Source organism: Erithacus rubecula (genome assembly GCF_903797595.1).
Source record: "Erithacus rubecula genome assembly, chromosome: 1".
Lineage (NCBI taxonomy): Eukaryota > Metazoa > Chordata > Aves > Passeriformes > Muscicapidae > Erithacus > Erithacus rubecula.
Window position 1 is genome coordinate 91,857,108 of NC_136658.1, and position 72,089 is coordinate 91,929,196.

Below are 72,089 nucleotides of genomic sequence, written 5' to 3' on the forward strand. Positions count from 1 at the left end.
ATTACATGCCTTTTAAAGGGCATGTAGTGATAGGAAAAGGGATGACAGTTCTAAACTGAAAGAGGTAAGGCTTAGCCTGTTTACTGAAAACAGTTATTTTACTATGATGGTGGTGGAGCACTGGGGCAGGTTGTCCAGAGAAGCTGTGGCTGCCCCATCCCTAGAAGCATTCAAGGCAGATTGGATGGGGCTTTGAGCAACCTGATGTAGTGAAAGGTGTCCCTGCCCATGGCAGGAGGTTGGAACTAGATGAATTTTAAGGTCCCTTCCAACCTAAAACATTCCAAGATACTGTAAAATAACAAAAAATCTAAAAAGAATGACTATATAAAAACAGGAGTAACCAGATATTTTAAAAAGCTTATTATTTTGTTCTTATTTATTTAAACCAAGTTTTATCTACTGTTAGCAATGATTTTCCAATTTCTTATAGTCTATATAAAATGCATATGCAACCCTTAACAGACAAATCTGTTTCATTTGAAAGTAATTTTACCAATGCAAGGACATTTACAATGGAAACGTGGATTTGTGGCTTCTTGTAAGGCTGTAGCAGAAGAGTTGTTTGCTCCACTGGCGTGCACCTTTCACTGCAGATGCCTGTACTGTGGCTCTCTAGAAATCCACACATTGGCTCAGCTGGCCAAGACCACCCTTCTGATGAGAGATTGCTCTGTGTTTACTCACACCCCACAGCCAGCAGCAAGCCACAGCTTTCAGTCCTGCAGTACCCCCCAGATGCCAGCGTGCTGCTCAACTCCACGGTGTGGATGCTGTGCGTGTTTGAGTACCCCAGCCAGGAGCACGAGGAGCCCGTCGTGTACTGGAGGAGAGGCCCTGAGTGCCACAACCAGCCCAGCCTCCAGATGAGCCCCAGCACGGGCAGGGCACAGGTGCAGATCACAAAAAACATCCTCAGGGGATTCTCCATCTTACAACTGAGCAACGTTGACCAGAGCGCCACAAACTCCTATTTCTGTGATGTGATGCTAACAGAGAAAATACAGGGCAAATGTGGGAATGGCACCAAACTGACTGTGCATGGTAAGGAGTGTTGGGAGTGATGAAAAAGGGATTGATGCAAAACAGACTTGATGTCTGCAAGGTGAAACAAATTTTCCTTCAGCCTTATTGCCTTCTCTCCTACTGCTTGTGTCTGCCAAAGGAGCAGTGTACAGTCATATGAGTAGGGGAGGGTGGGCACAACTTTTGTTTGGTGCTAACTATTTGTACAGCTGGACAGACTTCTCAGTGACAGTGAGTTTCTGCGGATCTAAACCAGTTCAGTTCATTGAACTGCAGAACATTCACTATATACTTTATGAAATTCTGAATATTTTTATATCAAAATATATCTGGCATCTGTATTTCTGTATTTATTTTAATTTTTTTTTCTTAATCTCCTCCACAAATATTTGCTGAATCTTTATGAAAAAACTTAAAAACACCTGAGCCCCTGATAACCATTTTTTAATTTTCTTCAGTCTTTATAAACAAATGATCTCTTGAAAAATGCAATTTGGGCTTTCTCTTCCAGTTTGTCAAAAGATGTATAGTAAATTCACACAAGAGTGTGAGTGTTTTTAGGGAGTGTAGAGTGCAGAAGTGGAGATATATAGAAGCAGAGTTTTCTTTCCATTTGATGGTAAAATGTTTTCCAATAATTTATAACTTTTCCCAGTTTTCTAATTATGAATTGAATTTCCATAATTCTGCTGATCATATGGCCTCAGGGACTGATATACACTATTTCACATGAGCCAAATGACTCTTTATGAACTTTCCAGAAAAATCAGGTTAGCAAGTGCTAAAATGCCACAAAGCAGTTTGCACATTCCAGATTTCATTTTTATTTAACAATTGTCCAATAATTCTTCAGAGTTCCTAAAAAACAGCAATCAAGGAAATTCTATCACCAATTATGCATATGTTAGTTTTAGCCTGAAGAAAAAAAAAGGAAGAAAAAGTTGCCTGAAACTTGGTAAGATAACTGTCATTTACATTGCCTTTTCTACGTAACAGATGTTTTTGGATATCCCACTTCTATTAAACAGAGAATCTTATTTACTTTCCATTGCATAAGTAATTTCCAATAGGTTCAAAAATCTCATGTCTGGAGTAAAAAGAGAGAAGCTTTGATCCTGAAAAAACAATAAAAGAAAATGCAATGAAGACAAAGACAATTATTCTTTCTGGTCAATTCTCACTAATTATACAAATTAAATCTTATCAGAAAAACAATTTTTTTTTTCTCTCTATTTGAAAGACCTAATTTTCATTCTCTTTGTTCCAGATTTGAAATGCAGAGACTGTACAACATCAGATAAGATCTGGTGGGGCTGGCTCCTTCTTCTTGGATATACCATTTTTGTCACCATAGTTATCATAGCTTTTGGTGTAAGTAATAACTTCAAAAACAAATAATACAAACCTAAAGATGGATAAAGTCTGATGGAAAGAAACAATAAGCAAATTAGCCTCAATATTCACCTGTGATAAAGTAAGAAGTCCCTCTATTTTCTGTTAAGTAAAGAGTCAAGAGGTATAGCCCCCATCCTGTTTTGAGGACATAGCCATTAAAAAAAAAATGGAAACTGTGACATACAAACAAATTACAAGGGGTTTTCTCTGAGCTTGCTGAAAACAGGAAAGCTATTTTCTACATTGCTGGGTGATCTTGTTACTTTAACCTGGACACAAAAGAGAAAACAAATACCTAAAGTGGTAGCTTGAAACACATCCTGCTTATTTCATGCTTCTGAACACCAGCTCCTAATTTTATGAATTCCTCTGGACACACATCACTGTCTGCTCATCTTTTGTCTTACTCATGTTCTGTCCAGCCAACCACTCATGCCAGGGCTTTTTGCCCAACCTCACCCACTAGCTGGTTTGGGCCATTTCTGCACATTTACCTGGCCAGCAGTGCAGCACCCTGACAGCTGGAATACTTGGAAAGACTTTAGCAAGAGAACAAAAAAGCATTTGTTTGTATGTACAACAACGTCTAAACCTAGGGTGAGTTTGTATGCTTCCCATTGTATTCTAAAACTCCTTTACTTTTTTAAAGTTGTGATTTTGTTCCCCACTTCGGGAAAAATACATAGTCATTTTAATTGAGTACTTTTTATGGAATCAAATCTTAAAATGATAGTTAATGAATAGCTCTACTTCGATCCTAATTGGTAATAATCTTCATGTAAATGAAAACATTTGGAAACAAACAAACCTGTGTGGAAGCCAGCTGAGCTACACCATAACATGAGGCCAATGAGCACCACAAGTCCTTGAAAGTATGGATGACACTATAGTCCTGCCTACCCTCAACAGTACAACATGCTCTACTTATCTTGACAAGGTCTGTACTTGGAAGTGTAATTCCAAATTATACTTTATATGAGACCTCAAAAACTCCTTCCACTTCAACAATATCTCTCCTCAAAGTTGCTGTGGTAGAATCCCTTAAAAGTTAAAAAACACATGCTAGATTGGAGCAAGAGGGAAAACTTACATGGGCTTAGGGGAACAAAACTCAGCTCTGGATGAATCAACATGATTTAAACTAATCTCTCTAACTCTAGAGAGATGCATTGTTCAGAGAGCTGAATCCTGACTTAAAGGCAGGATTTCCTTCACTGTGCTGTCTTTCTCTGCTTGTGCTGCTTAAAGGAACTGCTACTTAAGTACTACTGAATCTGGAATTAGGGCAACCATTCTCTCTGCTGATATTGTCAGACAGCTAAAATTTGCAGTTTCAGACTCAGCACCAGTGTCAAAAGTTACAAGAGTTACAAAGATATTTATGGTATCTGATTGCCCTTCTAGGTCAAGGTTTAGGTTTTGTTTTCTTTCTTAATAACTGGTTGTTAGGTACTGTTACCTCAAAGTCACAACAAAACAAGAAATATTCACAGAACTCGGGCAGTAGGAGACAAGATATGAGTATTGAGTGGTGCAGTGAACTCATACCAGAGAGGTGTGGTAAAGAGTCAAACCTTGCTAAAATACAGCAGCTGCAGCACAAGCCTGACAAAGGATGTATTGCATCTGAATATACAAGGTGAGCCAACCAAGTCTCCTAAAATTAATCACTGTTAGCACAACTAGCAAGCAGCAGTAAACTGGGATGGAGTTTGCTTTCTTCATAGTAGTCCAAACAATGCTGTTTTGGATTTGTAACCACAAAACAGTGTTGATACCACAGCAGTGATTTGGCTGAGCAGTGCTTGAATAGCATCAAGGCTTTCTCTGCTTCTCACTCTGCTGTTCCAAAGCTGGGAGTGGGCAAGAGATGCTCAGCAATAAAAGCTGGGGTAGGAGAGTTGCTTTTGAGCTGCAGACATTGCCTGGACATTGTTTTGCTGGATGGAGGTGGTGACTGATTTCCCCTGTATTACTTGGTGGGTTTTTTTAGTTACTTTGTTTGTTAGGTTTTTTCTTTCTTTCTTTTTCTCTCTCCTTCACTTGTTAGATTGTTTTTATATTGATACATGAGTTTTTTTTGGTTTTGTTCTTCATATTCTCTCCCACCACTCCCATTCCCTCTTTTTTTTCAAAAATAACAGTACACAAAAATCTTGAAGAGTAATATTGGAAATTGGAGAAGCATTACATGAAACCACTGGTACACACTTTCAGCTCAATTCTCGTATACAATATGAATCGCCCTTATTTTGGTACTTGTAAAGGCCTAGAATTCATAATCTATTATGCTAATTAACTGAAATTAATTAATCTAACACTGTAAGATATTAATTCTAAACTTTAAACCAAAATCTACCATAATTATTCTGCTCTATCATAATAATCTGGCCATATTCTAAGTATTTCTTAAGTTGAACCAAATAAACTATAAAACAATAACTACACAAGTATTCATGACTTAGCTATTATTTTTAGTAGTAAAAATTTTAGTAATATGTAAGCCATTAATAGTCTATGAAAATTCATGAAGGTGTAGTTAAATTTCAGTCTCGCATTTCATTTCAACTGCAATATGTACAATAACTTCAAAACCAATTCAGAATAAACACAAGACTGATATCCCACTGAAGCTAGCCATTGCTTCTCTGAACAAATTAGGTATCTGATGGAAACATTTTTACTGCCTAACAATATATATTATTGTGTCTATTGCAACAGATTCACCACTGCCATACAAAGTGCAAGAATAAGCTGAGAAATACAGATAGCAGTGCTACCATGCAAAGTGAATGGATTTATGACCAGCCATCAAGAACAGTTAATAATGGGTTCGGTCAAGAATATGAAGATATGTCAGTAATAAGAACTCTATGTGACACTGGAAGGGAGATGATATGAAGAAGCAAGTGCATGCAGTTGTAACCAAGATATGAGCACATGTGATGCTACTTCTATCAAGGTAGAAAAGAAACATACATAAAAATCTCTCCATTAACCTGGAATGCTTTTTGTTCATGTAGTTATTTCAAGTTAAAGAACGTTATAGTCCACACAGCTACAAATTAAATGAGCATTAATGTATGTAGCTATTATCAAAATACTGTGAAAGCTAAAGGTATTCAAACCTCTTTTCAATGCCAACATCTCTGACCACGTATATTGGGTTTTTTCTACTTCAAATAAAAGCACACAGTTACAATTTTGTTTTTACCCAGGTTAAGGCAGCTTCTTTGGTTTTAAAAATTCAATTCTGTAAAACAGTATCTGCCCACTGTCAGGACACATTGTCAGAGAGGAATTCCTCACACACTCCCAGGGCACTGTCTGACATTATTTCTAACTCCTTTCATATTCCCCACATTTACAAGTCCCTGCAATTCTTTCCCCTCTTAGCTATTTAGCCAGCTATGCCATCTTATAATGCACATTTTCATTCCAATATAAAATCCCTAATGTCCTTTTAAATGTCATAGCTTATATGTTTTTAAAGAAATATTAATAACCAAAATAATCTTGGCAGGTAGATAGGCTAAATGGTTTACTGCTGTAGGGCTCATGTGTCATATCTGGGACTGTAACAGAAATTATTTGGATTAAAAATGCATATTTTAAACTTGTCTTAAAGTGCTTGGAATGCTTGTGTAACCTAAGGAAATAACAATACCACTAAGATGCATAAAAAGAGATTATCATAATGTCCACAGTACTTGAAGAAATGCAGCCTTGACACAGTTAAATATGTGTGACTTGAAGGAAATGAACCTTTTTCACAGTCCAATAATGCAAGCTGAACACTATGTTTCAAAGTTGCTTACAACTGTAGATATGTGAAACAGTTTATAGAATAAAATGAGAGGTTACAGCCTTATACTTTAATTCTGCTGTAAGAATAGATATATGCTGCTCACTGGATTCAGCATCAACTTCATCACTAGTCTTTTTTTTTCCTGAAATTATTGCTTTCTGTGACAGTAAAGATGTCAAATCATTTAAAGAAATTTATCTGAGCACTTGTTTCCTTTTGCTGAAAGTGCTGGCTACCACACTTGGACAAAGTGAGATGTGACTTTCATAGGGAAATATTGACTGGAAGCATTCAGATAGGGAAGAACAGTCGTGATCTTTTGAAAATTATTATTGTTATTATTTGAACATTGGGAAGCAAATAGTGGTTTTCCCTCCCGCTCTCTCTAAACTGGGAACTGACTCAATTTGCAGTCATACATATTCAGGTTTCCAGAGTCAGTAAATCTAATTTCAATTGTGGATGTATATGTGTAATTTGTTTATTTTCCAGCAAAACTGACCTCTTCAGAAGAACTTCAGATTTCCTGTTTTGAAACTCTTAAAAAAATTAAGTCTTTATTGCATACAATACCTAACTTTCAATTTTAAAGGTAAAATTATAAATTGAGTTAAATATTAAGGGGTTAAATGCACTGAATGTTTATATATTTAGCATAGAGCTTTAAGGACAGATATAGCCATTCCATCATTTCAGAAGTGAGGTGTGAAGTCCATCTGAGCCACAGATGCAGTTCTTTGAAGAAAAGAACTGAAGGCAGCAGTCACTGAACCAAAGCCACCTCCAAGTACAATAAGCACAAAAGGTCAATGCCTCCAGCAAAGCCTTTCAGCTATGACATTTTGTCAAAAACCATCAGGAGTCATAGTTAATCCAGAGCACAACCAGAGGTGCATTTAAAAATCATCTAATTCAGATAACTCATACATCTAAATTGGGCTCTTTTCTTTCCACTTGGTAACACTGCCTCCACTTCTGAACAAATGAAGGCCCTTCAAATGAAGGTCAGTGTGATTTCTGCAGTTTTTCACATGCTTCTCAGAAACAGCTGAAAGTTGCTTTGAAAGAAGTTGGACATAAACTTCCACTCTGAAAGGTTAAAAATTCACTAAGCTCTGGGGAACTGAAAAAACATAAAACATAATATGTTCTATCATCTAATACAAACAGTAAAGACATTACTTATGTTCCAATCAGTAACTTGTTATGTTTCATGGATTTTTATTGGAAGCCTACCACAGAATGAAACATCAGGACCAAATTCAGAATGAGTTTAATATTAGATGTATGAAAAATTATCTTTTTTGAACTTATGCTTTTTAAAAATTGCATATTGTACTGTAAAGAACATTAATATTTATATAAAATAAAAATGGACTGCAGTAAGTCAAAGAATTACAGAACCACTGGTTAGAGGGGACCTCTCAAGATCATATATTCCAACATCCCTTTTCAAGATAGAAAAGGTAGGCCAGATGTCTTTTGAGTATCTCCAAGGAAGGAGACCTTCCCGATACTCTGATGGACCCTCTTGTGTTTCATGCTGTGTCTCTTGCCTCTGATCCTGTCCCTGGGCACCACTGAACAGAGTCTGGCTCTTTTGTCCACAGCTGTTTATACAAACTGCTAAGATTCCCCTGATCCTTCTCTTCTCCAGGGTACCCTACCACAGCCCTCCCAGGCTCTCTAGTCCTTAATCATTCTTCATGGGCTTGCAGATGACTCACTCCAGAAAGTCCCTAATATTCATACCCTGGGGAACCCAGAACTGAGAATGCATTCCAGATCTGGCCCAGCATCTTCAGAGGACAGAGGAAGGACCCTCATCCTGGAACTGCTGGCAGTGCTCTGCCAATGCCAGGCAGGAGGCTGCTGGGTGCCTTTGCCATGAAAGCATATTGCTGGCTCATGGCCTGTTTGCTGTTCCTCAGTACCCCTTAGGGGTACATCTGGACAAAGCAGATGCAGGAACTTGCCAATTTCTTTGATGAACCTGAGAGACTCTTCAGTCCAATTCTGCAGCCTGTCCAGATCCCTCTGGACCATGAGTATATCTTCAGTTAAAAACGACTACAGAATCTCAAGTCCATGATCCAGTATCAGAACAATGGAGTCTCAGCCCTCCAGGGACTGGAGAGAGAATTCCTGATAATTTTAGTAGGACTCAAGTTTACCTTCAAATCATTTAAATATATTCTCTGATAGGAAACATGCAGACAAGCTAAAAGAAAACAGTAACTGAAACAGTAACATCCAATTACTTCATCTGGTATTAAGGATTATTTAACACACCCTCAACTAGACTTAAACAGTAATTATGGATTTCAAGATGTATTCTGAAAAACTGGACAGAAAACACTTCACTGGACCCCAGGAAAAATATATATAATAATAGTACACATGCCATTTAGTTTCCCTAGAGTAAGGAAAGAAAATAGAAAAAAGGATCAAAATTGATGTTTGTAAGAGGAGTGAGGGAGAAGAGTGAGATAGGAGAAATGACAGGTGTGATATGAAAAACTTCTCTTGAATAAATAAAACACCTGTCCAGTCATCAGATATCCATGGATGCACCTACATCTGGATGATGAGAATTACTGCTTAGCCTAGTACATCCAGCCAATTACAATTTTTTTTAAACAGTAAATATATTCATAGTGATCTTCATTTCAAATCTCTACACATCAACAAGGTGACCAAAGTTTTCAAGGTCAGAGCAGAGTTCAGAATCCAGTCTTTTAAGAGAGCACAGGTCTTAGAAAATATAGAATAATTGCATTTCTGAAATATGGAAAATTATGAAAGAATAAAATAGCAGCTTATGAGTTGTATGTCCTATGTGTTTAAACACCCTTCAGAATATATAAACACAAAAAAGTACCTTAGCTTATCCTTAGCATAATCTGAAGAAATATCAGTACAGATATGAACATCTGCTTTGTAATAAAAAGTATTTTCATTCTCATGAGAAAAATATTACTTTAGCCTGTCTCATCTTCTAGATTTGACTGTGCTTGTACTGATTTTCAAGAGAATTCATGAAATCTGAATCAAAAAACCAAACAAACCAAAACAATAGTTTCCCAGACAACAAAGCCAGCAGAACTACTGTTTCAGCAAAAACAGAATCTTCTATTTGAAGTATTGTTTGCAATCATCTTCACTGCAACACTTACCAACATCATGGTACAAACCAGGTATGAATTTTTACAAGTTTCATCTCCTTCAGCTTTTTAAGGTATTAGTAACATTGTTAAATAGTTATGCAGCCTGTTTGTGTAGTAAATCCATCAGAAGACAAAATTTTGTTGAGTGTAGGTTTTGCCTCCAGCCACATAAGGACTATACCTAAAACACATCTAAAAGAAGAGAAGCAACAGAATATATCTAGGAAGTATTCCTGAAATTAAAAATCCACTTATTTCATTGGGGTTGACTTTGACAAAGAGATCACAATCTGATTTTCAACTCCACTTATTTAGGACCTGGTAAAGAGGATTCTCTAATATCTTAGGTTTTTGTGAGAAAAATAAGGTGCCAAGGATCCTTTTTCAGCACATCTGATTTATGATATTCCAACAGAACATTCCAGCTATTACTTAGGCAACCTAGCTAGGAAAGATCCATATAAACTGAAGGTCTTGTGAAGTGGTAAAACAAATCCCTGAACTTCCTCCATTCAAAAAGCATCATATTCAATCCATGAAGAATACAACTATTGTAAATAGAAAATAAAATCTAAGAGGCTCTGATCTTGTTAGATTTCTCAGTTTCTCTGAGTGAAAAAGAGCTATTTCAAGATTTCACCAGAATTCCAGGACAGTTATTACCATTGGATCAGAGACTTTGACCACAGATCACAAAGATCTGAGAATGCAAGAAGAGAATTTCTTCAATAGCATTATTACTACTGAAAATCATGCTGGAAGCTATCCTCTGTACAAACAAGGATGCAAATGGGTAACACTTGATACAAAGGTAACTTCTTTCAGTTTTATATGTAAAAATGCTATCCTAAATCTGGAAATCATGCAAGCTATCTTGGATATCACTATCATTTTACACAGAACCCCACATATTTAGAAACAAATGCTGTTCTAAAATTAATTTAAGGCACTTCATGTCAGTCTTTTTTTTTTTTTTTTCATTATCAAAAACAATAAATAAATCCTTGTTCATGATTCCTCATGTAATCAATCTACACATTAATATAAACCTGGTGGTTACCTGCTGAGGTTTTCAAACAGCTATAAAAGATTTTTTCAGTTGTTTTTAGGAATTCTAAAGTTTCATGCACGCTTGATTCAACCTCAAATTTCTACAATTTTAACTATTTTTTTAACTTATTAATAAATCAACTTAAGCCCCACACTTTTAAACCAAACAATCTTTGTTTTTATATAAACACTTGAAGATTTTAGCATTTGGGCATTGAGTCTGTAAATCTTGAACTTAAGGTAGTTCAATACAACATGAATATTAGAATAACAAGAAATGTGAATCTGAGTTAATTACTCACTGACAGTCATCAAATACTCTCCAGCAGACTGATAGTAGATAATCAGATCATTACAGCATTCCAAGACACTTATAAATAAACTATTTATAAAAGTTTCAAGAAAATATATTTATTCAGTTTTGGCAGAGGAAGCAAACATAATATAACAGTTTTTACACCCTTCTTTACAAGTTATTTTTATATCACATTTCTGCTAAAAATTTCAGGTAGTACTTAAAATTTTAAAACATTCACTGAAAAAAGAACTTTTAATGTGGAAAAAATACATAATAGTGCAAATGTTTTATTTTTTTGTGGCTAGTACTATTTTTAAGTCCTTTAGAACAGTGCAAGCTGTATTTTAGTTCAGTAACACTGCGAGCATCCAATTAATATGCAGAATTCTGTTAAATGAATAATACAGATTGTAATTTTTCATGATACAACATCAACTCTCCTCTCAAATAACACTGGAAAAGACTCCCAAACCTCTGTAATTATGACAACACTTTTTACAAATCTCACACTCAAGTCCCCAGCTGTAGCAAAATGAATTGAAGTGGAACCTCCTCAAAACAAGACATCCACAGCAGGCACATCCAGCTCCTGTTCTGACATATTTACACAGTTCTGTGGAGTGCAACTGATACTTCCTCAGCAGCAGCAGATGCAAGTCCATTGGGATGTTTATTTTCATGAACAGGAACTGGGGCAGCAATCCCTGAGATTCTCTAGGATGCCTGTAGCTGTGTTTTGACAGCTATCATGTTTTGCAAATTTTCTATGAGCCATCTACTCAAACCAGTTTTCTTTCAGTAAAAAGCGTACAGCATCATCAAAGCCATTTTGGTACAACAATTCCATTTTCTCCTTGTCTGGTGGGAACAAAGCTTGATTAAGTCTTACCAGGTTGGCCAGAGACAGCTGCAACAAAGTAAGAAGCTGCAAATTAGTTTATTAATGCAACTTATCTAGACATGACTGTTCTGTCATCTGCTTCACGGATCAAATGTAAAATGAAAAGACTGGCATGGCTGTGTCTACATCAGGAATTAACTACATCCAGGGCCACTGCTGAGTGCCAGGACAAACTGGCACAAACAGTGCACACACACAGAGTAAAATTCATAGACAGACTGCCTGCTTGTAAAACTGTCCAGAGCTTCTGAAACACTTTAGCTTGGAAACACTCCCAACACTGTCTCGCAGACTGGTAGATGGCACATGTTAAACTTGTGCAAAGAAATATTTTGACAACTTACTAGTGCAAACAACCACATTTCTGGAAACATTCCCAGGCAATGTTTAACATGAGTATAAACGTAGGTTGTACTACCAACAAAGTGAAAACTATTCAGCATCTTAAGTGGTCACTCTGATCATGTAAAAAGATTATGGAGCTTTATTCTTGAATATAGATTTTATAAAATTGTTTACAACAGACTAAAAATATAATGTTCTGAATAATTTCTTTATATAATTAGTACTTAGCCATCATCATAAATAATTTGCAAAACAACATCAAAAACATCTTCATTATTTGAAGCAAGCAATTATTCAAATTCTGACACTAGGAAATATAGAGAAAGAAAACTACTACATTCCAATATAGGTAAATAAGATGTACCACACTTCAATTTATGCAATTACAATATTGCTGAAATGAAATTATTCTTAGTAATCATTTTTACAATGCTAAAAGCAGAGGTGTTTCAATTTGAATAGTTTAAAATGTCACTTGGGATTCTGCACAATTCTGCACATGACACCAGAAGCAATGTAACTGTGCAATTAATTTTTTATCACTGCACTAATAACCATCTCATTTTTCATTCTCTAGATACAAAACACAACCAAGAAATACACAATTGCATATCAAGATACATGAAAATCAATAATTTCACACTTTATTATCTTTACCAAGAACTACCATGCTTAATATCGCTCTGTGAAACAAAGATTCAAAAACTGATCCAACTGAGAAAGGCATTACGTAACATTAATTTCTGTAAAATTAAGAAAACATTAAGAACTGGGTAGAAAGGAAGTCTTAAACTAATTACTAATTATTGTTAATCTTTCTTTCTAATGGAATATTTTTGACCACTAGGTCACTATCACTATTCAATATTTTCTTTCAGCATGTTGAAAAAGCAAAACTGTGGTTAAAGTTTGTGAGACAAAGACTGCAAAGACAGAAATGGCAATAATAAAAAGGAAGCAATAAAAATCAGTCTCATGTTTCAATATACAGAAACGTTTCTGCTACTTCTCACAAAACTTCTGGAAATGCATTTTAATCACAAATGTTCACAAGTTCTCTTATGCAATGCAGTAACAAGTCACTATATATACCATTTTAAATGTCCTACTTAAACTTTTATTTTAAATTCATTTAGAGCAATTGGTTTAAGTAAGTATGAAGAAATGTTCTGCAGATCTCCTCTCCTCAGGTATTCCACTTATTTTTTTTTTCTATGATTATCTTGGATAGTCAAATACACCTGATGTGTAAAGCAAACCTAGTATTATTTACACTGAACAGCCTGTTATAATTTGCTCAATTTTGTACTAGATCAATGCTTTTCAAACTTTCTTCTTTCTTCTACATTCACCTTTCCTTGTGTTTAAGAAAAGGCTTAACCTCTGTTTACAAAACGGAAAAATGCCAAAACTTTACATAAGAGGACATATAAGTACAAAATAGACTCTTAAATATGAGCATAACTGCAGAAGTACTTTCCAGTGTTTTTAAGTTAATAAACAAGCAACTTACCATCATATCTTGTTTTGCTAATTTAATATACAGGTCCACACGCCCTTTATCTTCTGGACAAATATCTAATCGACCACTGAAAGGGGAAATTGTCACAGTTCTTCCAACAGGCAGGATAGGAAGGCCATTGGTAAGGCCACCATCAACCCATTTCTATGGGAAAACAAAAATATTCTCAAAGTAACACCAGTACAGTACATACTTTACCCTTGCTGACCCTGCCTCCTCCACTCTCAAGAAAACTTACAAGTTTCCCTCTAAGAATACAATGCATAAGCTTCAGTAGGTGTCAAATATCAAGGAACTGAAAACACAGATTTGAATCAATGAGCATTTGATATAACATGCAAATTTCCATCTAAGGTATTTATCAAGCTACTCATAAGACTTTTTAGTTAATTAAAAAATAAAGTGCCCCATATGGAATTTCTCTCAACACATACATGGAAAGACAAGAGTGTTAATATTACACATAAACCATATCAGATAACCTATACTCCTCTAGAATATTATTCTGATTGACAACAGGAGCTGTACAATCTGTATGTGCAGGTACTCTGACTGCAGAAGCTAAACCACAAATGACTCCTCTCCTCTTCTGTGATTTTTCCTCCAGAGCCTCATTTCTTCTTGCATACACTACACAACATAGCAGTAGCTGGAAGGATAAAGATGGGACGGAGCTGAACAACTATGCCATAAGAGGGAGCAGACCTAAGTCTGCTGCAGAAGTTGAGTACAGTGAAGAATGAGATTTAGGAGGCAAATTCCATCCCAATATAAACAGGACAGCTGTGACATCCCTTGTTGATGCATTTATACCTTCTTATTTCTTTCTGAGCTTACAGGCATAGCCCAAAATTCAACATTGGTCTACTGGCTAGATGGATTCACTGACATCATACAGGAGATCTGTTGACCAGATGCATCTCACTGAACTTTATATATCTAAAGTCAATTAGTAATTCTACACTTCCTTTATCATCAAGAGAGAGTAAACACTTCTGACACATGATTCACCTTATCTTAAAGTAGGTGTTTATATCTCATTTTAATTGTGCTAAAAAAGTGGGTTTTTTCTTTATTAATTACAAAGGAAACAACCATTAACTATGTAAGTCGTAGAGTACTGCAGACACATAAAGCCAGACAAGCTGAAATACTGTAAGGAATAATAAGATTCACAAGATTAAGTGCCTCTTAAGAGTTTCACCTCCAGGATATCATCCTCAAGTTACATTAACACACCACTAAAAAGAAATAACAAATTGTACTTCAGCACCAATCAAGCAAAAGACTGTTTTCCTGATGTAAGTGATGCTCTGACCACCATAAATGGCAAAATAATGTCAGTTTTACATCACAATTCCTGAAAACACCACAAGAACTTAGTTACAAAAATTTGAAAAACAAACAACAACAATGAAACCAAAAAGCCCAAACCAACAAAACCCTCTCACAAAAAGTAAATTACTGGCTGTTGGCAAGACACTAGCTCTCAGTGTAGGTAGTGCTATACAGGAAGCATTGACTCCAGTTACAGTATTTGTTCTTCAGAAGCCCCTGAAATTTTCATCACTATATATATATATATATATATATATATATATATATATAATGAAAACCAAACCGGACAACGACATTAAGGCTTGACCTTACACCAGCTGATGGTTTTTACAAAGCTATTCCACGAGAACTACAGTCACACCAACTAGAGACTCATCAGCAAACACAGCCAACTCCATCTTATGCAGATCTTTATCTGTCTTGAAAATTAACCTTGTCAGAGACTCAAAGGATACCAAACTAAGTCAGAGAAAGATATAATTCCACATGGAACAAAGTTTGCACTAATGTTACTGGAAGCTTAGTTCCAGGATATCTGAAATCCCTAATACTGACAATAAACTAGTCCAATCATGTCAAGGCCATTAACAGACAATAAATTCCCATATGCCATCTTAGAGTTCCTCTTTAGTCAGATTATTTTTCAAATTGTTAATCAGAAAACATACTATGAGCAGACTAATGTTCTGTCCATATTAACATGAAATTTAGCTTACTCATCCCAAGAGTCTAGCCTGCAGGCATGCATATTTACAGGTAAACTAGCTAATGCCCCGTGAAGCCAAATGCTTCCCGAAAAATACTCTTCCTAAAAATAAAACTGAAGTGCAATGTATTGAGGGTTTAGTCTCTGTAGGTATATGGGCAGGGCAGCAACATGTTTGATTAATTCAGCAAAGTGCACCGTACTCTCACTTCCTTACCAATGTGCACAGTGGTAGCTGGTAACATAGCACAAGTGACACAGTGAAATACATTTTAGAAACAGTCCTCCATGAGCTGGTGATGTGTGTGCAGGTGACACATGCAGCCCAGAGAAAACCCAGATCAACTGCTCTAAAGTACTGATAAGGCCAGTAGACTCAAGCAGCCTGCAGGAAGTCATCTTGATTCCATGCTGCCATGGACTCACAGCCTAAGGAATTTACCTCCTGAAACTAGGGTAAATGCAGACAGACAGAACCTGGTCTGTCAGATGAAACTTCCAGGAAACTTGGAATGTGATGCTATATAATAAGTGACTTTGCAGAGCCAAATCCATATCCAATCCAGCTTCTGGGTTGGTGCTTACATGTCTGAGGCATGACAGTACATGCCATGTGTCCAGCATGTACATGTATACAGTGTGTGCTTTGGGGCTCCTGCTACACACCCACACATCTTCATTACTCACTATTCCAAACCACAGAAATGCTACTGCAAGTGACAGCTCTCACCCAGATCTCAACATCTGGACTAGAGAATGCAGCACCCTCTAAAAAACTCCCCAATCCACAAATGCACTGTTTTGTAGAGTTTGAAAAAGGTCAGACATGCAGAACTAATTATTCCAACAAGTAACAATAAGTGAAAGCAACCTCATCCCAGAAACTGCCTTTTCTGAATCTCACTAAAGGAGAGCAGCAAGAAGCTTTGGAATGATGAAGCTTTCAAGTAACAGAAGAACCTATTTCCATGAAGCTGTCATTGATTTAACTTTTGAATGCAAAAAATACTCGGGAATGAGAACTGTCCCCTAGAAAAAAGTACAATACTGCAGTACAATACTACAAGACTAAAAAAATGTCTAAAAAGGCTTCATTAAATATTACAATACCCATACAAATCATAATAGAACTGTTCATCCAGTAAAATGGGTTTTAAGTAACTTTTGGACAAACCTCTGAGCCAACTTTTCAATTTCTTAATTGAAAGAATACTACAAGAAATTTAATAATGACATTTTCTTCCCCTTTAACTAATGGCAGAAAGAACCTAAAATACTCATATATTCCCTTTGAAATTGCACAAGCGACATATAGACTCAATCAACAAAATTCCAGACCCTGGGAAGCTGCAAGCAGTCTCCATTTAACTCAAGCAGTCCAACAATACTGATTTAAACCCTTCCAATATTTCAGCTGATATATACTGCTATATCTATAATTCTAAAGCTGACAAGCTTTCTGACATAATGATTACCTAGTTAGCAGCAAATACATAAGGTTTTGTGGGGTTTTTTGGCAGAGGAAGCTGTGAGGGTCATAAAAGTTTTAGAGACATCATTTGTATGAACAGGGATGTGAAGTATCAATGTATTTCTCATAGGAAGAAATAGCCATTTTCATGCTTTTGAAATTATTCTTGAAGTGTCAATATATTTATGTATGAAAGACTAAAAAGTTGTCGGAGCTAGATTGAGTAAAGACAACTGTAAAAAGGTTTTCTTATAAGAAATACTAAATATAGTATTGAAGTTATTTTCCCTTAAGATTAAATAGTTACACCATAAATGAAGAACATATAAAAATAAAGTTAATAGCTAATGAAAAATTACCTGTCCTTTAAATTCCACTGGCTTAATTCCTGCATACACTGGGATAAAACTACTTGCTAGCAGAACCTAGAGAGAAGAAAACAGAAAGAAAAGAGGAAAAAAAATTTAAAATGGCAACAAAGTAATTTAGAACCAATACATATTTTATACATATTTACCAGTCATTATAGTTTTACATAAATACATTGTCATCTCAAAATGTCTTATTATTGTGGTATGTCAAAATGTGATCAAAATTATTCTATAGGGTTTGGTTTTTTTATGACTTGACAGTGACAATTCTCAAAACAAAATTGACTCAATTATTAATGTGATTCAAGAGTATGAACTGAGTTCTGCACAATGTGAAATAAATCCATGGTTTTCAAGAAATTAAATATACATATAATGAAGAAAAAGCATATATATTGTATTTTGTATATCGTATATTGTCAAAGAAAAAGCTGACCAAGTCATTCTGTTATCAATATAGCGTTTACTTTTCTAATAAATCAGATTTTCAAAGTTTCAAAAACACCATGAACATGCTGGAAATTCACATATGTATACCTTTACCCATGTTTGTATTTATTCATTCAAGTATTCAGCAACTACTATTTCCTCTAGTGTAAAGCTTCATTGCTGTTGATAGCTGTTCTCAATTTTTATTTCAGATTTTTTAGACCAAGATACCTTTTCCATCATGTACAGCTATGCACACACATATACCTTTCTATCCATTCATAGCAATACCTATGAGACAGTGTGGGTATCTCCATAGATATGCATCCACACATATTTTTGTATATATATATATATAAAATCAATCAGTATACAGCATTTCCAGGAGAAGAGGTAAATTCGTGGACAAAGTCCATCATGTCAGAATTTTTCATACAGCTAAACAGGGTGAATATGCACATGTGTATGTGGTGGCATGGATCTGGGGAACAGAAGCAGGTCACAAACTGGTGCATACACTGGTGCATACACCATGAAAGATGAACAGGGGCAGAAAAAAAACACAATCCATAGAGATGATGGAAGAAAATGTCTGAGCTTTTTTGGCTGGACTTACATTTACTTTTACAAAATTAAGCCTATTTCAGTATTAAGCCTCTCTGCTTCCCTAAGAAGTTTTAATTAAGATATATGAAGTTTTCAACTTCCACTTTGAGAACTGTTTTCCTGCCTATTTCTCTTCCTAGTGGTGTAGACCTTTGTCTGAGCTCAGAAAAAGTCTCTCTCAGTTTTCTAATGTGAAACTGCAGTTATTTTTCTACCAGAAAAGCCTTTTGCTCACAAAAGCCTTAGACAAGATTGCCAAGTTCCCAACATCAGCTTCTTCCCCAGTCCAGCACCTGTTCTCCTCTTTTCCTCAACTGCATCTCATTGACTTTGGCCCTTTTAAACTAACAGAAATGCAGAAAAAAGATTTAGTGAATGGAGTCAAAACCAGCTGAATCCTGCAAAGTTTGAGCTCTTTTCAAGAGGACTGAAGAAAGCAGTTGTTCTTATAAAGTCACTGAGATCTCCAGAGTGAAAAGAGGGAGGACAAGTTTGAAGAACAAACACTTCCAGTTTTTCCTACCACTAACAGACCAGTGTAGACTTCTAGGCACTGCCTTACCTTCCCAAACTAAATATACCAGTGTTCTGTGCCTTGTTCCCTCACAAACACACAAATTGTGCCTCTCTTCCCTTTCTCCTCCAGTTTAAGAACTGCAAGCCTAGGAATGCTGATACATGATGATTGCCTTCACATATGGAAAGACTAGTTCAAAAGTGGGAGATTATTAAATTAATAAATTATTAAACAGGCCTTTCCAAGTCCACAGAGAATAGTCAAAAAGATAAAAGCTTAACATTCTAGCAACACGCATTCAGTTTAGCCATTATGAAAACCTTTGGAACCATAAGGCTTGTTTATTAAGCATTGAAATCAAATCATTTGAAGTTGAATGATTTCTGGAAGGGGTGCAGATGTTTTGCTGTTTCTAAAACAATCTGCACAGCAGTACCTCTTCCATGCCTTGGATGTAGGTCATGCCTAGCTATGATACAATAAAGTAACCTAACAAGCTCTACTCTCCCTGTTCCCGTGGCAGCCACCAGCATTCAGACAGCTGCAACCATGATACAGGCAGAGCTGAAGGCATGCACAAAAACACGTATTAGAGCTGGACTGGAAGATAATATGAATGTATTTCAATGAGCAGTTATATGCAATTTTATTACTATTATTCCAACTCACCCTACTGCTACCATAGAGAATATAATAATAGAACAGAAATGGTTAAATCAATGAAAAAACTATTGAAATACTAGTAAAATTTACACATTTCCAAGGTCATCCTGATGCTCCTAACTGTCTTCAGTTTAGAAGATTTCACTGCAAAACCACAAAGAATAAAAATCTCCATGCTTGCTACCATTGCATACTACAAACAGTGCATAATTTGAGATAAACTTTTCACATAATTATATTTGCATAACAAAGTCCTGTAAATTTTGAGGACTGTTCATGTAGAATACATTAGGGTCAAAATTTTTAAAAATACACTTTAAAGGTAAACTCCCAAAGCACATTTTGAGGTTTTGTTAACAAATGCCATTGTAAAAAAAGTGGTAACTATAAAGAATCTCTTATTTGCTCTAAGCATCCAGAAAGATAGAGAAAAAAGGAATTCTTTCTTATTCTATTTCCTCCTTTATTCTGCTATATCTGATTATATCTTCCACTAAGATACAATCAATTACTAGAAAGAACATCTGTTTCACATGTATCTGAATTGCTCCAACCATCTCGTATCAGTTTATGCATGCAATCCTGATCCAAATATAAAATGTGGCATTCAGATGAAAAGAAGGGCAGTGAAAGATATAACTTTACAGTTAAAATGCAGCTTATATACAGTACTTAGCACTACATTATAACTATTAACCACAAGTACCTGTAAAAATTGTTCCTTTTTAAAAAAAACTTATTTTACTCTCCTTTGTGATGAAACATAATGGTATCAGTGAAGAGATGCAAACATTCTACTGTGTTCTCATATACAGCAACAATTAGTTACCTGTTACTTTTAGAAACACTTTTTAGAAACAGTTGTACAAACACCTACAACATAGAACTTGAATAACCAACGAAGGAAACACACAAATACCAAATGAATTTTAGCAAAATTTGTGAAGCTATAGGATCAAACTCTGCTTTAAACACGGTTTATATTATGGTTGCAGAACCACTAGGAGTAGAAGTGGTAACCTGAATAAACCAGTGTTTTTACGGTAGAATTAGTAATATACTCTTAAGCCTTGAAGAAACTCCAGCATTTTTATTTACAACTTCCACATTTAACATGATTACCTTAATGAGGTCCTCCCTGGAGGAAAAATTTGAAACCAAGTGATTTTCCCCACTCTTTGAGTTAGTGACTGACACATAGAGCCGGTTCTCAGCTATCTCATGAACATCGGAAGGAAGAATAGACTCTATGCCCTCCCTAGAGGAAAGAAAATGCTCAGCATTACTCACCACTATTATTTAAAAACCTTTCAAAAGCATTAGGGGTGAGCACTCCACAGCACAGAAGAAATATGCACCCTTGCAAATATGCATTTGGAGAGCTTTTCAACACAAAAATAATCTTACAGAAAAATTAAGATAGGTACCTAAGTGTTTTCATAAAATCATAACCAGGCGTTACAGCACCAAAGTTCAATCTTCTGACTTCCTCTGCAAATCCACAGGCAAAGTGCTTACATTTCTGGAAATGAAAAGCATTAACCATTTAGGATGTTTAAGTGATGGGAAGCATTTTCAACTGCAGTACCTAAAATACACTAGAGGCTAAAGCTTTAATAAAAGAGTTATTAGATCAAACTGAAGGATTTTGCCATATGTGCTTGGTTTGTAACAAGACATGTATAACAAAATGTTGATCCTTTTCTAAGGCTTAATTTGTAAGGAAAAACAAAATCCCTAATAAAAACAAAAAATATATAAACTTTGAGCATACCACTTCAACAAACAAAGTAAGTTAAAGGCTATTTTTCTATATACTATCACTGCTAAATAATCAGTTCCTAGTTCATGCCATTACATGAACAATCATTTAGTTCAAAGTCTAAAGCCACCTTGTATTTTCAGGTCTACTTCAGTACTTAAATCAAACACAAGTACCTTAAGATGCTTATAAGCAATAAAAAAAATAATTACAACAATTTCTTCTCATTAAAGCAAAGAACAAGCTACTAGCAGACACACATATTTAATTAATAAAATACTATGAAATATTTAATGACTGGAAAACTATAATGGGTGACACAGGAAGAAAATACACTGCAGAAAAACAGGCAACAGATTCCTGCACAGAGAACACTTTACACAAGCTAAAATGCCCAGCATTAATGGCTGCAGAAAAATAGCTTGAAGTATAAGTCATAAGAACTCCAAAGGGACAGTAAAGGAATTGGTATAATTTATTTTTCAGCCATAACATGCTGGAACAATGAATTATGATCCTGAGTGCTTAAGACTCACTATTCAATATTTGTAATCCTTTTTTTATCCTTTCATGCAGGTTTTTCTAATGATTTTAGGGACTTTGTAAAAAAACTGAATTCAATCTTATGCAACCTTCTACTGGTACTTTATAAATTCTCTCACATTCACCTATATAACCACATGAATTAAAGATAGTTTGGGTTGCCTGGATTGTTAGGTCCATGCATAAAGAAGAAACATATTGCCAGTAATAGAATATATGATTGAGTGACTAAGGAAAGGAGGAAAAAAAAAAAAAAAAGACATAAATGTATCCCATTGAGGAGGAGGATACAGAATCCATGGAAAGTAAAAGGAGGTGGGGTGAGGATTATCATGAGATCAGAGCCAGCTAACTAAAGGACTTAAACTTCCTCACATCACTTGTGTGACAAAGCACTCACCCAAGTGAAAGGCAGAAATGTAGTTCTTGCATCCACTTCCTTTATATGGCCTTTGAATAAACGCAGCAAGAAGTTCACTGAGAGGTTCATACCTCTTAAAAAAACTATTTGTTTCAGGCTAGTTAGCCTCATATTGGTTAGATTTGCACCCTTACCCCATGAGATATATGCCATTGCCAGCTCAAAGCCAATTAAAACGTGTAAGGCACATTCAGACACTCCTCTCTATAAACACAGAATTCCACAAAACCCTACATAGAAGCATGCCAGAACTACTGTCTCTGTATCTGAGATGCTTACATAAAGTTATGGGGAGCTAAGAGTACCAAACTAGGGAAATGACAGAAAACTACTTTCCATATTACAAGTGCTAAGAAAGAACTGTATCTAGACTCTCAATTTCTGCTCTCAAAAGGGACTTCTTACAGCTAGGAATAGTTTTAGAATATGAGAGCTATAAGCTTTAAACAATACATCTACATTTTAAATAATGACTGAAGCATGCTTAGAAATTTTAACTGTTTGTATTAAGCAAACTTGATATCAAATATGACCAAGGTAATTTTGAAATAGTTATTTATCCATAACTATATAAGCCTACTTAGAATTCTCAAGACCCACACCTTTACAAACAGTGACAAAAACCCAATATATGACAGAAAAACATTTGAAAACTATCTTAGAACAGTAACAGTCAAAACAATAAATTTTCAACTTTACATTCTCTCCAAGATAAGGACCATGTTGCATTATAGCTTTGAGACTAGGAGATGCAGAAAGTCCTAATTATGGCTTATCTAACATTGCCATCTCTGGAGGGGGGGCGGGGGAAGGACAAGAAATAAAAAAAGAATTAACTGATTAGGAGCTACATTTGTGCATACAAAATATTTCAAGCCAGAAAGGTAGTAGAGATAATACTTATCCTGATATATTTTCAGTACAGAATGCTGTCTTTACTTAAATTCTGTGAGAATTAGAATTATTCCCACTGACAAAAGAATTCTCAATTTTCCATTTAAACAGTATAACAGAATAACTAAAGAGTACACAAAAAATAAAAGGACTAGAAAAGTTCACGAAGCTTTCTTTAGTTTACAATACCATGACAAATTTTCAAGGAAAAATACACCAGACTCCATATAATATAGACTCAGTTTCCACAAACAAAAACAAAAAAACTGTTTTAATATTTTTACTTGGAAAGATCTTTGTAAGTTGGACCAGGCTGAGAACAAGGGCTCATACTCAGGGTCTGCAATAAGCAGAAAAATTTCCTTGGGCTAACAAAGGGCTGCCATGCTCACCACAGAGGAAATTAAAGTCAAAGGTACACATTATACCAGGCAAACTTGAAACTGAACTACCAGTCAGAGGTGACAGGAGGGAGTAATGCCTGCACAGAATACAATGAGGCTCTCTCCACAACAGAGCAGAACTTGCCTAATACCAAGTCATATAAAGAATGCTTGCAGGGGAGTGGGGTGGGGGAAATTAGCCAGGGAAAAACCTACTGCTGAAAGCAATAAAAGTATAGTTAATGCTGCAAGCTGAGTTCACATCCCAGCAGAAACAACCAACAAACAAATATCAGTGGCAAAGTGGGGTTTGGCTGGGACTATTATCTGAATCAAATGAAGTGAAATAAGCAAGGCTTAGAGAAAGTTATCAAATGCTCACTTAGAATTAAATGTGTTACTTTAAACCAGAAATCAAACAGCCTATTTTCCCACAATAATTAAAAATATTAAAGAAATACTAACATTTTGGCAATGCCTGGTCCTCCACATTTATTAAGGCAAAGTCTCTAAAGACCGTTCAGGATGGCAAAGCAGCCTCAACCTGTGGAGGAAAACCAAGCAAACAGACACCAAAAAAACCAAACCTTATGACCTCCACAGTACCTGTAACATTGTAATCACTGAATATAACCTTGGTGCCTCTGGATGACACCATATCCTAGGTGAGAAAGGAGTGGCATCTATGGAGATGAAACAACCCAGACATGTGTCAGAACAGAATGCTGGGAGGGTTAATCCTACTGGGTGCTCTCACAGCACAGGCTGCACTGAGTCTAAAGGAGATGCAAAGCCTTTAACACTGTTCACTGGAGCACAGGCAGCAGGAAAAAGATCTGAGCAGATGGGAGCTGTTTATGAAGGCACACTCCATCTACCATATTCATCTCCTTTCAGAAAAGGTTAAAAGGGTAGGGCTATGCACTTGCTTAACAAAGCCTATCTCTAGCCAACAGAATAATGATTCACTTCACTACCATCATTAACTAAATATATGTTTTAGTATATTAAAGTGTAGCTGTTGCCTACAAATCAAGATTCAAACACAAGATTTGTCTTTACACAGCTTAAAATAAAAGGTTCCTATGAATATTTTTATCATTAACATTTTTGCTCATGAGTCACAGATGTGGTTAATGAAAACACGATGCAAGAGTCCTGTTCCTAGCAAGTAACAAGAAAAAAACAAGACACAAAACGTTTTAATAAACCTAATGGAAGATGATTATATAAAAAAAAATCCTATGAAAATTATCATGGCCTATACCTACGAGTTTATTAATTTACCTCTATATTTTCTGGCACTGCTAACAAGACAGCGGCAGCCAGAGATCCTGCAGAAGCTCCAGCAAAAGCTTTCACATCTCTCAGTAACTTCTTACCATGCCTGTGAAAAGCAGCTGCTGCCCCCAAGTGGTAAATGCCCAGAAAGCCACAAGCTGCAAAGGACAGGTTGATGGGTTTCATTTGGGCTGTGGAAACAGCGTGTCACGGTCAGAAAAAAATTGTCTTGCAAAATACATTCATTCTTTTTGCATAACACACTCTAATTATATAAAAAAACGGCAAGCTATTTGAGAACAGTAAAAGCTTTTGATTATTAAATATATTAAATAATCAGCAGTTAATTTAGTATCTCCAAATCTGAAAATAATTCTAAATAATCCTTAGTACAAATAATTTTTAAATTAATCAAAAATATATACTTTTATATACAATGTAACTACATATTTTCATCTCATTTGTCAAAGACTAGCTACACAAAAGTGATGAAAGTATACCATTGAAAAACAAACATTGTTAGCCACCTTTATCAAAAAATCAAATTGACTATAAATTGCTGGTTACCGTCTCATCATGGATAGGACTGGGAAAATGGATTCAAACTGAGATAAAGTTAAGACTGAATACTTGGAAAAAAAAATTTTATTGAGAGGGTGGTGAGGCACTGGAATAGGTTGCCCAGAGGTGCTGTGGATACCCCTTCTCTGGCAGTGCTCAAGGCCAGGCTGGATGCAGCTCTGAGCAACCTGCCCTAGAGGAAGTGTCCCTGCCCAGAGCTGGGGGGTTGGAATGAGATGATGCTTAAGGTGCCTCACAGCCCAGGGCATTCCATGAATCTATGATCATGTTCCCTCTTACACAAGCAGAGCCTTCAATCCATTATAATTCTCTAAGAAGGGAACTAATTTGCTTACTAGAATTATTAATAGACAAAATTTTAAAGTAATTACTAGCTTATAAAAGAAAAACAAAAACATATTGCTGCTACTATTAAAATAAGAAGGAGTAAAAAAAACCCACCAAAGTAAAATACAAAGCACTAAATGTAGGAAGATATACATCCAAAGATGTCTAGGGTAAAAATTTAAAATTCATTAAAAAACCCCCACAAATGGCAAGCATAACTTCAGATTATTAGGGGTAGTTAATTAAATAAACAAAATTGAATGTTGTACAATTTATTAGCTCTTCTGTTTCTGCAAATAACTACATCATGAAAGGAAGGTATCCCACAGATTGTATTTTACAGCTATAAGACATTGTACACATTATCTTAGTATCAAATTAAAAATAACCCCCTACTGTACTTGGGCACATCTCAATATTAATGGAATAAAGGACAGAAACTGTTATATCAATCCTGATGAAGAGAAGCAAACACATAAAACACCACATTTTTGTTAAAGATACCTCTTTATCTCTGAAATGGGAAGGGCAGGAAAGATGAGGATAAGAAATAGCTTTCAAAACCATTAGATAAGAAAACATGCTAAACCCAACTGCTTTCCCACAGCATAATTAAAATCAGGCCTAATGATCTGACCAGATTTGCTGTTTTACTGAGAGAGTGAGCATCTCATAGTGTCAGGGAATATTTGGTGCACCAGTCAGTCTGCTAAAACACAGTTTATCAATTGTGCTGGAAATGCTTCCATATCCACTTGTAGGCAGAAATACCTGGAACATATCTAACACATTTTTACTCATGGAAAATACTAAGGTTGGCTCTTGCTGTGACAACAGGACTGAAAGGCATTTTGAATGAAGCAAGTGATAAATTGATGTATTACTTTTGAAAAAAAGGGTCTTTTAATTTAAAGAAAAGCCAGCGTACTGAACAGAAGGCAAAAATACTGACTCAAGATGTTACTGGAAAACAACACACATAACTCTACTTTGATTTTTTATTTTTTTAAACAGAGTGAAAAAAAACCTAAGTCTTTGAAGTATGATGTCACGACGTGCTTCATTTCAGGCTTGTTAAACTCTTGGGAGATTAACCAGCTGCTGCAGTCATGTCCATAACTTCTACAAATTAGGAGCAAAGATGCATTTGCATCACAGGGTACTTTGACAAAAAGATGAAGCTGGTTAAAACAACTGCACTCTTACACAGGAATGGATGAATCAATTCCCATTTCAGTGCAAAACAGATCTCAAGATCAAGACATTGTCAATATGAAGCACTATATGAAGTAAAAATTATGTCTATATAGCTGATTGGTCAAAAAGTATGCAAAGTACAAGTTCCCAAATCCAAAAATTATGAAATGTAACCAAGAAACACAAGTGTAAGACAATAAGCTTATATATATCAAAATAAGTATATGAATGCTTATATACATGTATACACACATTTAAACCTTCTATGAGGCTCATACTCCAAAAATGTATCCCTCTCTGCTGGTAAAATAATTAAATGTTCACAAATTTTAAAAAAAAAAAAAAATATGAGAACCACAGAGTATCTAAAGCATGGTTACAGTAAAAAACTTTAGCTTAAAAGACTTTTTTTTTTTTTAAATAAAGTCCCTACAGTTATGAATGAAAAATCATACTTCATTGTATAAATCAATGGCTGGTACAGTTTCTCCAAAGCAAAAACAGAAAATGAGGCTATGTGAATTGAGGAAGCTATTTGAATCTCAGATCAAAAACTAATGAACCTATGTATCTAAAGTCAGATATCCATATCTCCTCTTGCACACCTTTATAAGGAAATTGTAGTTTCTTAGTCCCATCTAAACTTTAGTCCCATCTAACTATCAGCTACTGGGAGTAACCACTATTCTCTTTCAAGTATCTGGATACATGGCATTCACTCTTTCATGTGAATTAATTTCCTAATACTTACACATCACACTTTTCTGCCTCCTTCATTTCCCTACCCAGGGGACAGAAAGAGAGATTATTGAATGAATATTCACATCAGTTGCTTGACTGACAGAAGGATTCAGTGAGAGAAGAACACACAAGAAAAATAAAACAGCACTAAGATTTCAAGTCAAGGAATACTCTTCAAGAATGCTGCTAGTCTCACTCTCTGTGAAGAATAGACTAATTTCAAATCCAAAAACATTAAATTAATACAATTTAAAAAATAAGTTGGTTTTTTTTTTTACTTTTAGTGAACAGAAATACTTACCCATTGGATTTCTACGGCATGCAGTACAACAGTGTTTTACAGATTCCACAAGACAACCTCAAATTAAGGGTAGCAACAGCACAGCTGTGTTACCCAAGCACTACATTTCTATTAATTAGGAACAATTCCTAAGCATACATTAAGTATTTGTCACATACAGAAAAAAAAATTAAAATTCCTCAGGACACGTGTTATTTGGCAGACTACACTCATTCTCAAATGACAGATCCACTGGTTACATCCAGCTGCATGACTGAGAAATGGGGTATGCACCTACATCTATCAACCCTCTGAGTGGGTAAATAATAGGAAGGAAAAATCACTGAATCATAGAATCATTCAAATGACTTCTTGTCCAAGCTTCTTATGCTTAAAACAGGGTCAGCTATCAGACCGAATTTGGTTACTCAGGGCTTTTCTTGGTTGTGAACTTGAAAATCTTGTAATGTTTAGCTGCTAAGTGATACCTAGCATTTGTCTTGCTGGGTGAACCAATCAGGTTTTCTTTCATTTGTTCAGAATATTAAAATCAGAAGAATATTGCAAATACTCAACATCACAGAAGAAACAAAATGTTAGTATCTTCAATTAGTACTATGCATCCATCTGCAGGAAAGTAGGTGGGACTGAGGCCTCCTCAATAAATCTGCAAAAAAGCACTTCACCTACAAAGGATGCAGATGACAAAGATGAAACAGATAAAAAAGAATCATGGTTCTATACGGAACTACTGCTTCAGAGATGCAGTTAAGCAAAGTAGTTTCGCCTTGTAAACTAATCTCCTATTAAGAAGAAAAGATACAGGAAAAGATGAATGTCTTGTAAAATCGGAGAGGCAAATAACAGCAAACAGGACCCTTTTAAAAGAATTCTTGCAAATATGTTATGGCATCACTCGATTTGCAAGATATAATGGTGTATTTCAGACAAAGTATGATTTAAAAATGTTTTTTGCTTTGATGATCTGGTAGAAAGCTGCCTTTTTGAGAAAAGAAGTATAGTATGATTATAAAAACTCCAAAGAGAGAATTTTAATTAAGTATACATTATGACTATTCCCCAACAATTTCTTACAGAGTAACAGAAATAGGGCATAGTCACATGTGGACACAAAACACTTCCTTCAGTTCCCAGAGCAGAAATCTTGCTATCTTAGAAATAGTATGAAACACCTGTTTCACAAGACTTCAAAACAAACATTCTTAGAGAGTTTAACATAAATTGCGACTATTAAAGATATTAACACCTATTAACACAAAGTTGTCATGTCTTAAAAAAATGTTTAAATTAACCTCGAAGATGCACAAGTACATTTCAGCTGGACAGTGCACATTATGTAGAGACATGATATGAAAAGGACAGAACAAACACTTCTGCCACTGTTTTTCAAAAAATGTCATCTTACATGATGTACAAAATTCAAAATAGAAAGATTTCAACTGGTCAAAGGGATAGAAATGCTTGTGGTGTCTATAAGATCAAAAAACAGAAGCATAAGAAAACATATGTACAAAAAGAACACTGGGGTTGTTCAGTTTCATTATTTTGCAGATAATGCAGGAGCATTCAGGAACAAATACAAATCTAAGAGTTCCCTTTAAAAGATTACCACATCTGCAGGAAAAAAAACAACCCACTGGTAATTAAAAATCTACTGGAGGGTGGGGGCATTTCTGTTTACTCAGCAGTATCTAATCCATTTTGTAATGCAAACCTTCAAGAGAATGCACAAAAGGAGACAAGGCTGTACAGAAAAATTATGATACAGCCTTCTGAGGACAGGTACTGTCTTCCTGATTGTCATGCACATGAAATAGCATAACAGTTTCTCATAGAGCTGTTTCCTGAGCAATGTAATTGCATCAACATTGTACCATCCCAGTGTCTTAACCTGTCATAACTACCTCCCTGTCATCCCACTTGTAAACAGAAGCTGAAAATGCCCAAAGCAACTGAGTACAAACATCTTTACAAACAAAATCTGAATATACATAGAATGCAAATGACCAAGCACCCTGAAGCACAGGAGCTAAATGTATGATGTATAACAGCACATCTGAGGATAAGTTATTAGCAAAGAGTGACTAAACAAGCAAAAAAAATCACAGAGAAAACTATTTAGCACATCAGCATTGCTAAAATAAAAGGTCATAAAGGTAACTACTAATTTACCTGAATCAAAAATCACCCCTGACACAGAAATGTTTGTTTTCACACATTTCTATCTGGAAAAAAGAGCACTAGCATAACAACTCACAACCTTCAGTGAATATAAGAGCTTGATGAAGTTGAAGGAAAAAAATAATTAGTACATAATCTAACCAGCCATTATGAATCTTAATGAAACCATGAGTCTTTGCAAACTCTAATATCTGAGTACAATCCCCTTAAAATCAAAAAAGGAAACACACTGCATGATACAAAACCTTCAAATTAAGATTCTAGACCTTGACCCTTAAGATGACAACAGAGGGCAGGGAAGGCTGACTGCTCCAGAAGAGGGTGGCAAAAAGTTCAATACCTTGTAACAAATGTTGTCTTCCATCACGTACTCCACTGGGACTTTTTCCAACAGATATTTTGGCTTCCTCTGCACTAGTAGACATTTTTCTATCAATTACTGACTGTTTATCATTTACCTTGGAGACCTACAATCAGAGGGTCAGATATATCAGCACTAAAAAGAAAACAACAGCAATATGACATTATTGGAAAACAATTTTTAAGTCATCTAGACTAGCTACCCAGAAATAAGTTCAAACCTCAATGTTCCATAACTTATGCCTGCAGCAATTTACATTTTAAAGATGAATTTAACTAGATATTGAAAAACGCTGCCATTGGATATGCTAGTGTCCAAAATGAACTTTATTTTGTGGTTTTTACCATACTTTTATTTATATCGACAGATTTTTTTAGAACCAAACTCTACTCCTTTTATCCTCCCTTATCCATCCATTTCCTCCCTACTCTCTGTTGCACAACACTGCACCTGTAAGTCATTTTTCAGAGAATTCTGGTCCCATTCTTCACTTCCTGACTGTCACTCTAACTAATCAGACAGTCTGTCAGTTATCCTGCACTACTGTCTGACATACAGTTTGAAGAAAATTAACATTTCTCCCCAACTTAGACCTATCAGACTCAAAAATTCACTCTGAAACATTGGTATTCCAGCAATTATTGCTGCCTGCCCCTTTATCTTGATAAACTGAAGGCATCTTCAATACATAATTAATGCTGCAAAATCAAAAGCTTAGCTCTCTAAAGTCTAAAATTATTTTATCACTGTATTTATGCAGATCACTTGTATCTTTAGAGAATCACAAAAATACTTACCTGGAATTCAACTCTGTTATGTGGCACTCCTACAGTGCAATAGTTTGGAATTCCAATGCAGAACTGCTGAGTTTTGGGAAACATGCAACTACACAATCGGCCTTCTTTCATCTGGAGCAACAGTATTTGAGCACTGCAAACTTTTCTGGCAGTCCACATTTTAGTAAAAGTGATCTCTGGATCCAGATGATGTGGTAACCAAACTGATACTCACAGAAGCTGTTTTACCAGGAAGTTACAAAGGAAACATCAATAGGTGAGCTCGGGCACCATAAAAGCACACGGCAGAAACTTTCTTTTAAGCATAACCTGTTTAAAAGACATTAAAAAAAAAAAAAAAAAAAAAAAAAAAAAAAAAAAAAAAAAAAAAAAAAAAAAGTAGTTGAAAGGTTCACATCACGGCCCTGATATTGTAACATTGCCCTCCTCACACCCATCCAACCTGATACAAAGAGGCATTAACAGCTGATTCACTTGACAATGAAGAATTCACTTGACAACGAAGACGTTTTTGTTAAAGTCATTTTTTCATTTCACAGACAGGGAGAACTAAGACTGCTAATAACGGAGAACCCCAAACGAATAAGCTGTCGCTTAAGATTAACAACGTGAATACACTGCTCCTTATACCTCAGCTGAAAATTGTGGATGCAGTGATCCTGAAACTTCAAATGTGTTCACTAAAACAACGTGCCGCTGTCAAGATCCCGGTAAGAGACACCCGGCCTGCTGGCTGGAGCAAGGCAAGCTCGCCATCCCCTCAGGTACTACCAAAGCACGGGGTTACTCACACCCCCAGCGTAAGCCTGGCTTACACCCGGACCATTAGAAAGAACGAAGGGAATTGCGCACGACAAGCAGGTTCCCGCCTGGCGAGCACTGCAAACAGCCCCACTGTGACCCTGTGCCCGCGGGGTCTCGGCGGAACTCCGCCAATTTCCAACTTAATCCCAACCAAGTAAGTGAGTAAAGGTGATCTGTTTCATCGCGTGTCTGAGATCAGGCCTGCGGTGCAACCGCATTTTTCCTATCTCCACTTTCAGCAAACAACCAAAACAAACCAGCAAAACAGACGAAACGGCGAGACAAGTCCTTTAAAACCAGCAAACACTAAGCATGAAGTGACAATGGCGGGGCGGACAGCCCCAAAGCGCAGCCATTTCTAACCTTGGACACTCACAGCAAGCGGGCGGTTCCCACGCGGGACACGGCCCCGAGGTCAGTCACCCCAACCCCGTCCCGATCGCCCGCAGGCTCCCGCGGGGCTAACGCGGCCTCCGCCGGGCACGGTGCCCGCCTCGGCCCCGCTCCCCGGCAGCGGCACCGCCGGCAGCGGCCCCGGAGCGCGGCCGGGACCGGGAATGGCCGGCGGCTCCTGCCCGCCCCGGCCCCCGCGCCTGCGCAGCGCGGGCCCGGTGCGCTGGGAGCGGCGGCGGGGCCGGGCCCGCGGCCGGTGAGGCGGCACCGCCCCGCCTCAACCCGCGGCACCGCCCCGCCTCAACCCGCGGCACCGCCCCGCCTCAGCCTTGGCCGGCAGCACCGCCCCGCCTTCCCCTTCGCCTCGGCCGGCGGCGCTGGGTGTGCGGCGGGCCCGGCCCGGCCCCGGGGGGTGTCCGTGTTGTCGTGTGGGCGGGTGTTCCTCCCTCAGTACCGCCCTTGTGCCGAGCCGTGCGCCTGGTAACAGCGTCCTGTTGCTGATAGGGTGGCCTCAGGGCAAAAAGATTATAACGATTTTAATTTTTTTTAATTTTTAATTTTTATTTTTTTTAATTAGCCATTCCGTTTTACTAAAGTGAGTCCGGCCAGAGCCACAGCAAACACAGCACCCAGATTCAAGATGCAGATGGATCCTGGAGGAAGAAGACGTGCTGAGGGAGGGCAAAGGTGCCTGTGAAACACAAGTGTAGATGTGTGAGCTCTCCCTAAAGTCTGACTGACTGGGGTTCAAACTAAACTTGTGAATAAACACTATGTTAGATTTCACACACATTTGTCTCTATCACCTGCGGCATCCATTATCTGTGTTCTTTTCCAGTATATGGGATGGATTTGAGGTAGGAGAAAGTGCAGCTGTCTTGGTGGAACCTTGGCACCTGCTGTTGTCTACAGGGTCTCTTCAGAGTTTTGCCAGCCTTTTAACTGCTAGAGAGCAATAGTTACAAAACAGAGCCCTAGCACTGTCTTAGAGCAAGGACACCCTCTTGTGCAGTTACTGCCTGGTGATTTCATCATCCTGCACTCTTTCCCCGTGTTTACAGGATGAGATTTTAGATCAGAATGTCAGATGAGGTCTAGTGGTGGAAAAAAAATTCTTGCCTTAATTATAGCCAGAGTTTTAATTTTTAGTTTTCAGTACTGTAATTAAGACCACACTTGCATCTAAATTAATACTTGGTTGACGGCTGTGGCAAGTCACAAATATGTCAGGAGGGTCCTTCTTTTAGATGTGGACTCAAATACATTAGTTAGCCTCTTGGTCCTTCTGTACTGTGTCTGATTTATTAACGAATTGGAGAATGTGTGAGGTAGATGAAGCTTTCTGTGTTGGTGACAACCCTTAAACTGAGATAGGTTACAAGTATAAATACAGCAAGTCATTGTGAAGGACAGCAAATGAGATAGTATCTCACATATAGCAGCTGACACTCAAAGTCACAGAATTTTGGGGGTTGGAAGCAACCTGTAGAGATCATCTAGTCCAACCCCCTTGCCAAGGCAGATTCACCTGAAACAGGTGACAGGAACAAATCCAGGTGGGTTTTACAGAGAGGGAGACTCCAGAACGAACCATCCTGTTCCACTGCTCTGTCATCCTCTACATAAAGAAGCTCTTTCTCAAGCTGAGGTGAAACTTCTTGCATTTTAGTTTGTGGTCATCAAAGAGAAACATTCATGTCTCCTTTGGCCTTAAGATTTCTTAAGGGTATTGAGGTGCTAGAGCATGTCCAGAGAAGGGCAACAAAGCTCATGAAGGATCTGGAGTGAGTTGAGAGAGATGGGGTTGTTTAGCTTGGAGAAGAGGAGGCTCAGGGAGAACTTATAACTACAACTGCCTGAAAGGAGGCTGTAGCTATGTGGGGTCAGCCTCTTCTGCCAGACAACCAGTGACAGGATGAGAGGAAACGGCCTCAAGCTGTGCCAGGGAAGATGCAGGTTGAACATCAGGAGGAATTTCTTAGTGGAAGTGGTTGTTAAGCATTGGAATAGATGGCTCAGGGAAGTGGTGGAGTCAGCGTTCCTGAGGGTGTTTAAGGAAATTCTGGGTGTGGCACCCGGTGCCCTAGTCTGGTTGTTACACAGTGGTGTTCTGCCAGAGGTTGGACTCCATGATCTCAGAGGTCTTTTCCAGCCTCATTGATTCTGTGATTTTTTGGCTCCCTAACTCAGACTCAATCCATTCTCTTTCCCATAACTAGACATTATCAGACCCTTATCCTTCAAATGTCAAAGCTCATTTCTTCTGCTGCATTTAGAAAAAAATGCCCATATTCAACCTTTTTATAGCATCATATACATCTTTCATTCTTTGCTCCTTTAGTAGTTGTTCTTTGGAATTCTCTGACATTTTCTTAAGAATAAAGTGCACCAAAAAATCTTACATTAGTTACAGAAGTGCTTAAATGGCTTTACAACATGGTGTTTATCAGAACAGGTATTTTGGAGCACCCGTATATTTAAGGAACAAGAGTCTGTAAAATAATTTCCCAAAAGAGACTAAGCTACAGGAGCAAATGGAGCTTTCAGTAACAGCACTTTAACTTAGTTATATATTTGTTCAGCACAAGTAAGCTGGTTAGTGGTGTAACTACTGCACTACATCTCTGTCAACAAGACTGAATTCTTACTTCAGAAATTTGAGGCCCACGTGGAAAATGAGGGAACATATAAAGAAAATAATTGAGGATCAAACTTAACTTAAACACCTTCTTTTATTACTGACAAAAATGCTGTGTATATAATTCAGAAGTAGACATGTAAAAGTATGTCTCTTCAATAAGTCCTGCAGAGTAAATTTTAATGGAGAGAGTGCAAGATTCTTGTTATGGGTATTTGTCATTAAAGGATTTAATGCAGTTTTTTGCAATGTTTATTCAAAATGGCCTTTATCCAACTGCTGATCAATGGATTGAAATGTTCAAGGAAATGTAATGATTTATGGCATTGTATTAAGATTTATGGCAGAAACATATAGTAGTGCATCACAAAGAAAATATGGGTTTTTTATATAGGATAAACATAAGAATAGTGCTAAGCAGCTGATACTCAGAACTGCAGGTTTGACTGGTGACCACTGAAAACTAATTTCTTTCCTTATCACCCTTGTCACCTTCATCGCAGTGCTAAAATAGAGTGTGACTCCCTCTGTCTAGAAGTCCATGCAATGCCTGTGCCTGAGGATACCAGGTCCATTGCTGAAGGTCTGCAACCATGGCTTGGCATTCTGAGGAAAATCTTACCTTCTGGGAGGAAAAAAACAAAACTGTCTGAAAGTCTGAAGAGGAGACTCATGTGAGATGAGAAAGCTGAAATTGCAGACAAGGGAAAGCACTGACATGAGCAAGTCTAAAATCATTAAGAAAAAAACATGTCAGAAGGAGACATGACTGTGGCTGTGTTTCAGGGAGCTGTAGGAGCTCCCCTTTCTCCTTTCTGACTTTTGCCTGCCTACCTAGCAGAGACTCTGCATATGTCTTATAAAGGGTTGAGAGCACATTAATGCTTAACCTAGTAGTGATCATGTGGGTATGATAACCAATAAATAATTTTTAAACTTCTTAGTATGTCCTGCTGACAGAATCCTATTGTGCTTGGCTAAGGTGTCCAAACAGGGACACAAAAGGAATGGTTACAGGACACTAAAGCTGACAGATAAAACATATGTGGCAATTTTACCCTCAAAAAATCAGTTCGAAAGAAAATATGTGCTCCCAGATTAAAAAAAAAATTAAAAAAGGTGATTTGGGAGGGAGGCTGTGACTCTTGATCCAGCCAAGAAGTCAATAAATATTTTCTAAAAAATAAACAAGCAAACCAAACCCCAAAACAATATAAATGTTCAGGATTTCCAACAGATTAATTGTGGAAAAATATTCGGTGTAAAACTTCAAGGAATCATTATAAATCTGCAAATATAAAGCAAATTTTGGTCATATGTTGAAAATTGTCTGTAGAAATTTCCTAGTAATCTTATGACCTACTGAACACAACATGGAAATATTTTATGGAATTGGGAGCAATCACAGCAGGGGTAGTGGGTTTGCACTTTTGTTCTTTTTCTCACCCTCCCTCCCCCCCACCCCAGTCTTCTCTTTTTGTTTGATTTTATCATAGCTGAAGCCACATATCAAATTGACAATGAATTTTTTTCAGGCATTTGAGAATTGCTCTTGGTTCTTTAACAGCCCCCAAATAAAGGGGGTTTTTGCATCCCAAAGTGTATGTTACTTGATATTTTCAGTAAACCTTCATATAGTTCATTAAAGGGCCCAGCAATTTTTTTTCCTTGTTTCTTCTTGCATAACCAGACAGTTTGATATTTTCCCTCTTACTTTTTCACATCTTGGGTGGGATTTGTCAAAGGAATGCAGGCGTGGGATACAGTCTAGACATGGGTATTTGAGCTAGTCATTCTAATCTGCTTCAATGGTCAGCAAAGAGAAAAAGACACTTTTGGAAAGGAATTAATTTCCGCATAGAGTGCACTTTTGAAATATGTTAGATGCATCATTCTCTAAAACTGCTTATTTTTCTTTACTGACATTGAGGAAGGTCTGAGAAGACCACCTCAGAGGTAAATGATTGAAGTTTTGCAAAAGAGCCTCTGTCCTGGCAATGGTGTAGACTCTCTTGGCTGCCAAATGCTGAGTCTGCCATCACTTGAAATTCTGAGGTGAGATGAATTACTGTCTGGAAGCCAGAGAACAAAACCTGAAACCATCCATTAAACAGAAAACTCAGTCAGAAAACGGACACTATGGAAGGGCAATGCCTCAGTGCTTTTAAATCACTCGATCTGCTCACAATTTGTCTCATTTAATTTCCTAACACTTCATTTAAAGTGTCCACTTTTGCATTTCATATTTTTCCTCTTGTCACAGCCTTTTGGGATGCCTGTGTTCAGGTTTACAGCTGCCATGCCCATGTGAGGTTGCCCAAAAAAATGTGTATGCTCCACCCTGTAAGTGTTCAGGGCCAGCTTGGATGAGGTCCTGAGCAACCTGATATTGTGGAAGCTGTTCCTGCCTAGGGCAGGGGGTGTTTGAACTAGATGGTCTTTAAGGTCTTTTGCAGCCCAAAACAGTTTATGATTCTGTGATTTTGTTCCTCTGAAAATCCTTTTGGAGATGCTGGTTTGTTGTTTCTTCTACTAAGTACAAGCTGCTTAGGGTCAGCACAGGAATGAGAAGAGGTGTGTTTGTAAGCATTAGTTTCCAAATTCCAGTTTGATATGCAAGCAGTTAAGGTTTTTTTTGCATCTTTCACAGTCCATAATACTTCAGCTTTAGGAGATTGATAAGTTACTGCATTTTTGTCTGATTCCATATTGAACTATCTATTTTTTTCCCCCAGAGTCCTGTACTACCTTTGCAAAAGTAATTTTTATGTGGCTTGGTAAAGATTTCAAAATATTTATACTAACAATGACTTCCCTGTATTTCATAATGTGTTGTTTATTCAGTTACCAGGAGTTAATATTTTGCAGGTGTTTTTTTTCATTTTGCCATCTCTGCTCTTTTGAGCTGTTATCTCACCTTTCTATTGTTTTATCTTGCCTTCTTTATATTTTAGATGTTAAAACTGTTGAAAATATGTGTAGTAGCAATGATATTAACTCTGCTTACATCTTATCTATATATAGGTATTTCCCATTCATCCACTATATTTAACATGAGATGTTTTTAGTAGTTTTTGTAACAACATTTGTCTTTTGGTGACTCATTGAGCAAACCATCACTCAGTTTATTCCTTGTATATGCCTTCTATCAATTTATTAGCCATTGTTAAGCTTATGAGAACATGAGATCAATCAAGAAAATTAATCTAAATAAATTAATGGTGTGAGTATAGAGTGAATTTGTTAGGCCCCATTAATTCTTTGTACCTACTGGTTCAGAATCAAAAAGGTCATAGCTGAGTTTGAGGACATAAAACATGTTTGGATATTAAAATAGAGCTCTCAAGATGTATTAAAGCATTTTCATCTTTGGTTCTGTTTTTTTTTATATATATATATGAAAAGGTGAAAATAACAGATAAGGGTTTGATTCCTTTATTTAGATGGGAATTAGATCTTTGAAAAAAATTAAAAAGTAATTGAGGTAAAATACAGACTCCTGAGTAAGAACATAAATTATTTCTTCAGCTTTTTGTATGGAGATTTTTCACCTTCCTATGACCTAGTATCTCCCCTTCATGTAGGGGAAGCTTCCCTTCAGCTTTATATTTCTGTTTGGCAGTATGTGAGGAGTCCACACAGCCTCAAAGGGTTCACAAATTGTATTTAGCAACTGATGGGATGTGTCCACTCTTTTACCATGTAACACACCTCAAGTGCACATAATCTCCTTTTGCTATCTGCAGATACTATTAATAACACAGTCATTGACATTTAACTGAAACATCTTCTTTTCTGCCTGAGACAGCACAAGACTGTGAGAAGAAAGGTATTTGTTGATCTACAAAATATTTATTAATTGACAAAATATTCTTTTATATCTAAAAATAACCTGTTCACAGGAAATTGTGGCAAGAAAAATTACTGAGCAGAGCAGTAGAAAAGTACTTTGAGCAGCTGAATAAAAATTTCTGTAGACAGGAGGCAAGAGAAGACAAATTTGTCTCATTATCAATTAATATTTTGATCTGTTTTGGCATGTATGGTGTTGGTTAATTTTTTAAAATATCAGATTTGTCTCTGCTGTGGCTCCACTGCTCCTTCAGCTCTATATTTCACTTCATATTTTATGCTTTTATATTTTAACATTACTAGCTAATATCATCTCCATCACCATAAAATATGTAAAGGACATTATTGTATTGATAATTGGCAGCACCATTAAAATCTATTGAACAACATTTGCATAAGGCAAAAACTAGTTAATTGAAACTTTTTTTACATTACTGTAGTACATAAAGGTTAGATTTGATTTGTACTCTATGACACAAAGTAGCTGTAAATATGATGAGTTTCCATGACCTTTCCTAAGAATCTACCACCAGTTTCACAGAATGCACATTTATAGCAATTATCTGGTTAAGTTACTTGAAGTTCTAGTAATAGACATGTGCATAAATACAATATAATAATATAAAAAATCAGTTTTAAAAGGAGGCAAAGTAGATATGACATTTCTGTCCTTCAAAGCAATATGCCTGAAGCTTATGTGCTGAGTGATTTGTGTATGTCTTCCACTTCCCAACCATGACTCCAAAGAAATTTAGTGAGGTAAAAAAATTGTTAAACATTACCAGTTTAGAATTGCTTACTTTAAACAACCTAATATCTCAAAAAATGGCCAATTGAATCTGAATCTGCCACACTGAAATATCTTTGCTAATCAAAACTGCTGTAATAATATTTTCTGACAGAAAATTTCTGACAGAAATTTCATTGAATTCTCCTGAAATGTAAGGTGAACTAAGGGATTATTTTGATAATTCTATCTACCAGGGGATTAAGATTTATAGGCAGGTATTTTGGGAAAATATTATCCAGTTTTCTACCTGACTTAGTATATCCTTAAACAAGTGGTAAGCTTCCTGCTGGGGAATATAGGCATGAAGAAGTTATGGCAATTTAAATCTGAATTGTATGGAAAGGATAAAAGAACATTTTGCTTCCATGTATTAACATGTTTTGATACTGTTTTATACATATTTCTAGGATGTGAATTTTAGACATAATTCTTGTTCATTCATAGTATTTTTGAGTTTGAAATGTCAATTCAATTTCAAATATTCAATAGACATGTACATAGCTTGGCTCCAACAGAAACTGTGGAAATATCTACCTATCCTGAAATAGCTAAGTGGCGAAAAACTCAGATGAGTTGAAATCTGTTTTGGATGGGGTTTAGAATTATGACTATTATCTAAATATTAAGTCACTTGGTTGGAGGCCACTCTATACTACCAGAAACGCCGTCCTGAGAATTTTTTTTTAAGGAATTCTTAATTTGAATGGTTTATTTCCTGTTAAAAAAGAATTGTTTGAGAAATTCTGGTGTCTTTGCTTCTCAGTGCTGTCTGACTATAATTTCTTGCTGTGTATTCTCAGGATCATTTGCACCATCTTCATAGATAATGCATAAGAAAAATCATAGTTTTTCCCAGTAGCATGGGGAAAGGGTCAAGACTTTTTGAATCCAGCTTACATGTGGCAGCAAGCAACTGGAGCTGCCATTGAATCATAAACCTCTGACTCTGCTTGTTTGGAATTCTGAGCCAGAGCAATGAGGTTTGCCCATGAGTTTTCACTTCTCAACCCAGACTCTTCTCATACTGGGGCAGGACTTGTCACTTCTGTAAAGCCTGGGGGAGACTGGAGAACTGGGAACTATAGAATAATTTCAGAGTGCAGGAATTCTTACAGATGAAATCAAGTTAAAAATATTTCTTTTCTTAAAAGCACACTTTAAAATATCATAGTACTTTCAGTACAATTTACTCTTTCATAAGTTTTAAATGCTATAGATAGCTCCTGATGACTTTTGGCATCAATGTGTTCTAAGTGCATGATTTCTGTATATGGCTTAATACTGGGATATTTCGCTCTAACTGGCAGTCATCTTTTTTAATATTTTTTCACATTTGATAGTAATCCAATTTCCAACTTTTTGCCTGTAGTGTTGTAACCTGGATGAGACCTTAATGAACAGAGTAGTGATACCTCTCTGTTTAAATCACTGAATACCCTGACTGATGTTTTCATCGGAGTTGGACAATTTAAAATTAAGAGCATTTTCCAGTTGGTGTTTGTTTACAATTTCATAATTGTCTTCATCTGTATGTCTGACATGCTTACTGGTTTGAGTAGCTTTGTTTATGGCAGTCCCACATTCAGATTATTTGCAGGCAACTGGAAGTATGTTGTATTATGTATGCAACTGGAAGTTTCTGAAGCACAAGTTGTCAGATACTGAAACACTGTAAATTCATCATGTGGCCATATAGACTTTGCACTACAAAAAGGTTAAGCTTGTTCAGCAAAAATCTGTGCCATTCTTGCAACTATCTGGGGAAAAATGTTCTTTTTTTTAATTACCTATTTTACTAAAAGTAATCTTAGTTCTTTTCTCTTTGGGCTTTTTCGCTACATAAGGATTTGGCTTATCATCCTTTAGAGTCTGATTTATTGCATTTTAAATTAAGGTTAACAGATTGTATTTTAACAGTTTCTGGATATTTGTGTTTTCCAATTTGGTGAATCCAGGAGGAAATAATTCCTATCTTCTAATCTTGAGTTGTACAAAATGAAGAAATTTGCATAGATTTTTAGTCAGTCTGTGAGTTACAAAAATCCTCAAATAGGATAACCCTCAATCATTTTATTCTGCTTCTGGAATAGCTCAAACTGTGTCCCAGTGTTCTTGGGATAAATTTGATTGCAGGTTTGCATATCTCCATTGTATTTTCCTTTTCTGTACAATTAATCCCAGACTGCCTAATTTCTAATGTGTAGAATGGAAAAAAATTTATGACACTATAAATTTTAAAGACAAAAGAGAATGGAACTTTGAAGAAAAACAGAAATTCGATTAAATTGTAACATTTAAAAAGTATCTGTCTAAAAAAGTTCTCCAGTAATAAGAATGTCAACTAAGAGCAGAAATAACAGTGGTTATTTAATGTTTGATGTCAGAAGTTGACAAAAGTCTAGTGCAAGTCTGCTGTAGGAGGAAGAAGAAAAGTGATTTCTTTGAACATATGAGCTCAGGGCTACATCACCAAGTGTTCTGAAAGGGTGTTACTAAGTATAACTTCTTCCAAAGTTTCAGTTCTCTCTGCCTTTCTATTTTAAATAAAAAATTTGTATAACTATAAATTAAGCCAAGAAAAAGTTAACATAGCACAAGATTTCTAATTTTTAAGAAATTAACTCCAAAAGGGCAATGCTCTTTTATCGCACAAGGTAAGCTTGTTCTTATGCTAATTGTTATCTTGTAGCTGCTTAGTATCGATATTCTGCATTTATAAAGCTGGAGTGAAACATTTTCTTAATTGTTTGTTTAACTTTTAGCACTTTCAGTCAGAAAGAATGGATAGATGCCTTTAGTCTAATTTCAGTAAGCCATGGTACATTTTTTTGTTGTTTTTTTCAGAAACCTAGTTAAGCATCTTTCTTCTTTCAGCTTGTGAAATGAAACAGCTCTTTAGCTGTTTGTAAGCAATGAATTAACACATATGACTTACCAGAATAAAACTTTTTCAACTATGCACTATCTATTGTCAGTATGTTGTAATTACTGCATGGAGCTTCTGTTCAACATACTTGCAGAGTTTAACAGGTAAGATACATGACATTTAACTAATGCAATCAAATATTACCTGCCAACAACTGTGAAATCTCCTTGCTTTCTCTTTTTATGTCATGCTTCCTTAGTCAAGCTCCTAGTCTGTGAACAATTACCACAAATCCTTCAAATTACCTAGTTTTAACACTGCACTTGGGACAGACCAGGAGTCACTCTAATCATACACCTTGGTGTCAGAGTTTCATGTCTTCTCAGACTTTCCAACTATCTTCTCCATACTCTCTGTCTGAAACCTGTCAAAGAGGGATGAGCATCCTCTATTTGTCAAAGTATCCTCTGCAGGATAATGGTAATCAGCAGGTTTTTCTTTTTCCTTTATTCTCCTCTTTTCTACATTATGAGTTGTTTTGGCTTTGGTTTTTTGGGGCTTTTTAGGTTGTTTATTTTTTTTTTGTTTGGTTGGTGTTTTTTATGTTTTTGATTTTTTTTTTCCTGTCATTCGAGCAATATTTTCCAATTAGCAGGAGTTTTGAAAATCATGTGTTTGTCAGATGAGGTGCTTCCCCAAGGGCCTAAAGAAAATGCTATGGAGAAACAGAGGATCTGTTATACCTGCAGGGGGCATTGCAATACAAAGAAAGGAGCAATGAAAACCCAACCAAATTGTCTGATAACATTTTATGATATTCGACTATCAGATTTGTCTTTTCTTTCAAAAAGTGTCAAGTTTTTTTTTTAAGATATTAATGAACTTTTTCCTAGTGTTTTTGAAAGAGGTGTTAAATTACATTTGGAAGGATATTTTTCAGTGGTTTTGTACTTACTGATAATGATAAAGAACATCGGTATAATGGATTAAAATGGGACACAAAATGCCAGTAATTTTTTCTTTAATATAGAAAAAGAGTTTCCAAATGATCCATTAATAACCTTTAAATATCTTCACTAGTTTAATGAGTCTAATTAGTCTTTAAATATTATGACTCTTTATTCTTTTTGTATATGTGTACTTTTATTTATTAAAAGGAATGAGGCATGGCATCTAAGCTGGCCAGCCGTTCTAAGATAAAATCTTATCTATTGTGTCATGCACATATATGAGATATTGGCTATTTCATCATTCCTCATGGAGTTCATTAATCATCTTTTATGAAGTCTTGTCTGTAGTAGATTTTTATAGTTTTATTCTCTATGATGAGTGAAAACAAGCTGATGTGTAACTTCTGCTTCACAAATGATAGGTGGACACTTATAAACATTGGGAATTATGGAATCACTCCTAAGATACAATATGTACATATATTTCTGTATACAGCAGAATAGTATTTCAGTCCTTTGTCAACAATACCTCAGCCTTTTTCTTCTCAGTTGTGGAAAATCTTTCTTCTTAAAAGCAGGAAAAAAAGCTGTATCTGTTAGCAAAACAAAGAAGGTGACCAGACCTCCCAGCTGTCACTGGGAGGAAAATGATTATTAGATGAAGTTACTAATCACTCATAAAGAAAAGACTAGCCAAACTCTCAAGTACAGTGGATCGGCTGGTTTTGTAACTGCATGATTGACATTAGTTCTGTGCAATTTCTGCTTATTTTACTCCTTTTCACTTCTAAAGTGTAACTTTTTGTGTTTCTTCCCTTCTCCCACTGGCAGTTGTTATAATAAATTGCAAGGTTTATTTGCAATGTGATTTATGATAGAAAACTGTATTTTTTTCAAAATAGAGTCAGTCATCTTTGCAAATTTTGTTGGATTCCATTATACCCATGGAAAATGGAAACCCATTTTTCTTTGGTAAAATATTTATAGATTAGAGGCTTGGCTGAGAAGGATTTTATTTCCAGGATTTATCAGCAAAGTGCTTATGAATGCTACTGATTTGTTGACTGCTTCTTTGTAGTCTTAAAGTAAAGATCTGACACCATGTTCCTGATATTCTGCACTTTCTGATAGACTCCCTGCATTGAAATTGTGTTCTTGAAGCAGATCCTTATCTCTAGTTTTGTCAAAATTGAGTTCAAGGCCATTAGCATCCACTTGCTGTATTTTTTCCTGCATGAGTTTTCAGTACTTTTGTTGCACTGTCTGTCACATTGTTAAAAAGAAAACAGTGATCTGATTTTTTACCAATTTTCTTACCTCTTTGACATTATTCTAGGAAAAAAACCCCAGCATTGGAGTTGAATTCCTCTTAGGCATGGCAAACCTCTCTAGTTTCATATAATCACTTGAAAAAGGAAAATACTTTATCCACACTATTAAGGTGACATTATCTATTTCAGATGTGCATTTAATTTATACAAATTTCTTAATTGACCTAACTTCCACATTTTTTAGCCAGTTTGGAATTTTCTTACAGATTTCCTCACCAGATTCTTCGGCAAGCCTGTGTTCTATGTGTAAGTACTTTACTTAATCATCTGTATTACATTAATAGCCCTCTGAAATGAAAGCAGATGTATTTTTTTTATTCTTAACAGAGCAACTAGTAATTCTCATAGCTGTAATTCATAGCTGTAAATTCTATGATTATCAAAAATAGGTTTCTATGATTATTTTTGAGGTATTGGTTCCAAAATGAGAAACATGAGGAAGGTTCTCAATAGCATTGAGCAAATAAAAGCTAATCAAATAGTGAACAATATGAAACAGATTAATTCCTAATTAGTTAAAGATTTGCTTGTTTCATCTGGACATCACTTGTTATTGATACAATAATACTTGTGCCTGGGAGGGCACAGATACTGCTAAGTTCCTTAAGATGACAGAGAGAAAAGTCATCACCTCTTGACACATATTTGTTATAGTTTCCCTTTTGGTCTAGGAAGTGTTAAAGGTCAGGACCCTGGCATTCAGACTGAATCCCAAGAATTCATACTTGAAATTTCAACTTAAAATACATTTTCCACATCTACCACAGTTTGAAAACCTTTGAAAGGGTTATGTGAATAAGTAGTTCTTTCTTCATAGGGAAATTGAAAGATCAAAAACCATCAAATTGTATGGATTCAAAGACTGAACATATACATCTGTTTATTTCCATTTCAAACAATTTTGAAGGGTTTCAGCTACTATTTTCTCATTCCATAACAAAAGACTGACAAAGACAAATTTTCTTCTTCAGTTTCATTGTCCACTTTTTGATATATATCTGGTTATCAACAGTGCTTATGTAAGTTACATAACAAATTCTTCAGTATTCAAATTAGTTTTGCTAGAATAGCATGTATTTCAAAGGTATACAATGCAAAAGGAATCTGAAAGCTCATGCTATAAAATCATCATTTCTTCATCATTTGATGACTTGATGTGGAGCCAGATATGTACATTCCTTGGCCTAGTCACAGGGGGTAAACACACAAAGGCAGCTGTGGATTTAATTTTCTAGTGACAAGTGGTTTGTTACTCCTAGATACTGCTCTAGTATAATGTATACATAGAATAACAATGTCAAACAGAAACTTTGGGGAAAGTTGGCTAAATTAATAAACCTGGAGTTAACCAGATTAAACTGGTTTAGTTTAAATAACCAAAATTCCCCCATCTTAATATGGCCAGGACTCTGAGTCTGATTCTTTAGTACCATCACACAGAAATATTTCTTGCATTTGAAAACTGTTCTGTCTCAGATGAGACTGAAATATGGATCTTATTGCCATTTTTAAACACCTTATTTAACAATTTCCATACAATTGCTATTGCCAAGGATCCAAGAATTTGCCACAGTCCGAAAACTGATTTTCTGTGGTGCTTTTTGCTGATACCCTGTTGAAATAACTACTCTGTCTTGGTGGTAATTACAACTGGGTCAGATCCTTAATTCTGCTAGTTTTCCGCACTCTATGAAAGGAAGCTTTCATTTCCAAGGTAGGGACTTAGAAATTCTTTGTTTTTTTCTTCATCTTTTGTGAAAATTCAAGGCAGACTTGATGCTGGAAAAGGGATTCTTTGTGCCTTCAGCCAGACTCAGTACATTGAGTTTATGACTTCTTGTTACACTGCATTGCACTAGATGGTGGTGGAAGGCAAAACAGTATCTCTGTCTTCATTTGGTGTTATAAAATAGCCTAGTAACTTGCCTGAAAAGAAAGAAGATAAGTAAAAAGGTAATTTTATACCCACAATCTTTCTGCTGAAAGTTTTCATGGTGCTTTTGTAAACTGTCAATAGAAGAGGTCTTCAGGATGTGATAAAGTTCAGAGGACTGAACACTGGTACAGGCTGCCCAAAGAGGTTGTGGTGTCCCCCTCACTGAAGATATCCAAGAACTGTCCAAATTCAATTCTGTTCAATGTTCAGGGATGACCCTGCTTGAGCAGGGAGATTGGATCAGATAATTCCAGAGGAAAGGTGAGAACTACCAAAGACTTGACAGGGTTAGGACATGTCACATCATGAGTAGAGAAAGTCTTTCTTCATCCTAGTCTCTAAGCCAGATGTGGAATCAAGGAAACAAATCATTCAAAAGATTCTCAGGCTCATAGTTGTTACCACTCTTGGTGAAAGATATTACTTTGTAGTTTGGTGCTGATGAGACAAGTAGAGACATTCCTGGCAATCCAGCCCCTGTCATCTTAGACCAGCACACAAGGTAACCCCAGACTGCACAGCTCTGACTATTCATCTCTAGGCAACTGAGTCCTGCAGTCCATCAAATTCTCTCTCATTCAAGGAGACAATAAATAGAGCATCTGTTTTTTATTATATATTTTATTTTAAAAGTATCTTCATTAATTTATCTGCTCCTTTCTCCCACATGGACTGTTCCCTGCTGAAGGTGCCTACTACCATGGTGCTGAGTAGTGGAAATGCTTCAGAAGGTCAGGTACAGGTCCAAGCGCCTACAGTTCTTCCAGGAAATCTGAGAGGTTTTGTTTGGTGAATCACTGTTCAAGGTAGCAGTGATTTCTCCATTCTGCCAGGAAAAGGAGGAGTACTTTGTAATCATAAAGTGTATATTGCAAGGAGATTTCATACTTTGATATAAGATATGTAGTCCTCCCTCTTAAAAATTTAGCTAGTACATTTCATGAGATAAAAAAGAGATTTGTTCCTGGAATATGTAGTCCCTTATTGGTCTTCAGAGCCTACTCTAGAATCAGAAATAAGTTATGATCATTTACAAAACACGTTCTTAAAACTGTAACAGCTTTGTAATATTTGTCTTCCATGCCAAGGATGTATGTACTATCAATGGGTGACAATTTTCATAAAGAGCTGACTTATGACAGGCATATTATAAATAAGTTTGCCTGTCTGTGGCTTTATCTTATATTTTATAACTGCAACTATTGCCCCCAGTTCATGAGAAGAATACAATCAATTTGTGACTATATATAGGGTATTCAGAAAAATAGAATGATCAGCATGACTGGTGTCACTTTTCCAGTCTAATTTTTGGCAAGACTTTTTCTGATACTAGAGACAGACATTTTGGCAATCCCAACTCATAAAAAGTATTTCTTAAGCATAAAATTATTGCAATAGAAAAATCAGTTGCATACTTTTGGTTGAAATGAAGAAAAAATTCCTTATTTTTGAATCTTACAATTCATTTTATAAAAATATTTTACACACCACAATTAATTTAGAGGAGTATTAGTTTCTTTGCATTATTTAACTTTTTAAGTGACTTCTCAGGATAATGGTCTTTATTAATGTTGAACACATATCATGCATAATGAAGGAAAAGAAAGAAACTTCCAGTTAAGATACAACTGGTTAATTTTGGAAGGTGTATAAACTGTAGCGGCATTTCTTCTCTGAGATTATTTTCACAAAATTAAAAAATAAAGATCAGAGATCTTCAGTTCTTATGGACAATTAGGCCTTTGCTATTAACCAAGTGAAACTATAAAAGATTTGAAATATATTAAGGACTTAAGACTTGTGTATTAAAGTAACTGACCTTTCAATTGGCTGCCACATGACAAGAATTTTTTTGTCATTTTAAACTTGTGGACATATCCTTACCACTATTTCATCTCAACATAAACTATTGATAAATAAAAGCTGCATCTGGCAGCTGATATTTAACATGAATAATCTTGAAAACAGCTGCATCTACCTCAAGTCTTTTCCTGAAGTGCTGCTTCAGATTCTCAAGGCAATATTGTGTGCAATAACTTTTGTCCTTGAGAAGGAAGGTAGTCATCTGGCTCCCATCAGAGGACCCCGCTGAGATCAAGGTGACTGTTCACTCTCATCTATGTTTAGTTACCTGAAACACCCCTGAAGCAATGAATTCCTATTGTCAAAAGGCATGCTCCCCCAGTTTCTTTACCTGACAGGTTTTATGGTTAGGGTGCAGCCAAGTAAAGCAACCAGTAGCTGAGGGTGGAAACAGGAGGTCTGGGCTCTCCGTTATGAAAGCCCCATCCCATAATGCCCAGTGAGGAAGCAGAGCTGGGAGTAGAATGGTGACCATGACTAGCCCAGAGTAGTGTGTCCATCCAGAAGGGTCATGGTGACAAGGAGGGCTGACTTCATCTCTCTAAATCAAATTATTTGAATCTGGCAAATTAGTCTTTAACTCTTGGTAATATTTTTAGGTGCTTCAGATATACTTGCTATATGAGCAAATGATGAAGCAAATTGTTATGGGGAGGCTGAAATGTACGTGCTTTATGAGAAAGTTTTGGTTTTGAATGTTTATCTTTTCCTGAAAGATAGCACTTGAGTTATTCAGTGATTTTCTCAAAGTTTATGACTCCTTATATTATGCATGCATTTGCTCTGAAAAATGTTTTATATACATTGTGGAAATTATTCTGTCTGTTTAAGAGAATGTCATTTCCACGGTAACCACATAGTAGATATCTTACTTTTCAAGAGGTGGCATTTCTAGGGCACAGTGGTTGGTTGAGACTTTGTTGACATCCTGATGTTGCTGAAGAGCTAATCCAGCTGTAATACTTGAACACATGAGCCCTAGTTAGAGTGAAGTTGGTGGGCTCTAAGGGTGGACTTCACTGTGCAGGAACCCCCCAAATTCTCATGCCCTCATGACCTCCAGCCACTCATGCACCACGGCTCTTCTTGGGAACTTTTCACAGATTTAGCAGCCGTACTCTTCAGGTTGGCAACTCTTTTTTCTCATGACCCATCGACCTTTGGGTCTTCATGCGTTGTGAGTATCCATGGGAACTTGATATGCTGTTATCCTCACACAACACTTGGCCTAGAAGGTTTCTCTGGGTACTTTTGAGCAGTACAGCATGTTCAGCAATGAAAATTGACTTTACCTTTCAAAACAGAATCATGTGACAATGACAGGATTAATTTTATCATGTCTAATACGTTGGTGATATAAGATGAACTTAAGGCAATCCAGATCCTGGAAATCTGGTATTCTCTTAAGCAACATTAAATATCCCCATTTATCTCCCAAGAAAGGAAAAAGAATATTTTTCACTTTTGAAGAAAGAAGACTCATCAGCATGTTATCAAAAGATGAAAGGAAGAAAATAATTTGCTTCCTCTCCAGTTTTTCAGCCATCTTAGTGAATATTATGACATGGGGAATGAGCCATACTATACTTTCAATTAACTTTTGTGGAGAGATATTACTGTCCTGAGGATTTTTAAGAGTTTTACAGAAATACCTAAACATTTTTTACAGAAATTCTGAGAGAAATACCATTTTTACTGTCTATAGTGAAGCCATTTTAAGAGCTTTTCATTAAGCATTTATACTGTCTGCAAATTGTTGTAGGCTTTGTTAATCATCTCCATTTCATTGCTTATTTTTACTCCTGCATCATTAATTACAGACCGTAATGTCCATGTAGTGAAACTATGATAAGGCAAAAATTACTTGTTTGGGGTTATTGACCATGATATGTAGGTCTGAGCTTTATTGTTTCTTCCACTTTCCATCTGTAGAAAATGTCTTGCATGTTAACAGTGCTATTTCTTTACCCGGGTTATTATGGAATATATAAATTTAAGCTGCCCCTTATGGCCCATGTGCTGTTGCATGCAATCTAATGCTATTACCAGCAGATAGATTTTCCCATATTCTCTTGCTTCAGTAGGCAATGTTACATTTATGTTTACAAGACAAGAGTTCCACGTGTTTGATTAGGAAAGAGAATTAAAGATAAGATTGTATTCTTTACTGCTGTATCCTGTAATATTGCAACTATTGCCACTGGCTTATCGGTGTAGGAAAATATGTGTGGTTTTGTGAAATCCACTATTTATCAGAAAGAAAAATGAAGAATACCTTCTATCTGAGATTATGGATAGTTTTACAGTGTTTCAGTTTCTGTTAGCAAAAAGAACTCAGAATCTCTGAACATGAAAAAACTTATTGTGTGAAATATTAATTGTAGAAAAGACATCTTGTGCATTGTTTTTATTGGGAAGGTGTTTTATGGTTTCTTCCCTCTGCAATGTTGCATATGGAATCCTTCATCCAGCTTTTGATCTTAAATGTTCATTGTGTTAAAGATAGGCAGTAGGTGTCCTTTAAGGTTGTCAGTGTCCACAGAAAAATGAGGTCCAGTCTCTTCAGGTAAATAAATAGGATGGAAAATACAAATACTTGACAATGTTTTTCTAGATTATTCTGACCTGATCCTGTTTTAAGTTTCTCTGAGCAGCAAAAATTATTTAGGTGCTAGTGTCTGCAGAATCTGGTCCATCATGTACAGTGAAAGTTTCCTACCACTTTTCATTGTAAGCAGGAGTGTGTAGGAAGAAGAGTTGGGATGATTGGTGTGAGGATGAAGACAAGTGGAAGGAGTGCTGTGCAGTAGAGATCCAAAGCCTAAAGCCAGTGGGTGTAAATCCACCAGCTTCAGTGCAATTACAATGAATGACAGTAATGCAGATCTTATATTTTTATTTTTGGGTGTGCAAGGTGAAAGTGGTTGAAAAATTTCAGAGCCAGCATATTTTTGTGATTATAATTTAATTTTCTTTTCCTCAATTTTTTTTATATAAATGGCAGTTTCTTAATGTTCAGGACAGTAAAGTTGCCTAAGAAGCTTTAAAAGATGGTTTTAATAAATATTTGATGTCTCTGTCAGCCACCCTAGTATATTGCTAATAGGAGGCCATTACATGGCTGAGATGTTCCATTTTAAATAATTGTTTGTTACTCTCTGATAGACCCAAATCAACATTTTGTTATTCAATTAATTTTTTTTGTTTGTTTTTTGTCATTTAAAAACTTTAAAAAATTAGATGTTGTAGCTCTAACTTATTACTGAGGAATAATTCCATGAATGGAGAAAAAATATTCAGTAAAAATAGTTGAGCTCCTTTAATCTATAACTATACTCTAACTCCTGATGTGTTGAAAATCGTTTAAATCAATAAAATACAAGTTTCTTAAGTAACTGTTTCAATTATGTGTTAACAGCCAAGTGGGAAAACTGTGAAAGTGATCAGACACTGTCTCAGGCCTAATAAAGCTTCAAAGGCTAACCACATTATTGAAGTGATGAGGTGTTTAGACTTTAAAGCCTCACTCACAGCCTTCACCATCAGTCTCTGTATTAGATTTCTAATGGACCTTTCTGTAAAAAAGGACTGAGGAAGCCAGGTCTAAAAAAAGATTAGTAAGAGGAAAGTAGGTAAGGGAGACATCAAAATATAAGTGATTTAATAAAACTTTTGTGGACTACAGAATAATTTTGATATGAAATATGATTATTCGTACCAAAGAAAATAAGAAAATTAAAGGAACATTTGAAAATAAAACATTGTTTTGTAAGTTCTAAGGAAATCAATCATTTCATTAATGGTTGCTATTCTGGCAGCTCTTGACAGAAAACAAGCTCATCAGAAGCTTTGCCAGATAACCTCTGGCTCTTCTCAGAGATTCTTTAAAAACATGTATAAATTATACTTCATGTGAAACTCTGACAGTCAAACACAAAGAGTACAAATCTATAGCTACTGCTTCCTAAATTGGTAGACATTTTTACTGACAATTTGGTAAATTAGGATATTGCAGTAGAGGTTATTTTCATGTTGAAGTTGTTCAAAGTTTCCTTTAACTTCTCACAGGAGATTTTGCACAAAAGGAAACTTCAAACAAGATTTTAAAGAAATCAAGGGGCTGTTTCTGTGTTGGACAATTCAGAAATATTATGTTTCAAGTTCTCAATTTTTCTCAGTTATCATTCCACACATAGCTGGGGTTAAAAGTAATTTACTGAGTAATCACTACTGTGTTAAAAGGGTGGAGATCACATACCTGAGATAATTTTAGACTATACCTCCTTTATTATTAATCATAACAAAGGAAGCAAATAATTCAGGACAGGCTAAAAACTCATCAGATTCAATTTAGCTTCACTCAGGGTTTCAACCATTTTAATTGTTGAAAAAGCAGAGGGAAATAGCTAATACTGGTCTGCCGGATCAGTTCACATCTGAGGTGTAATTCTGCTTGCCATTTGGTGGGAGTCAATAAAGCTCTTTGCTGTCAGGATTGTTAAGAGACAGAGAGCCTGGAATAAAAGTAAAAGAAGTTTCTAATTCTCTTTGGACAGTTGTATGAGTGGTTTGATTGAGTGCCAGGACTAAAAGGTTCTTCTGAGTAGAGGTTCTGGCTCAGAGAATGTGGTGGAGAAGGGCCTGACCCTGAGAAGTTCTGTCAAAGAGGGGCATGCCATGGGCCATCATCTGCTTGTAGGTTCTGAACTTAGAAAATGGAAGAGGAATAGGCAAGAGACTGAAACAGATGCATACTCAAGAATATGCTATAGGCATTGTAATGCATGAAAATCTGTCTGTTCAAAGTTGTTATCACATATATTCTTTGACAAATTCAACCCATTTGGCTACCTTCCCAGGTGATATCAGTAATTTTGCTGTAAATCTGGTTTCACTGCAGCATCTGACCACATCCTCCATTTCAATTCTTCACAATGATTGTCTCTTATATTGATGATCTTACAATCAGGTTAGCCACACACATTTCTTGACTGATCTGGTATCAGGAACATACTCACACTCAAGAGAATAAGGTGTCAATATATATAGTATGGAATACATGTCAAGAGCCATAAAAAGCAATAAGTCTATTTGGCACTTTGACTCATTTTCTACACTCTTCTGCTCAGAGCTCTAGCTCAAACCAACTCCTAAACTGTACAAATTGTAGTTACAATTATAATTGTGTCTTCACTATTCTAAACATGGGGCTGGATGCTAGAACCTGGGCTTACTTACAGTGGAGCCAGGAACCTTAAAGACTTCAAACACATTGTGCTGTGTAACTCTCCACCTTATAGACACTCCCTTTCTGCCCCCCAAATGATCATCAAACACTTACTATAAATAAAACTTGATATGGTCAAGACATAACCCATGGATATGTTATAGAAAGATGTCTTGCTCTATTTCACTGGTTTCTTGATTGCCACTCTCCTTGCTTGTGGCTGCACCAAACTGCTGAACACCTTTCAGGAGTTCTGCACCAAGTATGTTTTCTTTGTCATTTATGTCATTATTAGGTGTCATAGATGTGCATATATGTATATGAAGGAAAATATGTAATCCAGCCTTTAAAAACTCTTCTGAGCTGTGTTCTGGCTCTCTAAGAAACTCAAGTTCCAGTTTTCCTCATCCCAGCAGAGGAATAAAGCACAACAATAGCTGCTTAACTCAGGTAGATCACTCAATCAGGTTAAAAATGTTAAGCATCAATCATTAATCAGCCAGTTTAAGCACCAAATATTATTCTTTTCAATGTTAAATGTTGTGAGGAATTTAACCAAGACTTATTACATTATTTATTTACTTACTCAGTTTAGGTCTTGCACGTGCTATTTCAAAATCCCTTGGGTGTGAGAGGAATTTAAACCTAATTGTGGCTTATTTAGTTTGTTTATAGAGCTAACAATTTTCACTTCTGAGTCTTTACATTACCTGTGTAAGAAATTACTATTCCATGAAATTAAAATTGTAAAATAACCAAGTTTAAAACAAATGGCATAATTATTGCTTGCAGTATATTGCAACATAAATACTGAGTGAAAACTATATTCTGTCATGTACATTTTTGTGGAAATAAATTACTTTATTTTCCAAAGCCAAATTTTACTGTCATCCACACAACCTGTAAGCTTCATATGAGTAACATATGTGTAGTAAGCATCAAGACATTTTTATTTGGAATTTTTCTCTCAAATGTGTATACAAGAGGGGACAAGAAACTAAGCTTATATGTGTGTAGTTAGATTATGTCATGTAAGAGATGAAGATGCTGGTGATTTATTTTTGGCAAATAATTTACAATTCCTATTTTTATTAGCTATCTCTTTATTAATCACTCTCTACAAATACCTGAAAGGAGATTGTAGCCAGGTGGGGGTTGGTATCCTCTCCCAGGCAGCCAGCAACAGAATGAGAGTACAGAGTCTTAAGCTGCACCAGGGGAGGTTTTGGTTGGACATTAGGAAGAAATTCTTCTCAGATAAGGTGATTAGGCACTTGAATGGGCTGCCCAGGGAGGTGGTGGAGTGACCCTCTCTGGGGTGTTTGAGGAAATTGTGAATGTGGTGCTTGGTGCCATGGTGTAGCTGACACATGGTGGTGTTCAGCCATAGTTTGGACTCCATGATCTCAAAAGTCTTTCCCAACTTGGTGGATTCTGTCTCACAATCTCAAAATGAGCTTGCATGACCCACAGTGTCAACTAAGCTCCATCATACTGCAACCAGGACACACTGTACAAAACAGAAGTGAGGGGAACTTTTTTACTTTTGGAAGAGTTCTCTTAATTCACCCATTGGGGTTAAAATTTAAGAGTTTGATAAAATGTTACAACTTTGAACTGTACAGACATCTCTTTTTTATAGCTTTTCAAATTTCTTTGCTCACTTAAAATAGTTTTTTCTCTTAAGGCAAACAGTACGGATACCTTAATTTCAGCAAGACTGTAAAGGTTTGAGAAGACAGTCTGTCACCAACCCACTGAAAAGAAGTTGAGTTTTGAATAAAGGCATTCTTATGTATCCTTTTTTTATCTTCAGCCAGGAAAGTTTTAATTCACATGACAGTATTAATCTTTTCACCAATGTAGCCTCACAAGTGTGCTAGTCTAACCCATAAACTAAACAGGCTGAAACCTAGTCTCTGGCAGCAAGGCCAGCTGGCGTGCAATGGTCTGTACCCATATACAATTAAACTTTGTTAGCCTCCAAAAGAGAGTGGTGGCAGGCAAAATAATTATTTTGAACGATCCCTTGCTTGTGCTTATCCCTGAACCTGGCACATAAGTTCTTTGGGAGTCTAATATTTGTTTAATTTAAAAGTCTGGCAGGTCTCTTTTATTAATAGATGGTCAAGTCAGAGGACTCAAATCTGAGCTCTTGCTTTAATTACTTTGCTGGTACAGACATAACTGCAAACACAAAACATAGTATTTCCCTTAAATCTGCCTTACAAAATAATGAGTTCTGCAAAGCAATCATTTCAGTCAGTAAAAAGCAGAGGTTGATGATGGAATAGGGAGGAGGCAAACTGCTGTGTTGGTTTTAGCGGGTGGGAAGTTGTGCATATGTGTGTTTCAACATTTATCTCTTTGAAAAACAAACTTTACATTTTTCCTCTGAATCAGTGGGCTGTTAGTATGTATCAGATAGTTTAGCCAAGCACTACAAAAACTTGCAAATGACACTTATAACTATTTTTAAATAATCCACGTTTGGATCCCATTTTACAGTGTCTTGGTTCTCTGGTAATCTTCCACTCCATTTTGGTAAACTGTCAATTTGAAAAATGTTATAAAAATCATCACTGCATAATAAAATTAACCTAACAAATTAACTTGTAATCCATATAAAGGCCTTTTAAATATTTTTCCCCAAAAGAGAGCTGGGAGCTGGGTGGAGTCTAACTTAATTAAATCAACTGCATAATTGCTTGGAACATTGTTCCCAAAGTATGACTTTCAGAGAAAATCTCACACCTTAAAGAAGTATGTTATCAGACTTCATTTTATGGGTTGTTTTTTTTTTTTTTTGTTTTGTTTTTTTTAATATATTTAAATATCTAGAATATCAGAGTTATCTGTGTACTAAATCCCTGACTGAGCTGTTTCCATTCCTGACTGAACTGTTAAAAAGAAGGGCCTCATACTGGCCTTTATAAGGAGCCATTTTTGTCTAAGAGGTCAGTTTAAATTTCTCAAGAGCTGCTAATGAAGCAGAACTGCTAATGACTGCACTTTGGTTTTTCTTTCAACTTCAAGAATGAGCACAGAATACAGATGAGTCAAAATCACAGTGTGCAGATACAATAAGCCTGCAGTGGTAAGGAAAGTTTATCTTCACTTTTCATGGAGGTGACCCAAATCAACTTAAAACTTCTGATTTGCAGAGAAGAGGAGAGGAGAGGAGAGAATTTCCTGAGTAGCCCTTGTCTGAGCAAGATTCACATTTAGACTGATAGAAGGTCCCACCAGCTCTGAAAACCCCTTCCATTCAAAATCTTCCCATCCTGATGGAGTGCCCAAGTGTTTTAGGGGCAAATATGCAACTAAAAAGAGATGTTTTCTTATTTTTGCTTTCCACTGATAGCTTAGCATTTGGTTTTTAGAGGCAAAATATCCTCTTTAATAAAACCATGGACCTGAATTCCATCAATTTTTACAGACAAGCTAAATATTAAAATCAAAATTATTCTGCAGCTGGTGCCCTTTGGGCTGGATTTGTGTGGGATCCTCATCTAGCTGATTCCTATTTAGTGACAAGCTTTCTCAGTCTGGAAGTACTTTTTTCCTTTGCACAAGAATGACCATTAAGTTTGATTGCTAAGTTCGAGTATCAATTATAGGAAATAGGACACAATCATCACTGTAAAGATTATTATTAGAGTTACTTTGATAGATTATATATATAAATGTATATCTCTTCAGGGGTAGAGTAGTTTTAATGCTTTAATTTTTTTTTATCAGTCCAATCTTTGATTTGTTGGACAAAAATTTGAATTTGTTTCTTTGGTTTGGAAACCATCAGAGTACTTTTTTTTTTTTTTTTTTTCAAAATGTGAAATTACAAGATTTTTTTTGTTTTCTCTACTGAGAGAGAGAATTTGTAGCTTTATTCTTTTCAACATCCTGTAACAATGTAATAGAAATTTTGTATTGCAGCAGCAACAAAAAAAAAAAAAAAAGGATGACTACAACTTTCATGCATCATATATAACCTGAAATATTCTGTGAAACAGAAATTAAATATTAATTTCATATGTTACACAAAATATTTGCACAAATACAAATCTTAATTAATACTTTTTTTTCATTTGGAAGATGATAGAACTTATCGATCTCTGATTGATTTCTTTTTGAAATCTTATACCAAGTACTCAGCAAGAGCCTGTGTAATAGCCTGGAATCTAGATTCCTGCAAGTTTTAATGTCTATTTCTGTAACTGTGTGCAGAAGCCCAAAGTGATGGATACCGTTATTTGTATGGCTATGAATTATAAGCATTACAAATCATGATATTTGATAATGTTTTTGCATGGCAATCTGTAGTGAATTATTGTGTGTTTGTACTTTACCCAATGTTTTGTTTTCCTTGCCACCCTGTCACCACTTGCCTCAGGATTTCAGACCTCTAGTCTTACAGCCCTGCTGTAAATATTTGACCTCCCATTTGTCTGTTTTCTCCTGCTGAGCCTTTTCCTCTTCTCATAAAAGTCAGCTGGGGAGACAACAACCCATTGAGCTATGCTCTGCCACAGGCTGCTGCCAAAGCTGTGCTGCACAGCACTGCCCCTCAGCAGGTCACATCCCAACAGAGCATGTTGCCAGTGTGGCAGGTTCCAGACAGAGGGAGATTTCTTCAGCATTTCTAAAAAGGACAAGGGTCGTTTTGCAGCCAGCTTGTACTGGGGAAGGACTAATGGGATGAGGCAGAGGGTGTAGCACACTGTGTGCCTGGCCTTATAGGCTCAGTGTGAAATCTGCTCTTGACACTACCTTTCAAATTTTGTTCTCCCCAGATGAAAAATGTACAATACTTCCAGCCTTTTAGGTATTTTAAGGATCTTTTATTTCCCCAACATTCATCTCTGTTACACTGCAGGATGTTTTGACCTTTAAAAAATAAGATTATGAAAACAATAGGCTAATAGCCTAAAGGACTTCTGCAATCCATATGTGCATTTATTCTGCTTTGGTTATTGAAACAGTTGGAATAAGAATGAAAGTGAAGGTTCTTACCAGCTTGAGACATCACATCAATTTCAGGAAGAATATAAACTGAAGTAAATAACTCAAAGAAAAATACACTACTGTACAGCCTTCGGCAGGGGTATTTTCATTATTACAGCTTATAGGTTAGACCACAGATCTGGTAGCTCTAACACAATAAAAAACATGTCTGATAAGACACCATTTATTGATTTATTGTAACTCCAAAGTGAGCTGCCAGGCACTTTAACACAGGTATGTACTAATAAGGGTTTTACGATCTCCAAAGAATTTATAAAAATGTTTCTACATAGCCTTTTGTGGAATATTTTGTTGATAATTGGCTACAAGCAGGCATATACTTTTTTGCCCAAATAAAAGAGAGACATTAAAAACTGTAAATAGAAAGTTATCTTGAAGACAAATGCTCTATAACAGCATTTGGCAGAAACCTTCTTACAGTTCATCCCAAGATCACCATGCAACTAAGGCTTTAGAAAAATTGTATAGATACAGAGTTATTATGTTATGGTAATTTAACAAAAAAATTATTCAACGTTTCTGCTAAATGAAAAGTTGTTTTCCAATTTATTTTTATGTAGCTAGGGAAAATAATTAAGATTAAAACTATGAAAGATTAGAAATCTATGGCAAATCCTAAAACTAAATGAGATGCATTTTAATATATGACTCTCAGTGCTTTATGACTGTGGTAACAGAAATTTGCATTGTTAAGCAGGCTATAAGCAAATTATATTTCTCTACTTATCTTTATTCATACTAAAGTTTTACTTGATTATTGAAGCAAAAATCTACAATAAAAATCACAGGATTTAATTAATCCACTTCTCTGATTATAATCTGTCAAAAAATTTAGGAGAACAAATAAATTAATTTTGTCAGTTGCATTTTTTTGCAGCATATTTGATTGTAAGAATTGCTCTTACACAAAATGTGTTTTCCAGCGTTTTAAACTCAGTTAGAAACCATTAGCTTCAGGCACTAGACAAAAAGTTGCTGAGTAGGCTTTGAAAGCAGATAATCATCATCTACCTCAGCTTCACTCTGCTATTGGATTATGGTTAGCATGAAAAAGAAAAAACACGAGGAAAAAGCATTTGGGCATGAGGCCTGAATGTTCATTGTTTACATACCAGCTATGGTAATTGTGGGTATCAGTAACCTGGAGGCACTTCTGGAGTTGCATTTGATCATATTTCCTCCATCAGTATAGGATTGTTAAATAGCTGTTTCTAACTTCATGGCTTCCTGCATCTCAATTAGTCAGAAGGGATGATTAAATAGATATATGTCTACATATACAATTTTTTTTTTTTTTTTTTCTGGAAATCCTACTCCAGGACTGAACTGGAATCAGGTATCAGGAAAGATAGAAAAAATAGGTTTTTTCAGTTTTGCAGAAAATAAGCATTTCACAGTCATTCTTCAACCTTCACAGAAAAGAGAGAAGAAAATTCCATATGTGGTAGGATAATTTTGCTGAAAGCACTGTTCAGTACTAAAATGTCAAAAGGCCTTTAAAGGCACAGCTGCTGTTCCACCATGGAAGAAAAAAACAGCTAAAATCTTCACAGAGCATCTGTGGCCAGAGTGGAAATATTAATCAAGGACTAAATTTATGAACACATGGATTACTGCTTGAAGATAATCATAAGTTACAGGTATTCTTATTCACAATTTCAGCAGTTTCCATTAAAATTTAGAACCTTTCCCCCAAAGGGAGTTGTTCCTGGACATCCTGAAATGGTCAAACAAACAAACCAACAAACAAAATTAAAAAGCCTCTAAAAGTTCAGAGAAGTCTTGAGAAAAACTCCTTGTTAGTTGGAGCAGCCTGGTGGTATATGTTACATAAGCCTAAGGCTTATAATTTACATGGTGTACCAGTTGTTTTAAAGACACAAAGATCACCTGGAGAACATTTGAGTTCATAACCCAGGCTCCCCCAGTACATGTTACAGCTGGGAGAAGTGACTGCAATTTTTTCCCAGCAGATTTTTCCCAGATCTGCTACATAAGTCTGATACTTCCATTGCCAAGTGTGTGAAGTAACATTTTGCTTTAAACTATCAGAGCTGCAGAAAATTAGCTGTAACACAGCTGAAAACTGCAACAAACTGATTTTTCACTTTGGCTTTTGAGTTTCCAACCACAGCAGATGGAAAAATGGGTAGCTAATGAGTTTCATGTCTAAAACACATCTTGCTCAGCCCACTGGTTGGTGGCCAACCTACTAAAATGACTTCTTGTCAGTAGAAACTAAAAAACTTAAAGTGATGCAAAACATAGAGTTTGCTGCGGTGGGTTGCTTACTGTGCAGGGTTGCCCTCCCAAGGAGGCCTCAGTTCCAGGATGGAGCACCTGTTAACATCATCTCTCAAGAGAAAATGTGCACAGGCTTCCTGCAGGACAAACAGCCTATTCAGGCTGCAGGCTTACTGCACTATGTGTGCCTCATTATTATTATTCATGTTTTAATTGTTATTATTTTACAGTGCCCAAGAGGAATGTAGGGGTTTTGTCATCTGTTAAAGACAGAATCAGAAGATCTAGGCTCAAAGGAGCAGCAGAGGCAGATGGTATATTGGCAGTTACATTTATAAAACTCTTCTTGTAAGTCTTGCCAGCAAGAGATGGTTTTTTTTTTTCTTTTTGCTTTAAGGCAAACAGTTTATATCAAGAAGAGTATGCTGTAGTTGAGTGGTAGCGAATGACATGATTTGATCTCTCAAGAGTTTTTGACATTCAGGAAAAAAAAAAAGAAACTTAAATTATTTTGACTGAGTCACAAATCATTTATTCATATGTTCTTGTCACAGAGAAAGCTCTGCTAGCTTCTAAGCCAAATAATCTGTGCCATGTGTCCAGCTTCTCTCCTCTGTCACGTTTCTAGTTAACCTTGTTAACTGGCTTAGTGGAAAAACACTGGTGTAATGTAACAGAGGCAGTGACCTGCCAGATGACCTATGCAGATCAGATGAAGAATATCAATTTCAGGGTTGATTGGGGGTGTGAATAGCACCACTACTGCTAATAAAAACTAGGGGTTTTTTACAGTCACACCAGCACAGCAAAGCAGTACCTTCTGAGGAGCTGGGAGCTGAACTGAACTGCAAATGCAAGTGCCCACATACCAGAAGGGAAAAAAACTTTACTGAAAGGGCAAGTAGAAAGGCTGTCAGAGAGCTAGGATTACTTGTTTAAATGGCATTCTGGGTTAGGAAGCAGCTGGTCTTAAATAAGCAAATAATGCTCAGAAATGAGTCTTGTGCTCTGTAAATAAGGTGATATACAGGAGTTAAAGGATTTAATGACCAAAACACTATTGTGGAGTTCTCTAGTTTTCTGCTGGTAAAACATGCAACATGTGAACATTTAACTAGCATTATATTACAGTTCACAACTATTATATGAATGAAAAGTATCCCCAGAAATACCTTTTGGCATAGTATAGTTTGAATATGCTTTTGCTCCTGGCAGTGGACAAATTCTGCCAGTTTATGTGTTAGAAGGTTTTGGAAGTTTTTGGAAGCCCTTTTTGCTAGGTGGAGTATTTGAGGACTCTGCTAAACTGCACACTGAAGTACCTTTTCTTAAGGGCACATGATTTAACTGCACTAGTTTGGTGTTCTCTTTAGTGTCTCAACAGGATAGTTTATCCTACACACTTTTACTCAAGCACCACATGGATGGGTGAAAACAGAGCCCCTCTCCCACTCCTCATGCTGCCTGTGCATTGTGGAGAAGGGCCAGGCATGCTTGTGAGAATCTTTTCTTACTAACCTCCAATGGGTTCTGTAGACCTGGGGGAAGCACATGTGGTTTAGATGTTCTGGAAGCAGGGAAAAAAAGGAAAAAAAGAAAAGATTTATGAGTTCTGCTATACTTTCCAGCCACCTTATAGAACAACTGGAAGTTTGCATTTATTCCAAAATGTAAAGGGGCGCAGCTCATTTCAGAGAAGTAATTCTATTTTGTCTTTCCCAGCCAACTAGTTGCTCCAGGCAATGGGAAGTATATGTGCTATACCACACAGGAAGAGCTGCTGGTACCAGTGAAGTGATTAGCTGGTAAATCCCTACAAAAGAATCCCTGATTTTATCACTACATTACTCTGCTTTCTTTCTTCAAAGGGGTCAAAACCACAATTAACCATGTAGAATTATAACTAAACAGTTCTCAGTTGGCCTATGCAAAAACATGATTAGGACCCCAGGTCATTGCAGGGCCATAGGTCCTATTTAATTATTTAGTCCCCTTTAAAATTCTTCAGCATCATCTGGAATGTATCTTTGGTATACATTTTCTATCATGTCTGTGCAAAAGCCCCCACCCAGATGCCTCTCAGTTAGCTGTATCCTTGTTACAGTTTAGCTTAAATAGCTCATGTCCTGCCCTGCTTTTTACATCTCTGCCAAGTCAGTCTCAGTCCCCTCTTTGCTGAATGGCCTTTTCTTTTTTTCAATGTCTTAAATTTAATAAAAATAATTATTTAGGCATTGTGTTAATAATTCATGGGAATTAAAAACAAAACAAAACAAAACAAAACAAAACAAAACAATCAAACAAAACAAAACCTAAAACCTAAAACCAACTACAACCAAAAAAAAAAAAAAAAAGAGAACAAAAATACCTACAAATTCTGTTGACATTAGTATGCACAGTTGGATTGTGGTTTGTGCCAGGCAGAGTTCTCCATCAAAGCTGCCTCCCAGACTGGATGCTCTCCAGACAGTTCTTTTAGCATGACATTTTATGGGACCCCATATGCTGTAAGTCTCTGGAGCCTGAGCACAGTGCTAGCACTGCTTCTAGCTGTGCACTCTGGAACGTGTTTCCCCAAGTGCTTAGCTCACATATGACACCCTTCTGTGAAGTCAGGACCCTCCAGCTCAGTGCCAAAAATCAAGGCTGCCCTAATGTGGAATGGAAAAGTATGTAGCCCAACATCAGGAGTCCCATCAAAACACTGTAATTTCATAATATTTCAATTTAATAGCATGATATCAGCTGGAGACCACAAATGGTGCATAGAAAGAGATCCCAAATTACCACAGCTTGTAGGAAAACATTTGACAGCTTGATTGCAATAAATAATTATAGGTTAGCTCAAGCATTAAGATTTAGAACCCTGCCTTAAATTAAAAATAAAAATAAAAATAAACAAATCCCCCAAATCCCCAAACAATCCTATAAAACTTTAGAATTTTAGAAAACTTATAGTGTGTGCAATCTGTTGCACAGATATTAATTTTCTCAGTGAATAGAATCAGAGCACAAACAGAGCATTTATCCCATTTTGGTACAAGTTACTTTCCCTCTATTGCCAGTAAACAAATGAACACTGAAGAGTTTGCTCCCTGAAAAGGACAATTAGGGATCTACAATCCTCCATGGGCCTCAAGGTTTTGCTCAGAGGCACTGTAGACAAGAGCTTCTCTTATTGTACAGAAAATTGAAGAAAAAAGGGGTTTTCTTCTTCCCAGAGAAAGGAGAAATCTCTGTTTGTTGTGATATAAAGAAACGCAAAGGCCCAGCCGGGTATAATCTGGGTACATAAAGTAAGATCAGTGAGGAAAGGTGTGTGTGCCTCCTCCCCAGGGTTCAGCCATCCTGTTGGAAGGAAACCCTAAAGCAGGATTTGCTGTGGGAGGGTTTAGAAGCCACTGGAGTGGAAGGAGGGAGCATGAGAAGGTATCCAGGCTCGGCCCTGATGAATGGCTTCTCTGCACAATTTTGCTTCCTTTGGACTGGGGAGGAGTTTGTAGATATCTTCATCCTTACCAGTGTTATCAGGCACATTTTCAGTGCCCACATTTATGCTGAGAAACAAATTAGCACCAGGAAAATACCCCTAGCTCAGAAGCTGAGAGATGCAGACAAGCTTGTGTGCACTTTGCTGATAGCTAACCTCTGTACTATGTTGTCTTGCAACTAATTTTTAATTTCCTTCTGTGACTTCCCTCTGGTCAGACTATTGTGTTGTTTTGATATGTTTCATTTTGTTTTTCCTAAGTTCAAAATTTCTGGTGTAACATAAGAGTATGTAGCAGTGATACACCTAAAGCAATAAATTGAGAGATGGTGCTGCACATGATCCTGTGCAATGTAGGTGCATCTGGGGATGAAACTGCTGCTCTGTACAGTCAAACTCTTTTTCTTTATTTTGCCTCCTCTCTGGTGGCTTTTGGGATCAGTCCCCATGGTGAAGGGGGATTTCCAGAGAAATGAATAGGAATGGTGTTTGAGAGGGCTAAGCAGAGCACCCTACAGGAGGAAGGGTTTGGGGACCAGCAGGGTGAATGATCTGAGCCCCTGTGTCCAGGGTGGATACCTGGTTTGGCAGAATAGATGTGTCCACTGGAACTGTTGGCCTGCAAAACAAACACAGAAAGACCTGAAACAAGGCAAAGGTTTTCAGAATTTGATGTCAGTTTCACAATTGATACCAAAATGCTCATATGATTCGGACTAAAATAAGAGGTGCTTCAAAAATTACCTTTTTGCTAAACATTTTACTAGAAAACTATTGGTTTTAGGACAGAGATTCCTCTCATCCAATTTTAGATGTATTTATTTTACCTGTTCTGTATTTATATATAATCAATGAGGAAAATACATTCTTGTCATTCCTGAATTCAATGAAGCAAAAGGCTTTTATGGTATAATACCATTAAAATACTATGGTTTAAATGAGTGTTAATTTAAACTTAAAAATGGTTTAATTCCTTTCCTAATTTACAATATTCCTCCAGAGACATTTCTGATAAGGTTGATGTTATCTATATAATACCTAAATGCAAACCACAAGCTAAGTATTTACAAGAAATACTACGCACACAGATATTTTTTTAAAAAGCTGAAAAACCTCCTTACTGGATTAAAGATTAATGTTGCTGATTTTTTTTTCAATAAAATATAATTCATTATGAAGACTTAGTTTTGCAGCCAGCTCAAAGGATCATGTACTTTTTTCAGTGCTTTCATGTAAACAACTTAAATTCTTGCTCTTAGTGAATTATATATCTGTAGTGATGCATTAAGAATTTCATAAGACTATGAAACATCTTTTTTTTTTTTTTTTTTTTTTTTTTTTTTTAATACACATAACTGTAACCACACCTAGAACATCCCAAAGCTTTTTAATCAAATCAGCAAGAGGATGTGATGATGTTCAATATGTCAAAGATATGAATAATGGAAAAGGACCCTGGAGGAGGAAAGGAAAACCCTGCTGGTGCCACATGTGGAGGAGAGTGTCTAATCTGACACCTGAGAGCCCATGTGTGAGGGAGGGGTTGGGAATACCTTGATTGGCACTTGAAACATGGGAGACACTGGAGAAACCAAATGAGAGCTACAAAATCACATCATGCCAGACTTCCTTAATTCTCGTGAGCATTTTAAAGGGCACAGATTTACAGCAAGGAGGCAAATTTCAACATCGTTAATAGCAAATAAACACTGAACTGCTGTGCTCCAATAAATGTTTGACCTCTGTAAGACCAGAGAGATGAGAAGTTCCCAAATGTGAGGTGCACTACCAATGTTAATTTAGTAAAGACCTCAGTCTTTATTCTGTCTCCTTTGCAAGTAAATATGGGTGTATAACACATTGTGTATATACACAATGGGTCTATAATTAACAAAGCTGGCTTGCACCCCTTTCTGGTCAAAATGTTCTGAATTACCCAGGATTTACTTTTTTAAGCCATCTAAATTAAACCAACTTATTTTCCCCAACCCTGGGGATCTCTAATGTGTTTCACTCAAAATAGGATTAGAAATTTTAAATAGCTCATCCCAGAAATCCAAGTTGGTTCATCTCAAGTGTGAAAAGGAGAATTATTGACAAATTGGTGACTGAGTGTGTCCAACAGCTGGGGAACAGCTGGAAACTGGTGAGCCTTGCAGTGGGAAAGGCTATTTGCAGAGCACACCTGGTGTTTCACTGTCCCTGTTTCTTTTACCCTTCCATCCTCAGAGAGCAGTGTGGGGATGTGAACACTGAAATGCAGCTGCCTCAGCACTGGGCAACCCCTCAGCTCCTTTGGGCACCTTGAGAAGCAAAGCTTCCAGGATGTAATGGAACAGAAGGGGATGGTGTGAATTAATAAATTGGGAATAGGCCTGGTTTTGATAAGGTGGCTAACTTTTAGAATACTAAATCAGGGAAGATAAATATCACTCTTCAGATCAACTAGTTCTGTTATATTTTGCCAGTATATATGTGAAAATACCCATAAATATGTAATTATGGAAGATATTTTCTCTGGACAACTTTGACTTTCAAAAAGTCCCAAAGATTTTGGAAAGAAAGGGTGCTTTTACATGGTCTCTCAGCTAATCCTGCAAGAAAGAAGGAGATAGTGGATTTAAAGGTTATCTCTTGCTATTCTCCAACCTGAACAGATAGTGGAATTTTATCATCTTGTAGTCTTTGAAACAGAAGTATTTGTTCCAGAGAGAATCTTCATAATGATAAGAACACATTCTATTTCTTTAATCTATATTTCCTAAAATGACCTTTTTAAATATCCATGAGGAAATTTACAGTATGGCATTCCTGTACTGCTGTCTATATTTCCATGAAGATACATATATTTCCTATAACTGGATCATATATTGCAATTTTTTAGAATAATGTAACAAAAAGTCAATATGTAGAGGGTTGTAAAGGGACTATTAATGCCTAAAAATTCCTCATTGTTCTTGATAAGGAAATAACTGTAACAAATTTTTTTTTTTCAGAGAACAACAAAAGATGCTATTAAGGGATTAATTTTATAGTATTTTCTGAATTTAAAAAGTAATTATGAAACAGATTAATTTATCTTTAACAGAGACAAATTTATATCTTAGAAGGGAGTAAAATGAAGATAAAGATATGACAAAATACTGTTGCTGGAAGTCAAAGTTACAAATCATTAAATTTGGAAATGAGATGACATGTCTTAGCAGCACAGGAGTAGCAATGCAACTAAACACCAAACATCAAACTGTTCCCATTAGGGACTTTACAATCAGATTTCATATAATTTGAGAGGAATTTATTTACAAGCAATTTTTAATGTTTTGTGTGATTGTGTTTGAGTGAGTATATCTACAGCAGAAAGGGGAGGGATGAAAGGGAGGGTTGTTGAGATAGTTAATTTGCTTTTAAAATCTGTGAGTTTCATCTCCTCCTTTGTGGTCACTCAAATAGGAGTCAACATGTCAGGACTCAATTTTAAATAAAGTTAGCAATCGAAGAGAAATAATTCTCTAAAGCTTAACAATGATTTGTTTCTCCACCTTTATTTCCAAAGAAGTCTGCATATATCTATAGAAAATTTGAGGATTTTTTTTCCTTCTGCAAAATGAAAAGATGAGGTGATTAACATCGTAGTCCCATGTGTTGAAAGGTTACACAGAATTTTAATTTTCAGATGGCTGACTAGTGTTAAAAGATTACTGATCACTGGATTTAGGGTTATGGAGGCTTTGCTTATACCATAAGTCTTGGTGAAGACATCTGGGTACATTTCACTATATTTCACATGTCTACTGCCTGCCTCTTAGAACTTTTGCCCAACACTGATCTCATCTCTGCTGGTGATGTGAAGCTGAGTCCATCAAGTAATAAAATGACTTTGCATTCCTTTGGATGTAATACAAGTTTTCTGGATGAAACGGAATGATTTGTGACATTCAGTAGGTCTGACTATAACAATTAAATCCCAGCCAAATTATAAACAGGCATAAGAAATTGTACGACAGCTGGCTACCCTAAAGTCTTGGTCAAGAAGAAAACTTTAAAAGCCCAAATCTTCTCTCATCATTTCCAGCAATATATCCTTTCCACCTACTGCACCTTGTTATTTCTGAATGAGGCTTGTACAGATTTCTTGGAAAAGAGCATTGGTAATTTCACTTCTGTCACATCTCTTTGGGAAGATTCTTTTTCTGGAAATAAATTAATTTTAAGGGAAGAAAGTTCTTATTCCATTTTAAAATTACCAGCTTTGTAGGGGTTTTGCTTCTGAATGTCTGAGAAGTACAGTAGCAGGATCATTAACTGGATCTGGGAGAGCAATATGTACAGTCCTTTCTAATCCATTTGCTTGATTCTCTGAAGAAAGTGAGAGTAACTCTGACTCTTCAGCTGTGACTTCTGAACAGGTTAATCTCTTCCCTGAAGAGATTTGACAAGAACTTAATGGGCTGACTGAACAGATTCATCTAGATCTGTAGCATTCCTTTTCTTCAGTGTTTTTTCTTTTCTTTTTTGAAGAGTCTCTGTCTTGATGTGCTGTCTGACACACGGGAGGAGACAGGTCTATTTTCAGGCAGTTGTTAGATCACACGATGAAAGATTTTGGAAAGGACAGTGATGGACTGTATAAAAGAGACAAGCCACCCTCTTGAAAAGTAATATTTATCCTTTTCTAGTACAGGAGATCAGTATTACAGGAAAGGAGGGAGCTGCAAATTGGCAGCATGCAATTACATGCTAAGGAAAAAGATCTCTTGAGATGAGGAAACCAGAATCAGCTCCTCTACTGAACCTGATGTCTATTATTGGTTTATTTTTGAAAGCATTCCTTCTGCACTCACTGTGGTTAAGATTTCACCATAACACTCAAGGCCACACTGGCTGACCTGGTGCTGTTTTAGGAAGTATTATATTCTTACTGCTTTTCTCTCCTGAGATAGATAAGTTGTTCACATCCTGAAGGTGCACCTAAATCTTTGTGCTTCCAGCCTGCTGCCAAGCCACCTATGGCCTGGATGAGAATGTGAGGGGTTTAGCTACTAAAGCACCCTCCATAGGCTCCCAGCATCGTGTGTCTGTTTAATCCATCACTGTGAAACAAAGGCATCAACCATTTAGCACAGGCTGACTCCTCAGGGCTGGAGAAATGAGAGACTTACCCACACCATGGCTGTTCCTGTGTGGCCTCAGATGGCTGCTTAAGCACAAAGGGGGAGGTTTCCATGCATTTTAGAGCAATTAATGCTGCAGCAATTCTATATTTATATGCTGAATGACCTCTGTGATCAATAAATTCATGTATAAATAAGACAGGGTTTACCAATGACTTAGTCCCTCTCGCCTAGTAAATCTATATGAATGTCAATCACAAAATACACCAGCCACAACATTCAACCATAGTCTCAACAGAAAAAAAAATGAGGTGGGAAAGAGTGATTTGTGTGTGTGTGTGTGTGTGTGAGAGAGGTATATTGCACAGCCTTCTGTCTGGTGAAAACAATACATTTAAATGAGTGCAAAAATTTTCAGCTTAAACTTTTGTTTGAACAGCCCATTGAGAAGTGAAACAAAAGCCCACACTCACTGATGAAGAAATGTGAATAAATACAAGTTCTTCCTGTCAGTGACTTCAGTAATTCATCCAGTACTGAACACAGAAGTGTCCTTTTATACAGAGAATAGCTGAGGATAAATTATTTCTTAGTGTGCAAGTGAATTTTAACTTAGTCTTGCCAACTCAATAATGTATTTATTTAGATATTTATTTCATTGTTAATCACATGAAGTCATATTCTTTAATCTTAACCATACCTAAGTCAAGATGAGATATACTATCATTTTAAAGGCCTGAAGTTTCATTCTGTGCAATTAGTTAGCAATGCATTTTGCTAGCAGTACTCTAACTAATATTATTAGCTAGCAATAGGTACTTTTCTAGAAAAAGTTGTATTTGCCAGCTCTCAGTTCACTGCATGATGCTTCCAGTCTTTGTTATTAATTTTCCTTGAACATTCATATGAACACTTTTTTTAAATTCGACAGTACTTAAAAACTGTAAAAGTCACATAAAATTCAATTTAGCTGTGTATATCATATATTCTCATATTCTTTATCTATGGTGCATACTATTGCTACAGCTCCTACTGAGATGAATTTGTCCTTAGCTAGAATTACATTGGTCACTCTGCCAGCTCTGGAAATGCCAGATTAAGGCCAAAGGATGATCAATGTGACATCTTTATAAAATCAAACTTTATACCGATGCATGAAGCAATCCAAGAGATTTACAGCTGCACCTGTAACTTTTCCCTAGTCTACTCCAAGACTTTTTACCCCTTTTTTATATAAGTAAATTATGCTGGCACTTTGGTAAAAAAAAAAAAAAGAAATTATTTCTGGGTATTTCCCAAACATGTGGCCCATAACCATGTTTAGTAATATGCAAAGCTTAACAATTTAATGATTTCATTGTTCCCTGTTCATTTCAGAACTGATCCTGTGTGTTCTAAAAAACAGCACCATGTCACAAGGAATTCATCTCAGAATGGCTGTCTGCCAATGCTTAAATAGACTAAAGATTTTTGAACATAGATTAATCTCAATCTGTCTCATATTGAAAGATGAGAATTAATAGCAGGCTTCCCCTCAAAAATCATGTATACACAATAATAGGATATAGAGAAGTATATCTTTCACATAGATACTTTTCATGCAGATTTTATTTCTTTATCAACCTAATTCAACATTGCAAAGTAAATAAAACATGAAAAAAAAGCCATCCTTAATTAAACCAAGAGCTTGTCATAAAAACCCAGTAAGACATATAAAAGCTTTCTCAAACTGCAACCTCCATTTAACTGAACAATGTATAGGCATGAAGAAGGTCAGTAATAAAAACTGGGCAGGTGATGTGGTTATATTCTTATAACAAGAGGTCAGAAGGTAGCATTTGTTTTGTAATGATAACTGATTGTCATTGCTCTCCCCCAATTCCTGACAAACTTAGAAATATCTTATAATCAGAATCTTACTAGATTTTAGCATTCAAGGACAGAAAGACTATTCAATGCTAATGTATTGTATGATCCAAAATATTTCCATACCAGAAATAAGAAAACAAACTACTGGAGGGGAAAAAACCCAACAAACAAACACCATTAAACCAAACTCCAAAAAGAAACAATCCAGTATAATTTTTCAAAGACATCTCTGGGACATAAAGTTAAACACATATCTGTAATTACATACATTATAAACAGTAAAATCACAATATTGTCAGATTAGATGAGAAAAATT

The 72,089-nt window shown here is 36.3% G+C and overlaps 2 protein-coding genes across 8 annotated transcripts; one reads left to right on the plus strand and one right to left on the minus strand.

Moving 5' to 3' along the window:
* Positions 1 to 596: 596 nt before the first annotated feature.
* LOC306798187 (uncharacterized protein) lies at positions 597 to 6,125 on the plus strand (the record flags this gene model as incomplete). The annotated part of the gene is made up of 3 exons (XM_079298125.1): positions 597 to 1,044; positions 2,294 to 2,397; positions 5,143 to 6,125. The coding sequence occupies 3 exons, from the start codon at positions 597 to 599 to the stop codon at positions 5,320 to 5,322; spliced, it is 732 nt and encodes a 243-aa protein (XP_079154251.1). The 3' UTR covers positions 5,323 to 6,125.
* Positions 6,126 to 11,502: 5,377 nt separating this feature from the next.
* Positions 11,503 to 32,806, minus strand: PNPLA4 (patatin like domain 4, phospholipase and triacylglycerol lipase). 7 transcript variants are annotated; one of them, XM_079308205.1, is made up of 9 exons: positions 32,565 to 32,790; positions 31,385 to 31,693; positions 30,567 to 30,693; positions 24,904 to 25,088; positions 21,041 to 21,135; positions 20,736 to 20,871; positions 17,387 to 17,452; positions 13,504 to 13,656; positions 11,503 to 11,651 (listed from the first exon to the last, which is right to left on the minus strand). In XM_079308205.1, exons 2-9 carry the CDS (start codon positions 31,541 to 31,543, stop codon positions 11,520 to 11,522), a joined length of 1,053 nt encoding a protein of 350 aa, XP_079164331.1. In that variant the 5' UTR covers positions 31,544 to 31,693; positions 32,565 to 32,790; the 3' UTR covers positions 11,503 to 11,519. The 7 variants fall into 7 exon arrangements, with proteins under 7 accessions (XP_079164331.1, XP_079164333.1, XP_079164332.1 ...); XM_079308207.1 differs by having other exon boundaries at positions 24,904 to 25,055; positions 32,565 to 32,781; XM_079308206.1 differs by having other exon boundaries at positions 11,503 to 11,669; positions 24,904 to 25,055; positions 32,565 to 32,781.
* Positions 32,807 to 72,089: the final 39,283 nt, after the last annotated feature.

Bases quoted from the DNA above. Each gene is read 5' to 3' on its own strand.
- PNPLA4 (XM_079308203.1), bottom strand. From the start codon at position 31,543: ATGTGGACTGCCAGAAAAGTTTGCAGTGCTCAAATACTGTTGCTCCAG. The intron at 20,872-21,040 runs GTACCTATCTTA...TCTTTCCTCTAG, and splicing joins GATTTTATGAAAACACTTAG to GGAGGGCATAGAGTCTATTC. The intron at 17,453-20,735 runs GTAATCATGTTA...TCTTCTCTCTAG, and splicing joins CCAGGGAGGACCTCATTAAG to GTTCTGCTAGCAAGTAGTTT.